The following is a 72089-nucleotide window of genomic DNA, read 5'->3' as shown; positions in this document are numbered from 1 at the left end:
ATCTTCAGCAGCAATTTCCATAAAAACTCCCAGTGCAGAATTACTCTGGGGATTCAGTAAACTTTTATTTATCAAACATATTTACTTAGACATTATGAAAGACAGTTGATATATAAGTAAATGTTATGTTACCTGTCTTTGAGGATTTCATAAGGAAAGTAAGGAGGATGATAAAGAAAAGTTACAACATTGTGCCAAAATTACCACCCTATGTAAGACAGAGAAAGAGGTGAACACTGTGTTAATTATTCTATTATATTTTTTGATCGCACATAATTTTCCTACTCTAAAATATGCTTATATCTCATTAAGCATTGTGTTTACTACTGTATTCCCAGTGCCTAGCAAAGTTAGTGCTTGGTCATTACTCAGTAATTGTCAATTATTTCAGTCAATCTATAAGGTGCTAGTATATATAACATGCTGAAGACTTGCTGTCTTTTACAATGAACATTTTGGATAAAAAAGGTATAGGTAATTTTTAAAGGAGTAGGCTCTAAGGGCAAAAAGGTATTGGCTTGCTTCACCAATTAGAATAATAAATAATGCACTGAATAAATCATTATAGTAAAGAATTTACTTCTGGTGGGAATGGATGTTAGTTGCCTATGAGGGTTATGAACAACAGAGTGTCGAAGTATATCACTGTTGTTTATTGCTGTGAGGTCCAGGATAAACCTATACCTCTAGTTCTAGGTTTTCTCACTAGTGAAATAGGAGTGTTACATGAGTTAGAGTAGGAATGAGGCCTTGACCATGTAATCTTCTGTTATGGGCTTTATGACTTGAAGGACCTTTTAACTTATAGGATATTGACTAATTCTAGGAAGAGGTATTAAGGATCTATTTGAATCTTGATGGGAGGTGTGCTATGAATTCTGCCAACATCAGTTGGAGATTTTTCCCATAAAGAAGGTGGTAGGTGATTTCATTCAGGACAAATGAACAGTGCTTCCAAAATCAGTTCTAATCCTGTCAAAGAATGACAAATAAAAGATGTCTAAGAAGCATTTAACTCACCTGGTTGATTACTTTGATGACAAGTGTCCATTTCTACAACTGTTTTCCCCTTTTGAGAGAAATTTTGGCATGATACTTCTCTTAGAAATCTCAGCCTAATAAATGGATAGAATGGAGGTAAGAGTCTATCTCTCTATGCTGCTGTTGCTAAGTCACTTCAGTCGTGTCCGACTCTGTGCGACCCCATAGATGGCAGCCCACCAGGCTCCCCCATCTCTGGGATTCTCCAGGCAAGAACACTGGAGTGGCTTGCTATTTCCTTCTCCAATGCATGAAAGTGAAACATGAAAGTGTATTCGCTGAGTCATGTCCGACTCTTAGCAACCCCATGGACTGCAGCCTACCAGGCTCCTCCATCCATGGGATTTTCCAGGCAAGAGTACTGGAGTGGGGTGCCATTGCCTTCTCCAGTATCTCTCTATAGGCCTAAGCTAAAGGAAATAAGTTCAGAGATAGGAATCTCTTGACGTTCATTGGAGATCCCTACTGTGTGAAATTACTCAGTTCTCTCAGTCAGGGGCTGTTTTATTGTAGTGAGGCTGAGCACCCAGAGTGTGGCTCCAGATCAATTAGGACTAGAAGAGATTCATCCTCAATCAGGAATAATGTTTCTCTAAGCTAATGTTGAAGGGGACTTCCCTGATGGCTCAGTCGGTAAAGATTCTGCCTGCAATGCAGGAGACAGGAGTTCGATACCTGAATTAGGAAGGTCCCATGGAGAAGGAAATTGCAACCCACTCCAGTGTTCTTGCTTGGGAAATCCCATGGACAGACGAGCCTGGTGGGCTACAATCCATGGGGTCACAAGAGTTGGACATGACTTTGTGACTAAAGGATTGGGAAGAGCATCTAAAGTTCCTCAGAACACTGTCTTTGAGAATTGGGAGGACTTTGGAAATGTGGGTAAAGATCTAAAGTTTGCAATAGTATTAAATAGCAGAAACTAGGAGGATTTAGTTTCACTTAGGAGGTGTCGTTTACTGTAATTAAAAATTTTGCTCGTCTTCCTTATAGTTGACTCATGTAGAGTGTGAAAAGGCCGTTTTGCCAGATTAACTAAATCTGCATTGGACACAGTTTCTTATTCTATCCTGGTCCCCTTTTGACAAGATGGGGAAGTCTCAATTCAGCCTATTAATAAACATAGAGTTAAGCTACCTGAGCAGAAAGAACATCTGAATGAATATCGGAATTTTCATTAAAAACAATATGAAGTCCATTGTAATATTCATAACCAGGTTCATCAGATTTGTGTGTGCGAGGCTGCTCCCATCAACAAAGTTGAAAAAGCCAATCATTTGATGAAGCTGCCTAGCATTTGCCCAAGCCTGAGTGTATAAATTACTGGACTGGTCTCCCAGTTGTAATTCTAGAAACCTTTTGGAATTTTCCCAATTAGTGAGTTTTCATTCAATGCTGGGCCTGGCCTTCACTGCATAAAAACTAGCTGATACTAAGTCAGAGAACTCAAATAGATGGATTTGAATGACTTTATTAAATTCCTCAGCAAATCTGTGAGAATATTTGGTTTCTTTGGGAAAATCCTTGACTTCAGCTCAAAGTTGAGCTTTAGTCTTGGAAATACAGGAAACTGTTTAGCTTCTGGATCCTCAGAAGGCTTATGTTTAAAGGGACAGGTTCTGATAATTCAGAGGAAAGGGGAGTGGGGAGAGTTTCAGAAAAGGGGGAAGTTTTGGTGAGAGAATTATTGTGGGGGACTTGAGGCTGTAATGAAGGCACAGGTATTGTAGAAGGGAAGGAAGATAATGGTGCCAGGAGTGGAGCCAGAGACAAAGAAGCCAAGCAAGGAGAGCCTGAGCCATTTTACTTTTCCTTAATTATTTCTTTGCCTTCGTTAATTTTAAAATCTTATTTTGCAAAGAGGCAATTTTAGACTACAGATTTGAGAGAAGCCTCAAAATATCAGTTAAAATAACTATTCCATTCAGTTCTGGAAATTTACTGTGGCATCGTAGGCCAATTCAGTTTTGAGGAAACTAAGCTTAGGGATTTCAAAAGTCCCCCATAATGACCATTGATATTTCAAATTGCCTTTGGTCATGTCTGTCCATTTAGTTACAAATGTACAGAAGGAAAGACCACAGTTAGCTCAGAGTGTCTGTTCCATTCAGTTCAGTCGCTCAGTCGTGTCTGACTCTGTGACCCCATGGACATAGGCACGCCAGGCTTTCCTGTCCATTACCAACTCCCAGAGCTTGGTCAAACTCAAATCCATCGAGTTGGTGATGCCATCCAACCATCTCATCCTCTGTCACTCCCTTCTCCTCCCGCCTTCAATCTTTCCCAGCATCAGTGTCTTTTCCAATGTGTCAGTTCTTCAGATAAGGTGGCCAAAGTACTGGAGTTTCAGCTTCAGCATCAGCCTTTCCCATGAATATGCACAACTGACTTCCTTTTGGATTGACTGGTTGGATCTCCTTGCAGTCCAAGAGACTCTCAAGAGTCTTCTCCAACACCACAATTCAAAAGCATCAATTCTTTGGCACTCAGCTTCCTTTATAATCCAACTCTCATATCCATGCATGACTACTGGAAAAATCATAGCCTTGACTAGACAGACCTTTGTCAGCAAAGCATTGTCTCTGCTTTTTAAATGCTGCCCAGATTTGTCGTAGCTTTTCTTCCAAGGAGCAACTGTCTTTTAATTTCATGGCTACAGTCACCAGCTGCAGTGATTTTGAAGCCCAAGAAAATAAAGTTTCTCACTGTTTCCTTTGTTTCCCCATCTATTTGCCATGAAGTGATGGGACCGGATGCCGTGATATTAGTTTTTTGAATGTTGAGTTTTAAGCCAGCTTTTAAGAATCCATCTTCAATGTGGGAGTCCTGGGTTCAATCCCTGGGTTGGGAGGATCCCCTGGAGAAGAGAAAAGCTACCCACTCCAGTATTCTGGCCTGGAGAATTTCATGGACTGTATAGTCCATGGGGTCACAAAGAGCAGACACGACTGAGTGATTTTCACTTCACTTCATTTTCATTGTCCTCTTTCACTTTCATCAAGAGGCTCTTCAGTTATTCTTTGCTTTCTGCCATAAGGGTAGTGTCACCTGCATATCTGAGGTTATTGATATATCTCCCAGCAATCTTGATTTCAGCTTGTGCTTCATCCAGCCCAGCATTTTGTGTAATGTACTCTGCATATAAGTTAAATAAGCAGGGTGACAATATACAGCCTTGATGTACTCTCTTCCCAATTTGGAATCAGTCGGTTGTTCCATGTCCAGTTCTAACTGTTGCTTCTGGACCTGCATACAGATTTCTCAGGAGGAAGGTAGGGTGGTCTGGTATTCCCATCTCTTGAAGAATTTTCCACAGTTTGTTGTGATCCACACAGTCAAAGGTTTTGGTGTAGTCAATAAAGCAGAAGTAGATGGATTTCTGGAACTCTCTTGCTTTTTTGATGATCCAACAGATGTTGGCAATTTGATATCTGGTTCTTCTGCCTTTTCTAAATCCAGCTTGAATATCTGGAAGTTCTCAGTTCACATACTGTTGAAGCCTGCCTTGGAAAATTTTGAGCATTACTTTGCTAGCATGTGAGACGAGTGCAATTGTGCGGTAGTTTGAACATTCTTTGGCTTTGCCTTTCTTTAGGATTGAAATGAAAACTAACCTTTTCCAGTCCTGTGGCCTCTGCTGAGTTTTCCAGATTTGCTGGCATATTGAATGCAGCACTTTCACACATCATCTTTTAGTATTTGACATAGCTCAACTGGAATTCCGTCACCTCCACTAGCTTTGTTCATAGTGATGCTTCCTCAGACCTGCTTGATTTTGCATTCCAGGATGTCTGGCTCTAGGTGAGTGATCACACCATCATGGTTATCTGGGTCATGAAGATCTTTTTTCTGTAGAGCTTCTGTGTAGTTTTGCCACCCCTTCTTAATATCTTCTGCTTGTGTTAGGTCCATACCGTTTCTGTCCTTTATTGTGCACATCTTTGCATGAAATATTCCCTTGGTATCTCTAATTTTCTAGAAGAGATCGCTAGTCTTTCCCATTCTATTTTTTTCCTCTATTTCTTTGCATTGATCACTGAGGAAGGTTTTCTTATCTCTCCTTGCTATTCTTTGGAACTCTACATTCAGATGGATATATCTTTCCTTTTCTTCTTTACTTTTAACATCTCTTCTCTTCTCAGCTATTTGTAAGGCCTTCTTAGACAACCACTTTGCCTTTTTGCATTTCTTTTTCTTGGGAATGGTCTTGATCCCTGTCTCCTGTACAATGTTGGGAACCTCTGTCCATAGTTATTCAGGCACTCTATCTGATCTAATCCCTTGAATCTATTTGCCACTTCCACTGTATAATCATAAGGGATTTGATTTAGGTCATACCTAAATGATCTAGTGGTTTTCCCTACTTTCTTCAATTTAAGTTTTAATTTGGCAATAAGGAGTTCATGATCTGAGCCACAGTCAGCTCCCAGTCTTGTTTTTGCTGACTGTAGAGAGCTTCTCCATCTTTGGCTGCAAAGAATATAATCAATCTGATTTCAGTGTTGACCATCTGGTGATGTCCATGTGTAGAGTTGTCTCTGTGTTGTTGAGTGCCTGTGTGCTTTCAAGAAACTTAAACGGGATCTCATTTCCTCTAGAGTGGAGAATAATTTTCAAACGACTTAAACAGCTTACAGCACAAATGGCTCAATTCAAACAGCTTGCAAGCCAATCACAGCCAGAATTAAGAATACAGCTGAGTTCCAGAGGAACCATGGATAAGGCTCCCCCCCACCCCCGCCAAAGGATAGGTGGGGGACTTCCCTGGAAGTCCAATGGTTAAGATTCTGATCTCACATGATGAGTGGTAAAAAAAAAAAAAAAAAAAGGTGGAAGGCTGAAAGACACAGCACCATTTCAGAGAAACAACCCCTATTCCTGAAGGAATGTGTTGAAAGCTAGCTGGCTTCAGGAGAAGCAGTCCCTGTCCTTGAATGACTAGGCTGAAGGCTAGCCAGTGTTAGTGAAGAGGTCTGATCCCCAAATCAGGCCAAAGTGCCAAAAGAGTACTTGCATGAGTAACAGGGCCTTAACCAAAAAGACAAAATCTTTAAATAGATCCCAATTATAGCCTGAAAGCTTCAAACAAGAAAGAAAGAGGAAAAAACAAAGAAAGAAAGGAATAAAAAGAAAAAGGAAAGGCCAGTTTCAAATCCAGAAGAAAAATATAACTTCAAACTCTGGGGTCTCTGAAAAAAGCAGGGAGTGACAATGATCTTAATTGTGCATACCTCATCTGTTTGTCCACCAGTCCTGGAACCTTCAGAATCTTTCCTGGTCCCTGTCTGGGTCAACAAGATATTTTCCTGAAGCAAATGGACTGCTAGATATTTCTCCAACAAAGTTGGATTTATTTGAAATCAGTGGAGAACTGCAGTTCAGGGTCTGCTATTCTACCAACCCACGTTCAAGTCCCCATACAGCATGGGAAAGCTAATACTCTAGAGAGGAAAAGGACATTAGGGTGGTAGATAAAAAGAGTTCATGGCTTTTATTAGCTGAGTCTTTGCCAGTAAAGAAGAGGAATCTTTCTTCTTCTACTGGGCTCTGCTAACAATGCAAACTGTGGGAAGGTGTGAGTGCTCCCTCTTCTGATGTCCAGATTCTATTTAACTGATGTTTTTGTTTACTAACTTTTTACTTAACAGAGCCAGTCCTTTCATTTGTTCTTTATACTCCATTCTACCTCACCTATTCAAGGGTGTAACTCCAGGAATTTACCCATATTTTTATTATGTCATCAAATTCTCTTATTTCATCCTTCCCAGGAGAAAACAAATATATCATTAATTCTAACATCTTAAATGAACAAACAAAACAAAACAAAAAACCTCAAACCTTTCTGGGCCTCACTACCCCATCAGGTGTATTTCTAGTAATCATTCCCCTTCACAGAAAAATTACTCAGAAATAAATTCTTTTGGACTTCTTTGGCAGTCGAGTGGTTAAGACTCCTTTCCACTGCAGGGGCCACAGATTCTATTCCTGGTCAGGGAATATCCCACATGTCATGCAGTGCAGCCAATAAATAAATAAAATTGTTAGTTCTTTATAAAGGAAATAAAGTAATTCTATTTCTTTTATTCTTTTTTAACCTATGCTAGTCTGGAATTTGACTCCACCACTATACAAAAACAGCTTTTGTTAGTGTCACAAATTGCCTCCAATTTGCCAAATACAATGGTGAATTTCAAGCTTGATCTTATCTCTCCTACCAAAAGCATTTGATCAAATTTGCCACTTTATCTTCCTTATTACACTTCTTCACTTGACTATTTCCATCAATAAATATTAAGTGTATGTTGAAGGGGGAGGGAGCAAGAAGAAGATGTCTTTCATTGTATGTCTCTAGACCAAGAGGATCCATGTAGAGAGATTGCTGCCCAGTTACATGGGGTTCCTAGACTTTTAGCTAAATGCCAGGAATGATATAAATTTTGGAGATGTCTCTGTTTTAAAGGCATTGAGCTTATCTTTGCATGTGTGCAGAAAGAAAAATAAATTAGTATTTGATAACTCTAAGAGCAGGATACAGTTCTTTGATAAAAATCAAAGAACAAATATACAAATCAAGTCTAACTCGTCCATGTGATATTTTCCCATACGATTAAATGTATCTGCCATTTCTGTTGGGCTTCCCTTGTGGCTCAGCTGGTAAAGAATCTGCCTGCAATGTGGGAGACCTAGCTTCGATCCCTGGGTTGGGAAGATCCTCTGGAGAAGGGAAAGACTACCCACTCCAGTATTCTAGCCTGGAGAATTCCATGTGGTTGCACATTTCTATTCCTCATTTTGTTCCTCTGATCCTCAGTGGAAATGGTTATCATTCGTATAATTTTGTTACAAAAACTCCTTAGACAGAATTATAAGGATGTTATTGTTTAGTCACTAAGTCACATCCAACTCTGCCACCCCATGGACTGCAGGCCACCTGGCTCCTCTGTCCACGGGATTTCCTACTCAAGAATACTGGAGTGGGCTGCCATTTCCTTCTCTAGGGGATCTTCCCAACCCAGGTTTGATCCCTGGCAGCTTTGCAGGCAGGTTCTTTGCCCCTGAGCCACCAGGGAAGCCTTATAATAAGGATAGATATACTTATGATACTTCCCCAGTGGCTCACGGATAAAGAGTCGGCCTATAATGCAGAAGACACAGGAGATACCGGTTCCATTGAGGGGTGGGGAAGATCCCCTGAAGAAGGAAATGGCAACCCACTCCAGCATTTTTGCCAGAAAAATCTCATGGACAGAGAAGCCTGACGGGCTCCAGTCCATGGGGTCACAAAGAGTCGGACATGACTGAGCGCGTACACATATTTATTATAAGGATTGAACTGAATTCATTTATTTATGTTTGATACAATGAATATATGTCCTCAATTGTATTCTTAGGGAAATCACATCTGGAACTATAATTTCTACTATCCTGTTGAATGTTTTAATAACATGCAGTAAAGGCTTTTGTATCAATGTTCAATCTCATCCTGTAGATTTAACATTTTGATTACTCTTATAATTAGATTTATATTTAAATTTAAATATATGTCTCCTATATCATTTGCAATTTCTTTCCCATTGTGTCATCCATGAACCTAATAAGGCTGCCTTCTTTGTCTTCTTCTCGGGCTCATTATAACTGTATATTAACAGAATTAATATTTATATCCTATTATGATAAACTTCTCTTCTTGAGGAATGTTGTTCTATTAACCAACTTAAATTAGACATGAACAAATAGAACTCTATTATAATTTTCCTAATGTTATAAAAGTATATAATGAAAAACCTTCTCAAATTTTAGACTGCAGGAAAGATTATATTTATATTCAAAACATTACTATATCAATCTGACATCTTTATAAAAATGAGATACGTAGGTGAGCATGTAGAGAAATTAGAACCTTTGTACACTGCTGATGGGATGTAAAATGGTGCAGTCACTATGGAAATCAGTAAGGCAATTCTTCAAAAAATTAAAGATAGAATTGCCACATGATCCAGCAGGCAGTTCTTCAAAATTTAAAAGTAGAATTTCCATATGATCCGTTAATTCTACTTCCAGAAGTATACCCAAACTGAACTGAAAGTGGGGTCTCAAACAGATATTTGTACACCCATGTTCAAGGCAGTATTATTCACAATAGCCAAAAGGTGAAAGCAAACAAGTGTCTTTTGAAAGATGAATGACCAAACAAAATGTGGTATATTCATACAATTAAATGATATTCAGTTTTTTAAAAAGGAAGGGGTTCCTTACATGCTACAAGATAGATGGATCTTGAAGACATTATGCTAAATGAAATGTCAGTCGCAAAAATACACAAATACTTTATAATTCCACTTCTATTAGGCACCTAGAGTAATCAAAATCATAGAGACAAAAAGTAGAATGGAGGTTTCCACGGTGAAGGGAAAATCGGTATTTATTGTTTAATAGGCACAGAGTTTTAGTTTAGAAAAATGAAAATTATTCTGGAGATGGGTGGTGATGAAAGTTGCACAAAATATGATGTATTTAATGCCCCTGAACTGTACACTCAAATATGGTTAAAATCACAAATATAATGTTATATATTCATCACTACAATTTAAAGAAAGCAACATTCAGAATGTGCTGCTATGCTTAGTTGCTAAGTCCTGTCTGACTCTTTGCGACTTCATGGACTGCAGCCCACCAGGCTCCTCTATCCATTGAAATTCTCTAGGCAGGAATACTGGAATGGGTTGCCATGCCTTCCTCCAGGGAACTTCCAAACCCAAGGATTGAACTCAGTTTTCCTGCATTGTAGGCAAAAAAAATTACTTGGATTAGGAAAATAAAGTTCTCAGAATTGCAAATAAATAAACAAAATTAGCTTACATTTACAATTAGTAAAATTAGACCTTATTCTAAACGAATATATTTGTTATATTTTTAATAATCACAAAGTAACTAAAAATAACTTAGTTATAGAATTTGCCTGTAAATCATTTTCTACCAGTATAAAATCAAACCTAACATATGAAATTGCTGAATCAATTAACCCTTCATTAAGAAAAATTAAAAGCTATTTCAATTTTATTTTTCTTCTATATTCTCAGAATTCATCAAATTTCACTGACTTTGATGCTGAAATGCACATTTGCATCTGGATATTTGATAAATTAGTTATTTGGACCTTTAGCAGTGAATTTATCTTCAATGAGGAAAGTACTCTTATGTTTACAATATAATCAATTAGCATTTTGCTTCCATTTACTCATTTAATGATACTTATTTCTCATAAGAAAGAGAATGGAAATTAGAACTTGACATATCCAATTTATTTCTCATATTCGCATTATTCTGTGGCAAAAGTACATGATATTACTGTGATGTTTTAAGGAGAAACATAATAAATGTATGTTTTAATTGTATTTTCTAAATGTGTAATGTATTATAGGAGAAAACATGGGAGAAAAAGAGATAGAAGCACAATTAAATACCTATAATGTGAATGAATCACTCAATAATCCAAAGAACCAACTGATACGTAAGCACATGTAACCCTCAATACTTTGATGACTCCTAGAGGTGATATCTGACTCTTTGCGACCCCATGAATCACAGCACGCCAGGCCTCCCTGTCTATCACCAACTCCCGAAGTTCACTCAAACTCATGTCCATCAAGTCCCATCAGCCATCTCATCCTCTGTCGTCCCCTTCTCCTCCTGCCCCCAATCCCTCTGAGCATCAGGGTCTTTTCCAATGAGTCAACTCTTCCCATGAGGTGGCCCAAGTTTTGGAGTTTCAGCTTCAGCATCAGCCCTTCCAAAGAACACCCAGGACTGATCTTAGGATGGACTGGTTGGATCTCCTTGCAGTCCAAGGGACTCTCAAGAGTCTTCTCCAACACCACAGTTCAAAAGCATCAATTCTTTGGCGCTCAGCTTTCTTCACAGTCCAACTCTCAGATCCATACATGACCACTGGAAAAACCATAGCCTTGACTAGATGGACCTTTGTTGGCAAAGTAATATCTCTGTTTTTCAATATACTGTCTAGGTTGGTCATAACTTTCCTTCCAAGGAGTAAGTGTCTTTTAATTTCATGGCTACAATCACCATCTGCAGTGATTTTGGAGCCCCCAGAAATAAAGTCTGACACTGTTTCCACTGTTTCCCCATCTATTTCCCATGAAATGATGGGACCAGATGCCATGATCTTCGTTTTCTGAATGTTGAGCTTTAGGCCAACTTTTTCACTCTCCTCTTTCACTTTCAAGAGGCTTTTTAGTTCCTCTTCACTTTCTGCCATAAGGGTGGTGTCATCTGCATATCTGAGGTTATTAATATTTCTCCCGGCAATCTTAATTCCAGCTTGTGCTTCTTCCAGCCCAGGTGTTTCTCATGATGTACTCTACATAGAAGTTAAATAAGCAAGGTGACAATATACAGCCTTGATGTCCTCCTTTTCCTATTTGGAACCAGTCTGTTGTTCCATGTCCAGTTCTAACTGTTGCTTCCTGACATGCATACAAATTTCTCAAGAGGCAGGTCAGGTGGTCTGGTATACCCATCTCTTTCAGAATTTTCCGCAGTTTATTGTGATCCACACAGTCAAAGGCTTTGGCATAGTCAATAAAGCAGAAATGTTTTTCTGGAACTCTCTTGCTTTTTCCATGATCTAGCAGATGTTGGCAATTTGATCTCTGGTTCCTCTGCCTTTTCTAAAACCAGCTGGAACACCTGGACTGAGCAACTGAACTGAACTGAACTGAACTGAAAGGTGATATGGTAAGATGTACAGTGTGGTAATCCAATACTTATGGTATAGACTATGTTCCCTCAAGAAGACTAAAATGTAAAGAAGCTATTGTGAAAGAAACGTGTATGAAACAAAAAATCATTGGAAATCATTAAAGATGTGCTATTTTAATCTCTAGGCTGTCTTTTGGAGTTTATGAGAATACTGAAAATATTAATAAATAGGGAGAATATGAAAAATATTTCAAGGAAGGAAAATTAATGAATGCCTAGGATTTGATCTATGAAGGAAATAAAAAAGAATGTTTCTAATGAGGAGGAAAACATGAGAGAAGAGAATGGAAGGACTTCCCTGGTGGCTCAGATGGTAAAGAATCCTCCTGTGATGTGGGAGACCTGGGTTCGATCCCTGGGTTGGGAAGGGATGTCCTGCAGGAGGGCATGGCAACCCACTCCAGTATTCTTGCCTGGAGAATCCCCATGGGCAGAGGAGCCTGGCAGACTGCAGTCCATAGGGTCACAGAGTCAGACATGACTCTGCCTAAGCACAGAGAATAGAAAATCTGAGTTTAATTCTAGAATATAAATCATTGTGGTTTTTAATATTATGTTGACATGAGTGTGGTATTGAAAATTTTAAACTAGGGTTTCGAACTTCATATCCAAATTTAAAGTTGTTATATTTCAGGGTTTTGGTAAATTTCTTCTAATTATATAAAAAAAAGGTGTGTGTGTGCATATGGTATTATCAGAGAAATGATTGCTGGCTTTTGTCATATTCTTAGAAAGGTCTGCTGCTGCTGCTGCTGCTAAGTCACATCAGTCATGTCTAAGTTACACCAACTTATACAAACATAAAATAAAGTTGAAAATATTGAGATTATACAGTTTCTGGTGAACTGGAAGACTAATTCTGGATACTTGTTCAATAAATAGGTTTAGGCAACAAAAGACTAATGTAACTTCCTATCAATAAACTTTTATTTGCGGGAGGTAATCAAAATAGTTGTGGCTCAGCTGGTAAAGAATCTGCCTGCAATGCGAGAGACCTGGGCTCAGTTTCTGGGTTGGGAAGATCCGCTGGAGAAGGGAAAGGCTACCTACTCCAGTATTCTGGCCTACAGAATTCCATGGACTCTAATAGTGTATGGGGTTGCAAAGAGTTGGACATGACTGAAAGACTTTCACTTCACAATCAAAATAGTTCTCTGAGGAATGATGAAAACAGGACAAGTTGAAGAGAAGTTAGTAAGCTGCATAAACACTAAACATTTACAAAGCTTATCAGTATATTCCTCATGTTAAATAACAAAATTCAATCAAATGAATTTTAAAGATCTAGTTGGCTTTAGTGAATGATTCATGAATCAGGTAGCATCCCACCAAGCAAATAAAAAATGCCTCTGCTTAGCTGTAGAAAGAAAAAAAATTTTAAGGTACGAAAGGGGCAAAACGACAAGAAACACCCAAAACCCAAAGGGAATTATTAGCAAAAAATGCATTGTTTTGGACAAGGTTGCCCTTAGTGCTAACCAGATAATTCCAAGTTGTTTGAGTAAAAGTTACATTCTTGGGGGATTGAGATGGCAATTAGGTTAGGTATTCAAGTCTTTGTACTGTTACATGGACTTAGTATAACTGACTCCATTTGGGGCCTATTTTTTCTTTTTAATATTTATTTCCTGATTAAGAAGACTCTTGCCATTAACCTTTTGAAGGCCTCCTTAACCTCTTTGTTTCTAAGTGTATATATCAGGGGATTCAGCATGGGTGCAACAATTCCATAAAAGAGGGAAACCATCTTTCCCCGGTCCTTGGAGCTGGGTGAAGGTGGTTGCAGGTACATGGAGATGGCTGTACCATAAAAAAGTGACACCACAAGTAGATGGGAGCCACAAGTTCCAAATGCTTTTTGTCTGCCTTCAGCAGATTGGATCCTCAACACTGCTCGGGCAATAAAAACATATGATATAACAATAAGTGTAAAGGGTACTAGATGGAATAGCATACTTACAAAGAAGAGTTCAGCTTCATTTGCTGTGGTGTCAACACATGACAATTTGAGCAGAGCAGGGACTTCACAGAGAAAGTGATCTAGTACAAAGGGGCCACAGAGTGGCAGTTGGAGAGTCAAGATAGACAACCACATTGCGTTGCTGAAACCAGTAATCCAGGATGCAGCTGCGAACTGGAGGCAGAGCCTTTGGCACATGATGACTGAGTAATGGAGAGGCCGACAAATAGCTACAAACCTATCAAAGGACATGACGGGCAGCAGAACACATTCAGTGGCCCCCAAAGCCAGAAATATGAACAGCTGGGCCACACAGCCACCATAACTAATTACCTTCCTGGTGCTGTGCAGATTTACCAGCAACTGTGGAACTGTACTTGTGGTGTAGCAAAGATCTAGGAGTGACAGATTGGTAAGAAAGAAATACATGGGAGTCTGGAGTCTGGAGTCCAGGCGTGACACTAGAATAATGGTCAGATTCCCAAAGATAGTCACCATGTAAGAAATGAAGAAGACCACAAAGAGTAGAAACTCTAGCCATGGTTGATCTGAGAAGCCTAAGAGGATGAACTCCAGGGGGATACTCTCATTTACTGGAGTCATGATCAGTGTTTCAATTCTTCATTTCCTGAAACATAAAAATTCAGGAGGTCAATGAACATGTATTGACTATTTCAATTATTTGTAATCACTTTCATACCTGTTTGAAGACAGTAACAGAACTGATGTTGCTTGTAACATGAAAAATATGTAATTATCTAAATATTTCTAAAATTCAGTCTTTCTATCTCTGTTATCAGCACTTCAAAGAGAAAAGCCAAAATTTTAAAAGAAAACACCTGATTTAAACAGTTCCAATAAAATTTGTTCTTTGATTTTTATTTTCCTGTCATTTGGTTAATTTTTGTTTGTAATACTTGCCACCTAGAGAGCAATTAAGAAATTTCAGTTACAATTCCTGCTGTATTACTTTTTCCTTTTAATTTCTCCTCAGTGCCAAGGAGATCACTGTATCTATCATCTGAAACAAAATTATTTAGGCCACCCCCAAAACTATGTTGTAGATTGATTCTAGCAAGCTATCAGACACGTTTCGAAGGAGCATGCTTCTTTTTGCCTTCTAGGACATCGTAGAATCAAAATAAAATGATACAGAATTTGGAGCCAGACAAGCCTGAATTCAAGGCTTTTCTGTGTTAAGTCATGAATTACATTGTCCAGGCAATATTTCTTATGTTCTGTGAACTTCAGGTTCCCCATCAATATAACGAATCTAGCAATGTCTTTCTGGTATGGTGGTGTTAACATGAGAGAAAGAAACTATAGTGATCCAAGACCTCTGAAATGTTCTGAGAGGAAAACTGCTTATTAGTTTTAGAACTCTTTTTTTTTCTTTTATTTATTTTAATTGGAGGCTAATTACTTTACAATATTGTGGTGGGTTTTGCCATACATCACATGAATCAGCCATGGGTGTGCATGTGTTCCCCATCCTGACCCTCCCTCCCACCTCCCTCCCCATCCCATCCCTCAGTGTTATCCAGCCCTGAGCATCCTGTCTCATGCATCGAACCTGGACTGGAGATCTATTTCACATATGATAATATACATGTTTCACTGCTATTCTCACAAATCATCCCACCCTTGCCTTCTCCCACAGAGTCCAAAAGTCTGTTCTTTACATCTGTGTCTCTTTTGCTGTCTTGCATATAGGGTCATCATTACCATCTTTCTAAATTCTATATATATGTGTCAATATATTGTATTGGTGTTTTTCTTTCTCTTAAGTGTCTTAGGGTTACCAACGGAAGATGACTCTTTGAGTTAAAAAGTTGCCTTCTCAATCCCTCCACTTCTCCAAAACCATCAACCTCAACAATAGAGGTAATAGTGATTATCTGATGTAAATTTAAAATCTGATCTTGTGTGTAAATTGCCTGGCATAGTGCCACACAGCAATGTGAACTGAGCTATCATAGTGATACAGGAACTCTGGGCTTTTTAGCACAGAGGCTGTTCAGAGATGGTGCTGTTAAAGTGCTGCATTCAATATGCCAGCAAATTTGGAAAACTCAACAGTGGCCACAGGACTGGAAATGGTCAGTTTTCATTCCAATCTCAAGTAAGGGCATGCCAAACAATGTTCAAACTACCACACAATTGCACTAATCTCACACACTAAGAAAGTAATGCTCAAAATTCCCCAAACCAGGCTTCAAAAGTACATGAACCGTGAGTCTCCGATGTTCAAGCTGGATTTAGAAAAGGCAGAAGAACCAGAGATCAAATTGCCAGCATCTGTTGGATCATAGAAAAAGCAAGCAAATTTCAGAAAAACATCTACTTATGCTTCATCGATTATACCACAACCAACTGTGGGAAATTCTTCAAAGATGGGAATACCAGATCACCTTACCTGCCTCCTGAGAAATTTGTATGTAGGTCAAGAAGCAACAGTTAGAACCGAACACAGAACAACAGACTGGTTCCAAATAGGAAAAGGAGTACCTCAAGGCTGTATATTGTCACCCTGCTTATTTAACTTACATGCAGAGTACATCATGCAAAATGCCTGGCTGGATGAAGCACAAGCAGGAATTAAGATTTCCGGGAGAAATATCAGTAACCTCAGATATGCAGATGATACCACCCTTAAGGCAGAAAATGAAGAGAAACTAAAGAGCCTCTTGATGAAAGTGAAAGAGCAGAGTGAAAAAGCTGACTTAAAACTCAGCATTCAGAAAACTAAGATCATGGCATTGGTTCTATCACTTGATGGCAAATAGATGGGGAAACAATAGAAACAGTGAGATACTTTATTTTCTTGGGCTCCAAAATCACTGCAGATGGTGACTGCAGCCATAAAATTAAAAGATGCTTGCTATTTGGAAGAAAAGCAATGACCAACCTAGACAGCACATTAATAGCACAGACATTACTTTGATGACAAAGGTTCATTTAGTCAGTTCAGTTCAGTTCAGTCGTTCAGTCGTGTCCAACTCTTTGCAATCCCATGAACCACAGCACACCAAGCCTCCCTGTCCAACACCAACTCCTGGAGTCTACCCAAACTCATGTCCATCTCTCCTCTGTTATCCGCTTCTCTTCCTGCCCTCAATCTTTCCCAGCATCAGTGTCTTTTCAAATGAGTCAGCACTTCACATCAGGTGGCCAAAGTGTTGGAGTTTCAGCCTCAACATCAGTCCTTCCAATGAACACCCAGGACTGATCTCCTTTAGGATGGACTGGTTGGATCTCTTTGCAGTCCAAGGGACTCTCAAGAGTCTTCTCCAACACAATTCAAAAGCACCAATTTTTCTGTGCTCAGCTTTATATTCCAAATCTCACATCCATATATGACTACTGGAAAAACCATAGCCTTGACTAGATGGACCTTTGTTGACAAAATAATGTCTCTGCTTTTCAATATTCTGTCTAGGTTGGTCATAACTTTCCTTCCAAGTAGTAAGCATCTTTTAATTTCATGGCTGCAATCACCATCTGCAGTGATTCTGGAGCCCAAAAAAATAGTCAGCCACTGTTTCCACTGTTTCCCCATCTATTTCCCATGAAGTAATGGGACCAGATGCCATGATCTTAGTTTTCTAAATGTTGAGCTTTAAGCCAAACTTTTTACTCTCCTCTTTCACTTTCTTTTTTTTTTTAATTTTTACTTTATTTTGCTTTACAATACTGAATTGGTTTTGCCATACATTGACATGAATCCATCCATGGGTGTACATGAGTTCCCAATCCTGAACCCCTCTCCCACCTCCCATCCCATATCATCTCTTTGTATCATCCCCGTGCACCAGCCCCAAGCATCCTGTATCCTGTATCCAACATAGACTGGAAATTCATTTCTTACCTGATAGTATACATGTTTCAATGCCATTCTCTCAAATCATCCCACCCTCTCCCTCTCCCACAGAGTCTAAAAGTCTGTTCTATACATCTGTGTCTCTTTTGCTGTCTCGCATAGAGGGTTATCATTACCATCTTTCTAAATTCCATATATATGTGTTAGTATACTGTATTGGTGTTTTTCTTTCTGGCTTACTTCACTCTGTATAATAGGCTCCAGTTTCATCCACCTCATTAGAACTGATTCAAATGTATTCTTTTCAATGGCTGAGTAATACTCCATTGTGTATATGTACCACAGCTTTCTTATCCATTCATCTGCTGATGGACATCTGGGTTGTTTCCATGTCCTGGCTCTTATAAACAGTGCTGAGATGAACATTGGGGTACACATGTCACTTTCAATTCTGGTTTCCTGGGTGTGTATGCCCAGCAGTGGGATTGCTGGGTCATAAGGCAGTTCTATTTGCAATTTTTAAAGGAATCTCCACACTGTTCTCCATAGTGGCTGTACTAGTTTGCATTCCCACAAGCAGTGTAAAAGGGACTCTCCTCTTTCACTTTCATCAAGAGGCTTTCTAGTCCTTCTTCACGTTCTGCCATAAGGGTGATGTCATCTGCATCCTGAGATTATTGATATTTCTCCCAACAATTTTGATTCCAGCCTGTGCTTTTTCCAGCCCAGCATTTTTCATGATGTATTCTGCAGAGAAGTTAAATAGGCAGGGTGACAATATACAGCCTTGATGTAATCCTTCTTCTAATTGGAACCAGTCTGTTGTTCCATATCCAGTTCTAACTGTTGCTTCCTGACCTGCATATAAGTTTCTCATGAGACAGGTCAGGTGGTCTGGTAGTCCCATCTCTTTCATTTAGTCAAAGCTATGGTTTTTCCAGTAGTCATGTATGGATGTGAGAATTCGACTATAAAGAAAGCTGAGCACCAAAGAACTGATACTTTTGAACTGTGGTGCTGGAGAAGACTCTTGAGAGTCCCTTGGACTCCAAGGAGATCAAACCAGTCCATCCTAAAGGAAATCAGTCCTGAATATTCATTGAAAGGACTGATGCTGAAGCTGAAACTCCAGTACTTTGGCCACCTGATTCGAAGAACTGACACACTGGAAAAAACCCTGATGCTGGGAAATACTGAAGGCAGGAGGAGAAGAGGATGACAGAGGATGAGATGGTTGGTTGTCATCCCCGACTTGATGGACATGAGTTTGAGCAAGCTCTGGGATTTGGTGATGGAAAGGGAAGCCCGTCATTCTGCAGTCCACAGGGTCACAAAGAATTGGACACGACCGAGCAACTGAACTGAATTGTTCAGAATCCTTAGTTTGCTGGAAGTACTAATACAGTTGTTCCTCCAAATCCACAAGGGATTGATTCCAAGTCCCCTGTAGATGCCAAATTCCAAGGATGCTGAAATCCCTTATATAAAATGGCATAGTGTTTGCATATAACATATACATACCCTCTCATATACTTTAAACCATCTCTAGGTTACCTCTATCTTCCCAGGTGGTACTAGTGGTAAAGAACATGCCAGCCAATGCAGGAGATGTAAGAGACATAATTTCGATCCCTAGGTTGGGAAAATCCCATGGAGAAGGGCATGGCAATCCACTCCAGTATTCTTGCCTGAAGAATACCATGGACCATGGAAGTCTGGTGGGCTGCAGCCCACAGGGTCACACAGAATCGGACACAACTGAAGTGACTTAGCTCGCACACATCAGGTTACTTATAACACCTAATATAATGCACATACTATATAAATAGTTGGGCAGTAAATTTAAGTTTTGCTTTTTGGAATTTTCTAGATTTTTTTTTCCATCCTCAGATGCAGAACCAACAGATAAGAAGGGGGAAATTGTATAAGCCAAAGCCATCAGTACAAAGTTTATTCATCCCAAAATTGTCTACCTTGTTAACACTACTTTAAAGTATTTTTACTATTATTTTCTTGATATAATGATGTGAATTTCATTATAGGAATATAAGTTTTGAATTATTATTCAATATGTATTTTAACTTAGCTCCCTTATTCTACAGCTCTTAGTACAGTATTAATGAAAGTTTTGCTATGCCTGTTGCTATACAGCTGTCAATAAAATGAGGTCTGAGATATAGATACAAATATAAATGTGAAAAAATGCTCAAATCTTCAAGAGAAAAGACAAGTTTCTTAACATTTATTTAGCATGCTTCCAATACAATAGTACATTGTCAGTATTCACATGTACAAAAGTTACCTATAAGTACACAGAGGCATTAAAGTTGTAACTCTGCAGAGTAGCAAAGGGGAGAGTGTAAATCAGACTTTAGTATTTAACCTTACTCCTGCTCATTCTACTTTTAATAAACAAGTATTATAATACCTATCTTAATAAAAATTATTGGATATTATATAGTAACTTTAAATGTCTTACTTGTACTCTGCATTTTACCATAAGGATCAGTATTGCTTTAGACTTTAATACCATAAGAAAATAAATCTGATATAAATATAGTCTTTATCTCTTAGTAGATCCTTGATTAAAGATCTGAATTACAACTCTATATGGAGATTTTCTAAAGGCTGGAGTATGGGAGCATTGGGGACCTGTTGGCAAAAAAAAAAAAAGTTGCCACTGATTGTAAGAATTTTGAAAAGCAGGACAAATGTGTACCTAAGGATATTTCAATTTATAACTCCCAGTTAAATATATCACCTGCATTCCTGTACGTCAGTGACATTGCAACTACTTCATGACAGAGATTGAAGAATTCATAATGAGCAGGTCCAACAAAGTCTTAAAAACCTTTTTAAAGCTTTTGCTATGGAAAGAGTTTCCAGATAAGAAAGAAAGACAAAAGTTGTAGTTCCCATCTTGCCACTAAGCCACAACTGGGCAAGATAACAGCTTTGGAAAGCAATTTAATCTTCTGAAATATTCGAATTTTCTGTTTTTCATTTATATTTATGTTTTCTCAAGAAATTACCATGCCTCTGTGAATGTATAAAGTTCTACATACTTCTTGCTGGAGCATAAGAATTTTTCACATAACATTATAAGTTAGCTTAGAATAGAGAGGGAAATTTTGTTTGCATTTCACAAGAAATTAATTTGGGCAGAAATTTGAATTAGGAAGTTCAAAGAGTTCATTTTCCCAAGGTAGTACATACATAGCAGACTGAAGGTTAGAATGCAAGACTCCTCTACTCTAAAATTTTAACTTTCAGTAGTGATAATAAATATATGCAAAGTAGTGTTTGAAATTAAGAGGCTGAGTTAAATTTTTCTAAAATATAATGCTAAAACAGTCCATAAGCGGAGCGCTCAGTATACCCAAATTTCAATATGTTTTACAGAATCATTTTTAGAAAAGTGTTCTACATACCTTCATTTTAAGCACTGGCAATAGGATGATTTGTGTGTCTGTATCTGTCCAAGAACCTCTGAATTCTAATAGCACTAATTAGAAGCATGTGGAGTTAACAGCCTCTTCATAAGCTATTCAGTTATAAAATGGATATGATTAAGTTTGTTCAATCCTTTGTTCCAGTCTTTAAGTGGCAAATTATGAGCTCTCCATTCTGGATTAACTCAGAAAATAGAAGAATAGGAATAAAATCTTGCAGACAATCAGAATAGATTTTTCCAGCATCTCATTGCAAAGTCTTATGGTAGTAACTGCTATTTTCAGAATTGTCCTCACCAGATTTGCAAAATAAATGAGGATAGGAAACTTTCTGTGTTAATATTGGTGTGTGCTCTGGCTTAAGGGAAAGCAGCAATTCTCCTGTGTTTAATGGTAATTGACCATGATATCCAATGGGAAGAGACAGGGAGGAGCTAGCTCTCCGTGAAGTGGTATTTTGTTTTTAGCTTTAGATTTACTCCACAATACCCTTTCTCTAGAGACTGTCTCAGCTTTTTCCAAGACAAAAAAGAGTGATGATAGAGATTAAAATACTTTATCAAATAATGTTTGGATTTTTAGCTATCAAACTGGAAGTTAGGGGGTTTTTTGTAAGCTAAGCTAGTGAAGCCACATGGAAAAGAAAACTGAAATTCTACCTGAGGTCAGTTTCTATATAGTAAAATAGACCTGTTTAATTTACCATAGAAATATTTTTATTACCTTGATTTACATAAAGCAGATTTATTGATTATATCCAAACATTTCTATCGTTTTTTTCATAGATTCTTGCTTAGTGTCCAGCATTTCTAGGCTTAGTTAAGAAGCTCTCCTTTGGTTTAATCTAGTTTCCTATTTGGGGTTGGGTCAAGATTTTAAAAATGATTCATATTTTTCTAAAGTCTCTTCTATCCAGGATTTATGGCTTATGAGATTCCAAAACAATTTTTCATATGAGTAGACACAAGAAAAACATGTCTATAATTATGAAAAAAGCTAGTATCTACAAAATAAAGTTTTTACAAAGTCTAAGAAAAAATACGGAGAAAGCAATGGCAACCCACTCCAGTACTCTTGCCTGGCAAATCCCATGGACGGAGGAGCCTGGTAGGCTGCAGTCCACGGGGTCTCTGGGAGTCGGACACGACTGAGCGACTTCACTTTCACTTTTCACTTTCATGCATTGGAAAAGGAAATGGCAACCCACTCCAGTGTTCTTGCCTGGAGAATCCCAGGGACAGCAGAGCCTGGTGGGCTGCCGTCTATGGGGTCGCACAGAGTCGGACATGACTGAAGCAACTTAGCAGCAGCAGCAGCAAGAAAAAATACAAATAACACAGTAGAAAAATGTCAAATAATATGAACATACAACTCAGAATAGCAAATCTGTATGAGATTTTATATTTCCAAATGATCAGAGAAATATACTAATTATGATAATCACTTGAATTGAAATAAAAATGTAACCAGCAGTAACTCACAGTCCTAACTTTGCTGAAGGAAAACAGCTACTCTCAGAAATTCTGGGTAGAAATTCAAAGTGTCACTAGATTTTTAGAGATAAATACAACCGTTAATATCCATCAGCCTAGCAATATCATTCATGGAAATTTATCCTATGGATTAAATTATCACTATATAAAAACACAGGAACAAGCAGTTTTATTGTAGCAATGTTTGAAACAGCCAAAGATGGAGAAAAACTTACTCCCTGGAAGAAGTATTGACTGAATAATAAATAATCTACACCAGTGATTTGCCAGCAGTATTACTGAGTGAGAAAATAAAGATGCAAGAAAGATTGGATGACATAATCTTTAAAAACTAAAAATTATTTTGGCTGTGCTGGGTCTTTGTTGCTGCCGCAAGCTTTTCTCTAGCTGGGGAGAACAGGGGCTACTATTTTTTGCGGTGCACGGGCTTCTCACTACGGTGACTTCTCTTGTTGTAGAGCACGGGTACTAGAGCACAGACTTCACTAGCTATGGTAGGGTGGACTCAGGAGTTGCGGCTCCAAGGCTCCAGAGGCTCAATAGTTGTGGCGCATGGGCTTAGTGGCTCTGCAGCATGTGAGATCCTCCCGGATCAGGGATCCAACCCATGTCTCCTGCATTGGCAGGTGATTTCTTTACCCCTGAGCCTCCAGGGAAGTCCTCAGCATAATCTTAAGTGTATAAAAAATGACTGAAATGCTCTAAATATGATTTTAGGTATTGCATGTCTTTATAGGATTACATGAGAATGAAGAAACTAAGGAAGGACACTTATTAGATGCTTTACATGGACAATCCATAGGGAATAGAGGCTGATATCTGTGGAAGAAGGAAAGCTCATCAAGTAAAAGAAGAAAAGGAAAAAAATTAAGATTAACCCACAAAAAATAATGTATAATAACTCAGGACTCCACAAACCAGTAACAGAGCTCACCTCTGAGTGGGCATGAAGGTGTAATTAGTCAGGGGAAAAATGCTCCTTTTAATGTGGAAATTCCTTTTTGTTTTCACAAGTTCTTATGAGTAATTTAAAGGAAATAGTAGTTTAAAAAGAAAATAGAAGATCAAACAAATTAGAAAATATGAATATAGACGTCTTTAGTTTGCTGAATAGATGAAGATAAATAACTCCCCAAATTTCAGTAGTCTTAAAGTAAAAAATTAAAAATAATGCCAGTTAACAAGGACCTGGAAATAGGAAAGAATCTGCAGAGTTTAATAATAATAGCAATAATATCTCATTGGTGCTCACTAACCTCAACAACACCCTATAAAATAGCAACACTTTTATCTTCTTTTTGTTGATATGGAAACCAAAACATAGAGAAGTTAAACTTTTTAAAATTCACGTATTTTAGAAAACTGGAGATATACTATGAAGTGGTATAAAATTCAAATTTTATCAAATGCTTTGGCTGAATTTATAGGTTTTCTTTCCAATTTAAAAAAAATTTACATACAGCACTGGTTTTCAAATGTTATACCACTCTATTCCTGTGATAAACCCCAAATGTTGACAATATGTTATACTTTCTATGTAACACTAGATTAAATTTGCTAATAACTATTTAGGATTTTTGTATGTATTTTCATGAGCTATCTATCTACAGATATATTCCTTTCTTGTAATGTCCTTGTCACATACATTGTTATTCAAATTATGGTGACCTTATAAAATGAGTCATAAAATTGTACCAGTTATCTATTTTCAGAATAACTGTGTAAGAAATAACCACAAAATCCCAGGGCATACAAAAATAGCAAGACGAAAAATGGTCTGATAATCTGATTAATAAGCATTTATTGAGCTGTCTTCTCATGGCTTTTAATTTAAAATCACAGTGAAAATAAACATACACATATATACACACACATACACAAGCATATGTAAATATTTATTTCTCTTGGAGGAATTTTAAGCACCGTAGCTAAGAGATAAACAATTGTGCACAATAAGTGAAATCTGATGTTTATTTCTACTTGCTCTATGTAAGAGATCAGTCTATGAAGATGAAGCACAGTTTAGTGAAAGGAAGAATCTATAGAGAATGAAAATGAAACATTTCTATTTTTATTACAGAGAATAGTCTGTTATTTGTAGGAGATGGCAGAACAGTTAGAATACAGCTGATTATTCCTATTTCATACGTAAATAAGTAAACTAAGTAAACTTTTAAAATTACATTATAAATTAAGTAAAAGGTGATTCTGGACCATTGTGATATAATTAAGGACACAGTGACCTTTTCCCTTTGAGATATGACACAATAGTTACAATCTATAACAGTGACTCTAAATTTTCCTGAGAAGAGTGCTATGAAAATTGTTCCTTGTAGGGGAAAAAAGGGAAAATTTGAAAAGTATTAGGTGAAAATTCCATAGGGAGCTTCCAAAATTGATATATTCATAGAGATTTATACTCTGTGTCTTGATTTCTTGCCTCCACTTCAAGATATTATTGACTCTGGAGTAATGCATATCTAGATAGTGTAGAGATGATGTAAAAGTTAATTTTTATCATTGTTCAATAGGGAATGATTCTAAAAGGGCATTTCATCTATATCCCTGAGTCATGAAGATCTCCTGGAGAAGGGAATGGCAACCCACTCTTGTAATCTTGCCTGGAGAATCCCATGGACAGAGGAGCCTGGTAGGCTGCAGTACATTGGGTTGCACAGAGTTGGACATGACTGAAGCGACATAGCATGCACGCAACATATAGTATATTTTTATGGCAGTAGGACACATACTATAAGTTGTTTTTAGTGAAAGACATGAGAAGTGCTAAACCAGGAATATTTATATTCAGTACATGGGCAGCATTAATAATGTCCTTGGTAAACATCACGGCTTAGTATCCCCTTTCACTTAGTTTATAAATTAGGAAGAATCAATTATATTCCATATTTTCTACCTTCTTGTGGGAATAATAAAAACTAAACCTAAAACTCATTCTTATAAGCCCTAATTAATCTAAAATAAAAACTAATCTATTTGGACAAAGTACAAGACTTAGTGCTCAAAATAGGAAACTTTTCGCCTTATGCCTAAAAACAATATGTTTTGAAAAAAATTTATTAGATATTTGGTATTTTTTCTAGGGCCTCTAGATCAGTCTAAGGTTTCTTAAATATTTTTAAGTAGGTTTAAATGAGAACTTGCTAAACCCATGCTTTATTCAGTTCCTAATGATAATACTGGCCAGGGTCCCAAATTTTGGAACCCTTTTCACTTGTCATGAAACTTTAACGTCATATATGGTTTCCTAAGTTATGAAATGGGATTTATCTGATTGACAACACCTCAAGTCTGAAGAAACATGCTTGCCTTTAAGGGTCAAATATATTTTCATTACAACTGGTGAGATACTGCAATTATTAATGTAACTGTGAAACATTCAACATACAGAAAACACTCAACCATAAATATCCCAACAGTTCCCCACAGTTCGTCTTAATGTGGCATTTGGCACTATAAAAGCACATTTGAACTTTCTAGGAATTTTTCTTCACTAATTCTAAGTTCATTCTTTTCACATATATTGAGGACCTGAAAGTGAAAATAAAGTCACTCAGTCTTGTTTGACTCTTTAAGACCCTATGGACTGTAGCCTACCAGGCTCCTCTTGGAAGAGGCAAGAATACTGGAGTGGGTTGCCATTTTCTTCTACAGGGGATCTTTCCAACCCAGGGATCAAACTCAGGTCTCCCGCACTGCAGGCAGACTCTTTACCATCTGAGCCACAAAGGAATCCCATACTGAGGACCTAAACAGTACAGATCACTGTGTCGGAAGCTGGTATAGGTACAAAAATGACTTGTGTCTAAATTCATGGATAGTATTTTGCAAACATAGGTCACTGTCTGATCCTGTATTGGAGACCTCCTAGTGATGAATCCTTGACTTAGAAGGACTTGAGAGGAATACAAGTGATGGTCAACTCAGGAATTTGCACTTTCTCAACCTAGCTAAACCATTGAATTCCCGCGTCTCATTAAGTCCCTTCTCAGTCTGTAATGTCAGAACACTCCTTTATCTGATAGGTCTAACAGTATATATTGGAGAAGGAAATGGCAACCCACTCCAGTGTTCTTGCCTGGAGAATCCCAGGGACGGGGTAGCCTGGTGGGCTCTTGTCTCTGGGGTCACACAGAGTCAGGCACAACTGAAGTGACTTAGCAGCAACAGTATATATAGAAGGTGGATCAAAACACAGTCCCCAGATTTGATGACTTTTTACTCTATTTCTGCCTCCCCTTTCCCTAGTACCTTCTTCATGGCCTCTTTAACATCTTTGTTTCTCAGTGTGTAGATTAGGGGGTTAACACTGGGAGTGACTATTGTGTAGAAAAGAGTAAGGAACTTGCCCTGGTCCTGGGAATAAGTATTTGCTGGCTGGAGGTACATGTATATGATCGTACCATAGAAGAGAGAAACGACAATGAGGTGGGAGCTACAGGTGTTAAAGGCTTTCTTTCGCCCAGCAGCTGACTTGATTCTTAGCACGGCTCGTGCAATATAACCATAAGAGACGAGGATGAGGATGAGTGGTGCCAGGATGATAAAGATTGCCAAGGCAAATGCCAGTGCCTCAAGTGTCATGGTATCTACACAGGCCATGCCAATTAGTGCTGGCATCTCACAGAGAAAGTGGTCCACTCGCCGGTTCCCACAGCGAGGTAGCATCAACGTCTGGGGTGCCATTATGAGAGAATTGCCAAAGCCACTCAACCATGCTGCTGAAGCCAGCTGCCCACAGAGACGCGGGTGCATAATAACCATGTAGTGCAGGGGTCTGCAGACTGCAGCGTAGCGGTCATATGCCATGACAGCCAGGAGCACACACTCCACCCCGCCCAGAGCCAGGACGAAGTAGAGCTGGATGGCACAGCCCAGATAACTGATGGTCTTATCTGCACCCTGAAGGTTGTAGAGCATCTGAGGGATGGAACCTGTGGTTAAGCACATATCTAGCAATGAGAGGTTGGCCAGAAAGAAATACATGGGTGTGTGCAGCCGGGAATCCACAACTGCAAGTAAGATGATGGTCATGTTGCCAAGAAGAGTCAGCAGATAAAAAGTGAGGACAACCACAAAAAGGATCAGCTCTAGGTGGGGACGATCAGAGAAGCCCACCAGGATGAAGCCTTCAAAAGCACTTGTGCTGTCATTTTCCATCACCTGTGACCACATGTTACCTGGTAGGAGAAAGAAGAGTATCTATGAAGGGCATAGATACGCTCCCTCAAAATGGACTGACTGGTAAAATGGTAGAACAGAAACTTCTTTGGAAATGCTGAATGCTTGACCCAGAATTTCAATAGGTGTTAGTTAAGTAATTACTGGATCTGAAAGCATATTATTTGCAAATTTTCAGGCTCTGGGCTGTGAATTTTTTACCAATATTTTGCATCACTCTTTTTAGTTCTGCAGGATGTAAAAAGCTACTTTCAAATGCTGATTATTTTACAAGGGAATGAACACAAAATTATCCACCTTTAAAAAAATTTTAAAGGGAAGCGTTGAATTCTTCTAGTCACATGAAACGTATAGATGGGAATAGTGGATTATGTCTTTGAATCAGAGAACCAGTTTTGCTATTAAGTGAAATTTCATTCTGTATGTTTAATGAATAGAACTCCATGGATAAGTTCAAAATCTCTCTGCAGCTTCCTCATAGAATGAGGATTTGATCAAGCTTATGTAAATAAAGTGCATAAGCATTTAGGCTGTGAAGTATTGGCATAATAAACCAAATTGCCCATAATATAGTTATGGTCTAAAGTTCAAAAAAATATCAGCCCATACAAAATAAAAACCAAAACAAAACAAAAAACCAACCCAAAGCAAAAAACCATACATGATAAGAAAGAAGCCTAGGTTATATTTCTTCCTACACAGAATCACTAACTTAGTAAATTTGATTGCAACCTCAGAAATCCCATGTCTACAGTTGCTTCTGTTTCTTGGGACTTCACTGGAAGTCCAAGTGATATGACCAGAGTGAAAACAAAGAGAAAAGAAAGATGACATTTAGGAAATCTATGAGAGGGAAAGACGGTAAGAAGGCAACAGTACCCAGCAGAGGTGAATCAGAATGAAGAGAGAATATTGATAAGTACACAATAGTTATACCACCTGAAGCCCCCAAATATCCACATGCCCCCTCCCACTCAGATAAGGAGTCAGAGAAGGAGCAGGCTGGGGGTAACTCTGATGTACGCTCTGTACAGGAAACACTTGAAGATTGGAGGATTCACATTTGAAAAGGAAGAATTTATATTGGTTTCAGTGTTGATATCAGATTTGATTCTTCCTTTTCTGCCTCACCCTATGGAGTAAAACTTTCCTTTCAAAATTCCCTGAACTAATTATCTCTAACAAGCGATGGGAGAGTATATAGTCTCAGAGGAAATATCACTTTTACTAAGACACACACACACACACACACACACACACTACAGATTCATCCTAGAGAGAGATGGAGAGAGAGCACCAAATCTTCCCTCCTGGTTTCGTCAAGACCAGCGGTTACTGATAAGCATTAAGGCATGGAACTTGGTCATCTCATAATTCAAAATAGAACCTAGAATCAATGAAAAGATGCATAAGGATCTATATTGCATTTTTAGAGCATGTAGTGCAGAATAGTACTATTCATAGCCCTTTAAAATTTTGTTGATTAATTTTCTATGCAAATTTAAGGTCCATAATAATAAAGCTTAACTTGAAAAAGAGAGATTAATTTTGATATTCAAAATTAAGGTACAAACTATCTGTTAAAATCATAAGGTGAATAATATGGAAACTATTGCATCTTAAAAGTATTTGCTATATTTAGCTTTCAAAGACTTCTAAGGGAGATGAATATCATGTTTCACCTCGACAGCCAGAGATTTCAGCTGGTATACATGAGATACTATGTATAAATGTGCTTTATACCTTGAAAATATTGTTAGATTTTGTTAGCCAATATTATTAATATCCTATGGCAGACTAACTTCAGTAGCCATTTCCATAGATTTTTCTCAAGTAAAAACAGAACACATCTGATCATTATCAGGTCAAATACTATGTTTTAAACATACAAATATTAATGACATAGAGTATAATCTTAATACCACTAGTTATATTGGTAGAGATGGAATATACTAGCTAGAAACAGTGATAGTATTATCACCTCCTTTAATTTATAAACAAATGGCATGCAATGATTGTTTTCTGTCAGAAAACATTGAAATACATAGATGAGCAATCAAAGCGAATCAATATTATTCTGTATTCCAGCAAATTTCTTGACACAGCGGGGTGACCTATTTCCCTGAGAATTGCTTCTTTTACTTACACTAAGTTGTTAGGTTGTATACCATCTCAACCTAATGTTTTCTCGTGAAAAGTAGGGAGAAATACCTAGAGAATTTGATGCTGTCAAGAATTTCCTTTCCGAGATAATAAGTCCTTCTGAGAAATGAAGATGAGATTCTCATGGAGCACTTAATGAAGGATGTAGAATTGTTAGCCATAGAAGGAAATTTTGAAGCAATCTTTAAATTTTTTTGCCACCTCATTCTTCTCCATTTTAGTCACACCTGGCCCATCCCTAACCCTAACCGATTACAAATACATTTAAACTTGTAACCGATGGAAATAATATGGTTACAGAAAGTTGTTTTCTGTGAAATAAAATAATACAATCCAAGCATTACAGTGATTACAAGAGATGTTTCCCAGTTGTGATATGACATCATAGAATGTTATCAGAAAAAAAGGGTGAAAAGATAGAATAGGAGGCCCACAGAAAGCATGAAGAGAATGAGGAAGAAGTACTGTAACTGAAGAACCAAAGAGATTCACGATGCAGGAAATGGCAAAGGGATTTTCTTTACTCAAGAGGCACTGTTAGTTTTTGAAGCACATGACCACAGGAATCAGAGCCGGTGCTATCAGTGTCAGGCTTGAGTGAAATTCCAGCTTGCCCTCCATCTCCTATCGCTCATGATCCTTCAGCTCTACTATCTCCCACCGCTTCTCCTTCCTCCAGTCAGTAACTCTTCTTGCCTGTTCACTGATGCCAGCCCCTGTATGCCAGCTGTTGTACTGCACTGTACATTTCAAGGTCCTATACTGTAAGAATAAAAATGTTTTATTTTTTGAGTTGGTTTATTTTTATGTATTTTGTGAAAGGTATTATAAACAGTACAGTACTACATAGCTGATTGTGTTAGCTGGGTACCTAGGATTACTTTGTTGGGCTCACAAACATGCTCTTGGAATGGAACTTGTTTATGTAGGGGACTTATTGTATTTCTCTTTGCTAAAAAAGGAATCTTTCTAAAATATAAATGTTATACTGCCAGTACTTCAAGTCCTAAAGTGACTCATTGTCTAGAGAAATATACACTTATTTCTTAATATTGATGTTACTTCTGGACAAATTTACATTTCCAGCTCTTTTTAAAAGGGATTCTGTTTATTTTATATTCCAAATATTTTGAACTAGTCAACATCTCCCCTAAACAATAAAAAATTGAATGATATCTGGAAAATAATTTTGAATAAATGGGAAGGACAATAACCTTTGGAGATAGAATGGCTCAAACTCCAGATCAGAAAACAGTGCAGGCTTAAAAACTAGAAAGCTTCATTTACTATCACTGGGGAGAAAAATTACTTTGAAGAATGTTTGTGAAAGTTAAAGAAATATTAAATATTGAACATTGTCCCTGACAATATATAGTAGATCTTTAATAGTTGTGATTTTTTCCGACTATATGTCTTATCACATTCTCTTTGATGAGGATGTTTGTTCTATAAAAAAATAATACTCATAGAAAAAGAAAGGGAATTCCAAAAAACATCTATTTTTGCTTCATGGACTATGCTAAAGCCTTTGGCTGTGTAGACCACAACAAACTGGAAAATTCTTAAAGAGATGGCAATATCAGACCACCTTACCTGCCTCCTGAGAAACCTGTATGCAGGACAAGAACCAACAGTTAGACACTGGACATGGAACGACAGACTGGTTCCAAATGATTCATTAATTTATGCTTTAGAACTGTGGTGTTGGAGAAGACTCTTGAGAGTCTCTTGGACAGCAAGGAGATCAAACTAGTCAATCCTAAAGGAAATCAACCCCGAATATTCACTGGAAGGACCGATACTTAGGCTGAAGCTCCAATGCTTTGGCCATCTGATGCAAAGAGCTGACTCAGAAAAGATCCTGATGCTGGGAAAGTTTGAGGGCAAGAGGAGAAGGGGACGACAGAGGATGACTGGTTGGATGGCATCTCTGGCACAATGGACATGAGTTTGAGCAAACTCTGGGAGATAGTGAAAGACAGGGAAGCCTGGTATGCTGCAGCTCATGAGGTTGCAAAGAATTGGACAGAACTTAGCTGTGGGGCCCTAAATGGCAAACCTTGAAAAAAGAACGGCTACCTTTGTGGTTTAGAGCTAAGATGGCACCTGGCGGAAGAGATGAGGGCGTGGTGTAAGTTGTTTGTTAAAACTTTTGATTGGCTCTCTTGATTTCCGTGCAGGTGGATAGCGCATGATCACCATAGACTCTTGTTACAATGAAGCACTTGACGACTTGACCTTTAACGTGATTGGTGCAACTATGGTATATTAAGATTTGACCTTTAACATGATTGGTGCAACTATGGCATATTACAATTTGACCTTTAACGTGATTGGTCCAACCCCCTTGCTTGCCTATATAAACCAAGAGTTTGTGGCAATAAAGCGGAACTGCTTAGACGGAGCCCATGTTGCGTCGGATTGTCTCTCACTTGCCGGGTGGTTGGGTTGGCGGACGGCAGGCTCACCTCTCCTCGGGACATCTCGGCTTTGCTGAGGGAAGTTCCACTGCCTCTCTCTTTCTGCGGAGCACCCCCTGCACTCAATGACTGAACAACAAATGTAAATTTTTACACTCTTAATTTTCTTAAACACAGATTAAGTATACATGTAAATAGATAGACACATGTGTTTTCTGTGAATTAAAGTGTTAGTTGCTCAGTCACACCCAACACTTTGTGACCCCATGGACTGGGGACCTGCTGGGCTCCTTTGTTCATGGGATTATCTAGGCAAGAACACTGGAGTGGGTTGCCGTGCCCTCCTCCAGGGTATCTTCCTGACCCTGAGATCAAACCTGGGTTTCCTGCGTTGCAGGCAGATTCTTTGTCCGAGCCACCGGGGAAGCCCCCTTTGCATTAAAACACACACACACACACACACACAAACACAACGGATAATATATGTTCTTGATTTTTTTAGCTTTTTATTTTGAAATAATAGACTTACAACAAAACTGCAAAAATAGTTCAGACAGTTTCTGTACACCCTTCAACTATCTTCCCTTAATGTTCCCCCACCCCCACCCCCGGTGCACTGGGTCTTCTTTGTGGTGTAAAGTCTTCTCTAGTTGTGGCATGTGGGCTCTGTTGCCCTGTAGCATGTGGGAATCTTTGCTTCCTAATGAGGGATCAAACCTGCCTCCCCTGGATTAGAAAGCAGATTCTTAACCATGGGACCACCAGAGAAGTCTCTCTATCTTCCCCTAATGTTGAATCTTGCATAATCATTTCCCCAAAAATGGGAAATTAACATTGATAAAAGAGTATTTGAATTTTTCAAATTGTCCCACTAATATTCTTTTATTGCTCTAGGATCCAATCCAGGAAACCACATTGCATTAAGGAGTTGTCATATCTCCTTAAGTCTCCTCTAACTTGGGGCAGTTGCTTATCCTTTCTTTGTCTTTCATGACCTGGACACTTATGAAGAGTAATAAAGTGACCATGATGTTAACTTTGATCATTTGGTTAAAGTAATTTCTACCAGGTTTCTCCATCATGAAGTTACCATTTTCCTTTTGTAACTAAGGATTATCTTGTGGGAAAATGTGTTGAAATTATGCAAACATTTATATCTGATCATGTTTTTATATTTATCTTGGCATTCATCAATGATTCTTCTCTGCAACAAATATTTCTATTGTATCTTTTCTATTTCTATCACTTTCTCCACTTTATAATTAAAATTCTATTGTAAAGAAGAGCTATTACTTCTTCTGTTTGTTTAATCTTTCATTAAGTCATTATTTAATCAATATAGTGAAAGTGAAGTCACTCAGTCATGTCCGACGATTCTTTGCGACCCGTGGACTGTAGCCCACCAAGCTCCTCCATCCATGGGATTCTCTAGGCAGGAATACTGGAGTGGGTTGCCATTTCCTTCAGTATAGACCTGTGAATATTTACTTTATTGTACTGGTCATAGTCCAATACTACCATTATTATGCAGTGGAAATTGTCTAATATTTGGCTTTAAAGCTCCTTCAAGGTGACTCATCCTTTCAACATGCTATGTTACTTCATGAGCATTTCCTTGGGACTATAAGATATACCCCGTTTACTCTGTCTTATCCTATTGTTATAATTAATTAATATGACTATTCATACTTCTGCTCAAATTGTCCCAACTTTGGCCTTTGGGAGCTCCTTCAAGTTGATATCCATGTTCTTTTAATGTACACTTAACATTACTGGCCTCTTGTTCCATCACTTCATGGCAACAAGAAGGGGGAAAAGTAGAAATGGTGATAGATTTTACCTTCCTGGGCTCCAAAATGACTGCAGACAGTGACTGCGGCCATGCTTGCTCCTTGTAGGAAAGCTATGACAAAACTAGACAGCATATTAAAAAGCAGATGTGTCACTTTGCCAAAAAAGCAATGCTTTTTCCAGTAGTCATGAACTGATATAAGAATTGGACCATAAAGAAGGCTGAGCACCGAAGAACTGATGCTTTTGAAATGCGGTGCTAGAGAAGACTCTTGAGAGTCCCTGGACAGCAAGAAGATCTAACCAGTCAATCCTAAAGGAAATTAACCCTGAGTATTCATTGGACGGACTGGTACTGAAGCTGAAGTTCCAATACTTTGGCCACCTGATGCAAAGAGCTGACTCATTGTGAAAGACCCAGATTCTGGCAAAGATTGAAGGCAGGAGAAGGGGACAACAGAGGATAAGATAGTTGGATAGCATTACTGACTCAATGGGCATGAATTTTAGCAAACTCTGGGAGATAGTGGACAGAGGAACTGGGCATGCTGCAGTCCATAGGATCGAAAAGAGTAGGATCTGACTTAGGGACTGAACAACAATGTTGCTGAACACTTCTCTTTTCTGTGGCATCATCAGATATTCCAAGATCACCTTGTGCTTTTGCAGTCCACGCCCTAAAGCCAACTGTTTTACCAAGGACCCCAGGTTCCTTTTACAGTATTAGAGAATGTATTCAGAAATCAAAATCTGGGTGCTAAGTATGCTCATTGCTATTTTATTATTCCTTCTAGGCTCTCTCAGCTAACAGAGCTTGGAAATATCTATGTATACTCACATATACATTCACACATATATTCTTATTTCTTTATATTTATTCATGTTTGTATGTTTGTGTGTGTGTATAAGCACAAGTTCATACTGATGCCTCCAATTCCAGTAAAATATCACAGAGCTTGTTTTAGCCTCCATCATTTCCTTATTTGTAACTTTTTCTCTGACTGTGGAAAGTTGGCTCTCATGATCTGTAATTTATTTACTTATTTTGTCAGTTTTAATATACAAGCAATTTCAGAAGTTCTAACCCCTACTCCTGCCAATAACAACTTCACTAACTAGAGAACACGACTTGTGCACAGTTCTTTTTTTCTTTTTTTTTCACCTTAGAGTCCTCTACACTGGGCGTGGGAATCAAATGCTCTTTCAGAAAGTTAATTTAGGCTAATTCTTTTCTTCTTTACTTTCTTTAGCATGGTTATGCTGTTCATCTGTAACACTCGTGGGTTCATTTATTCCCATTTGTATCTCTTTTGGGTACCTCACATTCTGGTTGACTTTTAATTGTTTATTTAAATTTTGAATATGTGAAACATTATCATGGTTATAAGGTTAAGAATTATATAAAACATTGTATTCAGAAAAGGGTCACTCCTTTCTTATCCCCTTCTTTCTTATATGGAAAGTAACATATAATACATAGTCTTTGTATTTTGCTTTTTTAGTTAACAATATAACCTGTAATAGTCAATAGTTCATACAGATCTTTATCTTACTTTAAATTATCTTTATTTTGAAAAAAAATTATTTATTTGCAGGAATTTGCAGCAATATTAATACAGAGAGGTCCTGTGTACCAAATGGGCCACTGGAACATTTAACGTAAATATAGTACCATGTCAAAAAAGAAAATTGACATTGCTACAATTCACAGATTTTTTTTTTTTTCAGATTTCACCAGTGTCACATGTACTCATTTGTCTGTGTGTGTAGTTCCATGCATACCTCCACAATCAAGATACACAGGAACCCAAATGGAAGTGAGAGAGCCAATTCCTAGGCAGATTGATAAAAATCCAGGGTCCGGGAGGAGGAGAGAGGCGTCTGGAGTTCTCAAGGAGGAGAAAAGGACAAATTTTTTTTCTTTAAGCCAGGAGCTGATGATTGCACAACAAAACAACTCATCTTGCTCAAGGATATGCTTTCCCTTAAACTCTGTACCGATGATTATGTTATAACAATATATCCTGCTTGAAGACATGTTTCTCCTTCTTGAGAACCTTCTGACTAATCCTATCATCTTAAAATGTATGTTGTGGAAGTGGGTCTGGTGAGACCTTTCTGTTGTTAGTTCTAATCTTGTTAATTTAAGATTTATATTGTGGGAATGGGTCTGGTAAAAGTATATAAGGCCTTGACAAGACTAATGAGTGGGGCACTCTCCAACCCCCTTATGATGTCTATGTCAGAACCTTTCTCTGTCCCTTTTTCACTTTAATAAAACTCTGCTACACAAAAGCTCTTGAGTGATCAAGCCTGGTCCTTGGTCCCAAAGCTGAATCTTCTTCATAGATCACGAATCTGATATCGTTCACTGTAAGCTTTCAGAAGGTTAGCGAAATATAACAATGAGGAATAAGAGAATTTTCCAGGAAGAATATTTTAACTCAGTCTTTATTATTTTAGTATTATTTTTGTTGCTTTTCAGTCGGTAAGTTGTGTCCAACTCTTTGTGACCACATGAACTGCAGCACACCAGGCTTCCCTGTCCTTCACTATCTCAAGGAGCTTGCTCAAACACATGTCCATTAAGTCAGTGATGCCATCCAGCTATCTCATCCTCTGTCGCCTCCTTCTCCTCCTGCCTTCAGTCTTTCCCAGCATCAGGGTTTTTTTCCAATGAATCAGCTCTTTGCATCAGGTGGCCAAAGTATTGGAGCTTCGGCTTCAGCACCAGTCTTTCCAATGAATATTCAGAGGTGGTTTCCTTTAGGATTGACTGGTTAGATATTCTTGCTGTCCAAGGTACTCTCAAGAGTCTTCTCCAGCACCACAGTTCAAAAGCATCAATTCTTCAGCACTCAGCCTTCTTTATGGTAGCTGTCACATGCATATGTGATTACTGGAGAAACCATAGCTTTGACTATATGGATCTTTGTTAGCGAATGATGTCTCTACTATTTAATACACTATCTAACTTTGTCATAGCTACTCTTCCAAGCAGCTAAAGAATCTTTTAATTTTGTGGCTGCGGTCACTGTTGCAGTGATTTTGGAGCCCAACAAGATGAAATCTGACACTGTTGCCACATTTTCCCCATCTATTTTTCATGAAGTGATAGGACCAGATGCCAACATAGTTTTCTGAATGTAGAGTTTTAAGCCAGCTTTTTAATTCTCCTCTTTCACCTTCATCAAGAGGCGCTTTAGTTTGTGTTCATTTTCTGCCGTTAAAGTGGTACCGTCTGCATATCTGAGGTTGTTGATGTTTCTCCTGGCAATCCTGATTCCAGCTGTGATTCATCGAGGCTGGCATTTTGCCTGATGTACCCTGCATTTAAGTTAAATAAGCAAGCTCACAATATACAGCCTTGATGTACTCATTTCCCAACTTATATTAGTTACCCTTTAAAGCACTAACTTAAGGTGTTCTATTTTCTATTTTCATCAGTTGGTCATTCCTTTCCAAAGATGGTACGGGGGGGCTGTGCATGGCTTGAGGGGTGGGGGTGAGGGTGGTGAGGGTGAGGGGTTGAATAAGGATGGCAGGTAGGCCTGAGTTCTAGGCTGCTACTCTCTCCAGAGATTGCACTGTACTTGTGCACCAAGTCACTCATTTTATTTGAACATTGCAAAGATCTTTCAAATTTCACATAAGCATTGTCAACTTTTTGAAAAAGTTGCTTGTATTCATTTGTGTTCTGGATTCTCTTGTAATTCCCTGAAAATATATTCCTTCATAAGCTGGAATCCTTCCAATAATTATGTATGCATTTTAAGACTTGAACAGCTGTATAATAACTATCCACAGTTCACATACTTCGGAGAAGGCAATGGCACCCCACTCCAGTACTCTCGCCTGGAAAATCCCATGGACAGAGGAGCCTGGTAGGCTGCAGTCCATGGGGTCGCTAAGAGTCGGACACGACTGAGTGACTTCACTTTCACTTTTCACTTTCATGCATTGGAGAAGGAAATGGCAATCCACTCCAGTGTTCTTGCCTGGAGAATCTCAGGGACTGGGGAGCCTGGTGGGCTGCCATCTGTGGGGTTGCACAGAGTCGGACACGACTGAAGCGACTTAGCAGCAGCAGTAGCATCAGTCCACGTACTTCGGGTAACTGGCACCATCAGACATCTCCACATCCTGGCCCTGTACCTTACATCATGGTGCTGGTAAGTCAGCAGAGTCAGAAATCAGAGCATTCCTAAAAGCCATTAGAATCAGAGCATTCCTATACCAGAAGGGCTAACAGCTACTAACCTACATGTAGAAAATGACTGTAAACTTTATAACAATATCTCTAAAACAACTTTCTCTTAGTTGACAAAAATTCTTACAGCTACTTCATTACCAGTTTACATGGGAATATGACAGGAGGAAGTTGGAGTTAGTGGTTTTAACTAACTATGGATTAGTTTTTTGCCTTGGTTTGTTTTTTGTTTTTACAAATTTTGCGAATACATGGGATTATGTGAACACATTGCTAGAATCCTGCCTTCCCTGATTCTTGGAAAGGGCCCATGGAAATGATAGTCTGAAGATTAAGCTCAGTCAGTTTCATGGTAAATCCATCTCTGACATTGCCCATGAAGCCACCCACATCAGCAAAATCTGTGCTGTTAACTACAGACTTAGCTCAAATCTGCTACAAGACTTCTGTTTCCAGGAAAGATATAATGCTTTCAGAAGTCCTCAAGAACTAGAAAAGGCATAAAAATAAAATCATTCCTATTAAAATATCAGGGAGCCATGGGAACAACAAAGATAAAAATATTAAGATTCATTAATGCTCCATAGTGAAGAACTTGTGAAAAAGTGAGCTGATGTTGCTTTTCCCCTAAACTTACTGATTCTGTATGTAAATAAGAAGCTGATTCCTTTAGCTGGTAAAGGACTATTTGAAAAGAATAGAGGGGGAAAAACTCAGATATTTGTCGTTCGTGTAAAGCAAAGTGACAAAAATGAATTGAAAGCCTGAACTACAAGGCAATTTTCCCCTAAAGGTATTTGACAAGCATTTAAATAAGGAGGGAAAATTTAAAACTATGTCAAAATCTTTCAAAAGATTGAGAGGTCAACTGATACTGAGAAGTTAAAGTTTAGAGTTTGATTAATCCAGAAGCATAATACTGTCTAAGTCTGTTGACATTGTTGTGAATAGCAGAATTTCATTCTTTTTTATGTTGAATTTTATTCTTTTATATATATGTGTGTATATGTATATTAATATCTGAAAAAAATCAAAACACTAACTGGAAAAGATACCTGAACTCCAGTGTTTATAGCAGCATTATTTACAACAGCCAAGATATGGAAGCAATCTAAGTGTTCATCAATAAATGAATGGATAAAGAAAATGTGTACTAAATATGTGATTCTTTCGGCAGAGTGCAGTTAGGCAAGGAAATCATTGTGATGTCTGTCCTTGGGGCAAGCTTTAGCATTCCCTTTTATTTCTTGGAATATGACCACTCTCTTGGGACGCTAATGCTAAAATTTCACTTTATTCATTTATCTTTTAGCCGTGCCATGTGGCATGTGGGATCTTAGTTCCCTGACCAGGGATCACAGTTTTGCCCTTTGCATTGGAAGCACAGAGTTTTAACCACTGAACCACCAGAGAAGTCCCTAAACGTATATTTTAAACTTTAGTAGAGTTTGAATATATCTCTACCCCCATTTCCTCCTAGACAAGCCATTATCTCCAGCCTTTTGTAACATTTCTCTTACAGAAAACACAGCTGGTTTGCTTACCCTGCTACTGCAGAATTTTATTCCCTGCCTACCTCACCATTGCAGGCTTTTGTTCCAATATGCAATATTAAAAAGTCACATAGTCAAAGAGTAACATAGCAAATAAGCTGCTTCTAGATGTTCTTTCCAAGCAAAAGAAGAAGCTACACTAATTAAATCGATTTCTTAAAAACGAGTCTTGGTGGTAATGAAACGGAGCAGGACTCTATGCTCTTGGTCTGTCATGTCCTCTGTCTACCTTTTGTCTGTGGAAAAACTTTAGCCGAAGAATAAATTAAATCAGAGAAGTGAGAACACACAGGAAATAAGGAAAACAAAGGAAACCAAATAATGGTTTAGTCATTTATTTCAGTTCAGTTCAGTCACTCAGTCATGTCCGACTCTTTGTGACCCCATGAATCACAGCACACCAGGCCTCCCTGTCCATCATCAACTCCCGGAATTCACTCAAACCCATGTCCATTGAGTCGGTGATGTCATCCAGCCATCTCATTCTCTGTCATTCCCTTCTCCTCGTGGCCCCAATCCCTCTGAGCATCAGGGTCTTTTCCAATGAGTCAACTCATTGGAGGCGGCCAAAGTATTGGAGTTTCAGCTTCAGCATCAGTCCTTCCAAGGAATACCCAGAACTGATCTCCTTTAGGATGGACTAGTTGGATCTCCTTGCAGTCCAAGGCACTCTCAAGAGTCTTCTCCAACACCGCAGTTCAAAAGCATGAATTCTTCAGCCCTCAGCTTTCTTCACAGTTCAATTCTCACATCCATACATCACCACTGGAAAAACCATAGCCTTGACTAGATGGACCTTTGTTGACAAAGTAATATCTCTGCTTTTTAATACGCTATCTAGGTTGGTCATAACTTTCCTTCCAAGGAGTAAGCATCTTTTAATTTCATGGCTGCAATCACCATCTGCTATGATTTTGGTTTAGTCATTAAGCATAGTCAAAGACTTTTAGTTCCTTCTCAAGGGAGATAGCATTCTGAACCATATCCTGGGAACTATTTTATAGATACTGAATTCCCCCCAGGTGGAGAGTTCACTACATGGTGACCAGACTGTAGCCATGACATAAGCTGCCATAACTGCTCAACAAATGGAAACAAACATACCCTGGAAGTGAAGACTGACTGTACTTAAAAAAAATCAAGATGATGCTGGTCAGACCACCAATGATCCATTCCAAGATGGCTGTGCTCTTTCTGCATGTAGGCCCTTCCTCAGCCTATAGACATTCTTGCCCACTGATTGTCAGTGAAGTTGGCCTTTGGACAGAAGTCTGCCCCCTCCTTGGCCCACACTGGTTGCTAATATCCAAAATAAAACAAACTTTCCTTTCCACCACCTGGCCTCCTTATTGGCTTTTTGAGTGTTGGAGCAGCTGGATCCCACTTTCAGTTACAGTAAGAAGGGAGGCACATAACTCTTTGGTAGCAGAGCCAGAAGGTTAAAAAAAAAAAAAAAAAAAACAGAAGTGGGACTTCCACTTATGTAACCAATTTCCTAACACATTTTATTTTAACCACTCTAAGCCTCTATTTCTATATCTATGTATCTTTGGAAATAATGGATGATTGTCTCACAGGGCACTTATGAGGACCTAGTGAAACAGTCCTTTCAAAGCACTTAGCACTGGTGTCTAGATAATAATAATAACCTCAATAGAGCCTTCCCTATTTCCAAGATCTTCAATAAGTGTGCATTACTTGGTACTTTCTAAATTTAAAGAATTCTGAAACAATTTCAGTTCGGGTATACTTGGTCCATTCTGCACAATGAATATTTACTTTTATTCACATTTTCTTTAGGCCTTTCTTTACTTTCTTCTTAAATTGTGATTTTTGTTCACTAAAATGCAATCTATTAAAAAGAAAACTATAAAGATAATTCATACTCTAGTTCAATTTGTCCCCTAACCATCTTCAACCTTACTCTTATTCTTGTATAGAGAAGTAACCAGTGTCATTAATTTTTAAAACTTTTAAATATACACAAAGTCTCAATTTGTTTCTTTTCTAGCTTTACTTCATGTCCCATCTTCCTCTAGATATTACCCTCTGCCCCTTTCCAGATTACTCATGTTCATGTTATTTAGATAATAATGTTAATTAAGAATTAGTCATTCTTAAAAAAACTACATATTTTCTCATGTAATCTCATACAGACACACAATACATAATAAAATCATATTTCAGTGTCTTAAATTATTGTTTTATAAAAGTAGGGCCATGCTTTAATATATTTGTTTCAACATTTTTGATTTCCTCATTCAGCAAAACCTCAGGAAAACATCTCCAAGACATGTGTTAGTGCTATAATTCCTTGTTTCAGATGAATGAATTTTTTCCATTTTTTTCATTATATATTATGCCGTAAATTTGCTATCAAAAAATCCTATATTTTTTATTCATCATTGGTCATTAAAGTATTGATATACCAAGCATTACTGTTCATTTGTCCTTTCTAGGGGAATGATTCCTGCGAATAACAGCACTAGATTGAGAGTTTATGTAGTTTTTAGAAGCCATTGCCATACTTTCCCCAAGAAAAGTTGTAACTCTTTGAATTTTCACCAGTAATCTGTGAGTAGCACTTTTCCTTCATTCTCATTGGCAATAAATTTCAATTCTTTTGCCTCCAGTCTGGTGAGTATGAAGAGGTTTATCATCATTATTTTAATATATCTTTCTCTATTTGAGAATTTGGTCACACTCTCTTACATATCTTGTTTATTTGGATTTGGTATTCTAAATCACAAAGAGTCAGACATGATTTGGTGGCTAAACAACAACAACAAATTGTCTATTCATATAACTGGTTTCCTTTTGGTATATTTGTGGGGTTTCCCCATGTTTGTTAAAATCATAATCTTTTTTTCAGAATTATAAATATATGTCTTCTAAATCTACTCACCTGGAAAAGAAATTGAAAAGAACTTGAATATGATAGCACATAAAAATAGAAATATAACATTTTGGCCAGAATAAATTCTACAATATAAAACATTTAAATTACAAGACAATCTATATAATTGTGAGTTGAAGAAGAACTTGGTTACTACACCTGGAAATTTTTAAAATCCATGGAAAAAATATAGAATATATTGGTTCTACATAAACTGTTTAAAACTGCTTTATGTAAAATGTGTCATAAACCAAGTTAAGCAATTTTCTTCAGATAAATTAAATTGAAGTCTATTTTCTGATACACAAATCAAAGGGTTAGTAGCATAACCTCAGATGGGTTCTCAGCAAATTTACACTTGCAATAAAAATTCCTTCCTGAGAGAAATAAGTAAGTTTAGACTAGAAAACAAATTCCAATTCAATTGCAGAAAATCCGAACTGTCTTTGAAAGATATTTTAGTCCCCACTGTCATTTTGTCTTAGACAAAGTTAAGGATTCAGCCTCTGGAGAAAGGGTTTGCTGAGCAAATCAATGACGAAAGAGGAATATCACTTCATAAAGCTCTCCTCTTTCTCTCTTCCCACTGGGTATTTGCTATAAACTATGGGGAAAGACTCTTGCAATTCAGTGTTTGAGATTTCTGCCAGAGACCAAAAAAATTCCAATATTGATAGAGAAAGCACATTCATTTTGAAAAACTAGCTGGGGGAAAAAAAAAAAAACAAACAAACTTGAAACAGCAGTTGGTGCGCTAATTACAAGTGATGCCAGAACACCATTCAGATCATCTGTAATACTTCATTCTTATCTTCCAGTTAACTCTGAATGGAGACATCATGGCTTGCTACATTGTGAGTGTAACTAAAAGAAGCTGAATGAATTTCATCAAATCAGTTATACAGCTAAATAGCATATGAAGGTGTCATTTTACCTGTGCACTTTAAATTAGTCCTATTTTGAACTCAAGTCTTCTTGGACATAAAATTGATCTATCACCAATGTTTAAGATGGAGGTAAGTAGCATATATTTCAAAAAAATGACACTAAAATTTGAGTATTCTAAGCATGCATTTCATGGACTGTTTATATTTCAGATCTCAGCAAAGACCAACAACTTATCTGTTAGAAAAAAATCTGATTTATCTAGCTTTAGCTTCTAAAAATCTTTTTTATATATTTTGTATAAATATATGTTTTATATGTGATATAGTTTATATTTTATATCATGTGTTAAGACTATGTTACACATGTACATACAAATTATATTATATATTATGTGCAAATATGTTCAAGCGGTTTTTATACAAATATATTTTGAACATATCTGTAAAATCTAAAGGAAATAAGAACTTTAGAGCAGGTCGGTCTTAGGTTCTAATCTTTAGTCTGTTATTTACTAGCTCCAGGACCTGAGGAAAGTAATTTCTCTAAGCATATAAATTCAGTTCCTGCCTGCAAATTTAATCTTAATGAAATGGAAGAAATTTTTGACAAACTTCCTTGTGTTGATAAGCCAATCTACAATGTATTAGCCATGTGAAAAAATTACTTCTATTATTCATATTTTTGGGCTTCTCTGGTGGCTCAGGCAGTAAAGAATCCTCCTACAATATGGGAGACCTGGATTCAAGCCCTGGGTTGGGAAGATCCCCTGGAGGAGGGCATGGCAAGCCATTTCAGTATACTTGCCTGGAGAATCCTCATGGACAAAGGAGCCTGGTGGGCTACAGTTCATAGAGTCACAGAGTCGGACAGGACTGAAGTGACTGGGCAAAGCGTCTCTGAGTTCCCACATCACTATCATACTTTGACTAACATAAGTATATTCATCCTTTTAATCCTGCAAGAATATGGTATCTTTGTGGTATTTGGAAGCCTACCTCATAGGGATATGAAATACTTTGAGAAAATGCAACAGTAAACAGTTTTCATGCTAAAAGGAAAACACTATGCCCATAGTCTTACTGAAGGTAACTGATATCCAAAGCTATTAATTAACTTGCTCAATTATACAATGATTTACTGGCTATTTGGAGACTAAAATTCTTGTTACTTCTATTGTCTCAAGGCTCTTTCCATAGTGTTGCTTAAAATGATGCTTCCAAGACTCTGTTAAACTTTACCTTTTTGAATGTTCAAGGTCAGATATGGGATAAGAGAATTCAGTACAGAGATGATAGATATAAGATTAATGCATCACAGATAAAATTTATTAATATCTCATCAGCAGCTTTCTAACCTCCTTCTATCAACTTCCAGTAACATCTCTATTAACCCAGTTATATTCCCTTTCTGATCCCCTTGATATCTCACATAATTCAAATGTTTTCTTCTGCTACCCTCTTGAATGCTACTCAAAATGAGATGAACATTATCTTGAGATTCTGGCAATGTACGTTTACTCAAAAGCAGAGGAATCTTCTCAGTGGTCTTTCAGGAAATAGCCACAATTGCAAGCAATTAGAGCAGATGTCCACAGGTAATACTCAGGAGTCTGTCTGATATAATTTCAGAGAAGTAGATAAGGACTTCCTAGGTTTTTATTCTTTTGTTTTGTTAATAAACACTTCAGTCCTAACACTGGGAATATGAATCAGAATTCAAATTACTTAAAACTTCTAAAATGCAAAAATGATACCACAACTACTTAGTCTAAAGATATACTTTCAAGAATGGATAAATATTTGAGATTACTGTGTGTTTGAAAGGTGGGTGAATGGACCAAAAAAATAAAGAGTAATGCAAAATACAAGAATTCATTGCTCTGAAATCTCCCATTTCCTCTCCTCATTACTTTCTGGCGCCATCATCTGTATATCTTATTCTGCTCCAGTGCTTTGTGCCAGAGTGATAAATATTTTCCCCCTTACTGTGCCCTCACTAATTACAGAATATGAGAAGATATTACATATGACAAGATATGTGGACTAATATATCATATTGATGCAGAAACAGTTTATCATGTTTGTAAGTAGCGAATCTCAGAGGGAGAGGGGTCAGTTGATTAAAATAAAATTAACTGATTTCCTCTTCTGTAATCTTCCGTAGAGAGGACTTCCTTGACTGAGTTTCAGGAAGTAACATCCTATCTAGGATCAGTCAGGAAAGGACATTGCCCATGTGAGAGGAGAAAATACATGCAATGTCCCCCATGATGAGATACCTTCTGAGCAATAATATAAGAATTGTGTCACTCTTCAGTATTACATTTAAAGAGATACTGCACCTTATCCAAACAGGAATACTGAGAATGAAAGTGACTCTATTACCAAACTGCAAGCACAATAGGAGACAACTCAGTCGTCCTGGGTAAACTGGGGAGTATCATTCACCCCAATTACATGGACTAGAGGGAATCTGTTCAACACTTGTGCAACTCAAGGAAATTATGGATTGTGTGAAATCTCTCTACCGATGCCATTTATCCTGTTTTACCTGATTCCTCCATTCCTTGGCAACATTTTTTTTGCTTTTTTGGCCAATGAAATTCAAAATGCCCATCCCCCCTGCCACACACACAATCCATCCCTTAGAAAAACTCCTTGCAGATTCAGACATAATTTTAAGAGTTTAAAAAATTAATTTTCTTGCAAAAATCTTCACCCTAACGGGGATCAAAGTATTAAACTAAAGCAATGCTGGTCTGAGAGTTAAATACAGCAAATAAATTGATATGTGTGTGTGTGAGAGACAGTGTGTGTGTGCACGCTCAGTCCCTCAGTCATATCCAACCTCTGTGGCCCCAAGCACTGTAGCCCACCAGACTCTCCTGCCCATGGAATTTTAAGTAAAGATTTTTTTTAATGTTAAAAATTAGAACAAAAAACAGGTAAATTTATAAATAATTCTGCTTACTCTCCACCATCTTCTGTATACTTCAAGGTAATTTTAAATTTATGTATTAGTATCTTTATGCATGTATGTGTAAAATACTGTTTTATAAATTGATAGAATCATGCTATACAAATGTTCAGTAACTACTTTTTTCATTTAAAGATACATTTAAACATGATTTTACATCTATATCTATGACTATGTTTCTCAAAGTTTTTGTCAAATGAGAGCAAGGCAATTTTTAGGGGACTAGTGGTCCCAGAAAAAGTAGAACAAAATTAAAATACACATTGCTAACTTTCAAATGAACCTGAATAATCATGAAATTTTGTATTCTGATATTGATAAATTAATATAATAATTTAGAGTGTCCTGTTAAGATTTCTTCAGGATGAATACACGTTTAGTAGGTAGAACTGACATATCAGCAGTTTTAGGAATTTCAGGGCCCTGAATAGCTTTGGCTTAAAGCATCTCAGGAGGGCTTCCTGTGTGGCTCAGAGGTAAAGAATCCGCCTGCAATGCAGGGGACACAGGAGATGTGGGTTTGATCTCTGGGTTCGGAAGATCCCCTGGAGGAGAGGGTATGGCAACCCACTCTGGTATTGTTGCCTGAAGAATTCTAAGGACAGAGGAGCCTGGCAGGCTACAGCCCCATGGCATCGCAAAGAGTCGGACATGACTGAAGCGATTGGGCAAAGCATCTCAGAATTCCCACATCAGTATCATACTTTGACTAACATAACCATGTTTCTATGTGCCAGGCACTATGCCAGCCAATTTTCACTGAAAAATCACATTTATACTTCACAGCAGTTGGTTACTAGGATCCTTACTTTGAGGGTTGATAGTTTGGGGGCTAAGGAGGAAAAAGGAAGGTGAGTTTTCAACTGGCAGAGCCATCTTTCACTGGTAACCTTAGAAAATTTATAGTTTTATAAACTGTAAGTAATTCCTCTCTGAGTAACCTCAGAGACCTTGAAACACTAACCTTTTTCCTCCACACTGCTCTATTTCTAAGGGCCAGGGTCTAGACTAAGCAATGTGTGTATATGTTTCATATCAAAACAACATAAAAAAGCATCATTATCTTCACAAGTGAAAAACATGAAGATCAGAGGATAAGAAACATTCCCAGTATAATGTAACTAATTAGGCAAGATAACATATGAGCCCAAGTCCAGTTCCAGATTATTAAATAATCCCTTATGAATTCTGAGCTTCTAAAATAAAAATATATATATATGTCCTCAGTTGTGTCCATTATTGATACTTTCTACATGTTCTTTTTTTTGGGGGGAGGGGGTGAAATTTACACAATTTTAATTAATTTTAATTTACACAATTTTTAAACAGGGACTCTCATTGGCATTAGGAGAAAATAGATGTTGATTGGGGTAAAGAGCTCATCTGCCAAAGAAGGAGATGCAGGAGATGTGGGTTCAATCCCTGGGTTGAGAAGATCCCCTGGAGGAGGATATGGGAACCCATTCCAGTATTCTTGCCTGGACAATCCCAAGGACAGAGGAGCCTGGCGGGTTACAGTCCATAGGGTCGAAAACAGTTGGTCACGACTGAAGTGACTTAGCAGGCATGCACAGAATGAATTCAAATGGCAGGAGCTGTTTCTATATCTATCTAATAGTAGGTACCCAGGGTAGAAAAAAGTGAGAACAATGAATTTACAGAATAACAAGAGATCAAATTTTGATATTTTATAAAGAATAAGTTCTATGAATATGGAAATTGATGATACTTTAACATTTTTGAAATTTATTTTCCTAATACACTTAAACAAAAATAGAAATATTTGAAATACTTGGAAAGATAAATATGTATATTTTTGTCAATATATTTTCACATTAATAGCATCTTCTATAAGTTTATAGAAACTATTAGCAAAATGCTTATTACTGACAGTAAATAAATGTGCTTGTTAACTTACTTTTTATATTCCAGAGAACCAAGAGCTGACCATTTAACATGAATAGGATCAATGAGAGTGTCCCCCAAGAGTTCATCCTCTTAGGTTTCTCAGATCGACCATGGCTGGAGCTTCCACTCTTTGTGGTGTTCCTGATTTCCTATATCTTGACCATCCTGGGCAATCTAGCAATAATTGTTGTGTCCCGTCTGGATTCCAAGCTCCATACCCCCATGTATTTTTTTCTTACCAATCTCTCACTCTTGGACCTTTGCTACACCACAAGTACAGTTCCACAAATGCTGGTAAACATATGCAGCATCAGGAAGGTGATTAGTTATGGTGGCTGTGTGGCACAACTTTTCATTTTCCTGGCTTTGGGTTCCACTGAATGTCTCCTCCTGGCTGTCATGTCCTTTGATAGGTTTGTAGCTATTTGTCGGCCTCTCCGATACTCCGTCATCATGCACCAAAAACTCTGCCTCCAGCTGGCAGCTATATCCTGGGTTAGTGGCTTCAGCAACTCAGTATTGCAGTCCACCTTGACCCTGCAGATGCCACTCTGTGGCCACAAAGAAGTGGATCACTTCTTCTGTGAAGTCCCTGCTCTGCTCAAGTTGTCGTGTGTAGACACAACAGCAAATGAAGCTGAGCTATTCTTTATCAGTGTGCTATTCCTTCTAATACCTGTGACACTCATTCTGATATCATATGCTTGTATTGTCCAAGCAGTGTTGAGAATAAAATCAGTGGAAGGTCGGCGAAAGGCATTTGGAATATGTGGCTCCCATTTGATAGTGGTGTCACTTTTTTATGGCACTGCTATCTACGTGTACCTGCAACCACCATCCCCTGCCTCCAAGGACCGGGGAAAGATGGTATCCCTTTTCTATGGAATCATCACACCCATGTTGAACCCCCTTATATACACACTTAGGAACAAAGATGTAAAGGGAGCATTTAAGAGGCTGATTGCAAGGATTTTCTTAATCAAGAAATATCCAAATGATAGGCCTTGTTAAAGCCTTTACTATTTTAATAATTTAATAAATTTAATATAATTTAATAAAATTAATTTAATTTAATTAAAGTTAAATGAAATATGCTGAAGTTGCTTTAGTCTGATTACTGTTAGAACTATTATTGTGAACTTATTCAAATAAAATGTCACTGACAAAAGATTGCACTTATTTCCTACTGTCTACCTATAGTCATTGCACAAGTCCTGAGAACTGGTGCATTATGATCCTCTAAAATAGTGTAAGCTTGAAATATTTAAAGTCTCAGGCTTTATAACACTGGTTTGTGTACTTGGTAAAGAGTCTCAAACTTCTGTGAGTCTAGAATTAAAGCTTAGGAAACATAACATTTTTATACACATTCAAATATGCTTCCACACACCACAAATATTTTCTTAATTACAGGAGATACAACAGAAGTCCATAAAGCCATACAAAGCCCCCTCTTCTTATATATAAAGTTAATGATAATAGTTTAAATTTTAACACTATTCCCACATCAACACAATATTTGGGTTCCACAGTGATTTTACTTCCACAGTTTTATCTGGATCTTCTCTCATGTCTATACTTTCCATTTATCCTAAATTGAAGTATCTTATGTTATTCCATCTACCAAATAAATTTGTAGCTACATTTTAGACCTGAATCACACACTCTTTATTGAAATTTTTTTCATGGTTCCCTTACCATCTATGTTATCTGTCTCCTTTTAAGCTCTAAAGCAATTAGAATCTAAATCATAAAACTAGCACAGCACATAATGATATTCATTGTTTATTCAATGCACTTTTCTTGTGCAAGAAGAAAACCTTATGTTAGCTCCCTTAGGTACCATAGATTATAATTTATACTTCTTCCATATGGCCTTCAGAGCTCATCGAAGTGCTGAGAAAAATATTTGCACACTGTGAGTTGGTTTTTGGCTGGTTTAATGAATAGCTGGCGTGCTGCAGTCCATGGGGTCACAAAGAGTCGGACATGACTGAGTCACTGAACTGAACTGATGAATAGTTGCACTGTAATAACTTTAACTACTTCTTTTTTTAATTACTTCTTCTACTAAATCCAAAAACAGAAAACACAGTAACTAAGAAACACAATTAGCTTGTTTTCTTTGAATACCTTACAGTAACAAGGTACATTTCTGCCTCAGTGTAATTTTCTGACACATCATGGTGGATCTTAAAACTTCAACCTGCATCAAGACCACCTGGAGGGCTTTTAAAATCCAAGATCCCTGGGAGTCAACCCACTTACACTCCTAGAGTTTCTAAAGTAGGGGGTCTGGAGGGAGGGGATGGGAATTGCATTTCTAATTAATTCTCAGGTTGTGCAGATCAGAGACTGCAATTTAAGGACTGCTGTGCTAATGGTTAAAATGAATAAAGATGTCTTGCTAGTCCTGGAGCTCAGGGTGAGCCACCTCTTAAAATATCACAATGGCATTATTTTGAGTTGAAGTTGCTTGAGAAGCAGCAGATACAAGGAGGAAATTCTGACCCTTCTCTTTCTCCTGGAAAACAGAACAAATCTCTCATGTGAAACGTACACTCCCCGCATGCGGAGCCTGATCACTGCAGATAGGGAATTCAGGCTGAGAAGCCAGGATAAAGGAACTGTTGTTAATTAAATATACAAATCACTGACTTCAGTTCTAGGATTCATATTTTGAAAGATACATATACTGTAAAACCAAAATGCTTCTGCAGAACAATGACTAGAGAACTGAGGAATCAGAACATTGTGTCTCTTGAAGAACTACTGAAGGCCTAGGTTTATTTAACACGGAGTGAAAATGCTTTGTCAGTGTTTGATGCAATAGTTCTCTTCACATATATTAAGGGCAGTCATTGTCTGTTCTGTGAAGGATAGGATTCATATTAATGGGTAAAAAATAGAGTTGGTATTATATAAAAAATGATTCACAATAAAATTTACACTATACCATGATGAAATAGCTACGTTTCTGGCAATATGGGAAAATAGAAAGCTATATAAAATAGAGACTCAATTAGTCTACCTAAGGCTTTTCCTTTTTAAAATATGCTTTAGAAGTTTTCTGTAGTTAGATCACATGTCATAACCATTTCTGTGACTCACCAAAGAATAAAAGTAGACATAGAGAAAATGATAGATATAACCAAGCCTTTAGAAAAATGTCATGTAGAAATTGATTCTTGTAGCTTCTAAGGGAAGAGTTAGGTGGAAGCTACTGTGATTCAATGTATACGGTTCAATACAGGGAGAAAAAAAAAACAGAGAAGTTTAAATGAATAAATATCTCTGTGGAGACAAGATTTTCAATTCTGGAGAGAAGTTGGGCTACATGGCTGGTAAGATCATTCCTGATCCAGGAAGTCTGCGGCTAAGTCAGTAAAATTAGGAGAATTTGATTAGATATAAAAAATAACCTCCTGAAGATAAAATTTGTGATATAATGGAATATATAAATAAAGGAGACAGTGAAATTTATTCTTTCACAGTTTTGGTGGTCAAAAGTCTAAAGTCAAGGTGTCAGTAAGGTCATGCTTCCTCTGGAAGCTGTGTGTGTCTATGGGAGGGGGGGTGGTAATTGGTGGGATCTGTTCCTTGTTTTTTTCGTTTTCTAATGGCTGCTGGCATGCTTCTTGTCACATCACTCTCAGTTCTGCCTCTGTTTTCATATCTCCTCCTCTGTGTGTGCCTCAGTCTAATCTCCTTCTGCCTTTCTCTTATGCGATGGCATGTAGAGCCCACCCAGGTAACCTGGCATAAATTTCTCAAGATCCTTGAGTAATCACATCTTTTGCTATTGAAGGTAACATCCAAAGTTCTGGAGATTATGAGGTGGATATATCTTTGGGGAAGTCATTCAAGCTACTATATCATCTATAATGTTCAGGGTAATGTAGCCCATTATGCCATGAAAAATGAAGAGTAACATTAGCTTCTGAAGATTTTCTTCATTAAGTGTGTTGAGTGCTACATGTGGGAGAGAGTTCCCCCTTTAGTGCTTTTTTAAATTTTTTTTAAATTTTTTGGCTGCGCTGTGTGGGGGTCTTACCTGATCAGACATAGAACCCATTTCCCCTGCATTGGGAGTACAGAGTCTTAACCACTAAACAGCCAGGGAAGTCCCATTCTTAACTCCATTTTAAATGAGGTTTCTTTCATTTTCACAGTATTTAAAGCAGAGTAATGTGCTAATGTTACAAAAGGGGCAACCTGGAGACAGAGACTGTTTTGATATTATTTCCATAATTCACTGTTAAGATAGTCAAAGCTGTGGTTTTTTCCAGTAGTCATGTACTGATGTGAGAGTTGGACCATAAAGAAGGCTGAGCACCAAAGAATTGATGTTTTAGAACTGTGGTGCTGGAGAAGACCCTTGAGAGTCCCTTGGAAAGCAAGGAGATCAAACTAGTCAATCATAAAGGACATCAACCCTGAATATTCATTGGAAGGACTGATGCTGAAGCTGAAACTCCAACTTTGGCCACCTAATGTAAAGAGCTGACTCATTGGAAATGACCCTGATGCTGGGAAATATTGAGGGTAGGAGAAGAAGGGGACAACAGAGGATGAGATGGTTGGATGGCATCACCAACTCAATGGACATGAATTTGAGCAAACTCCAGGAGATAGTGAAGGACAAGGAAGCCCGGGGCGCTGCAGTCCATGGCGTTGCAAAGAGTCAGACACAACTGAGTGTCTGAACAATAACAACAACTGTTAAGAATATAAAATTATATATTTTGTATGAAAAATCTATCCAATGATCTTTTTTGTTTGTATTTGATTTTATCCAGAAGAGAACCCTGAAATGGACAGCATGTGTGCTTAGCTGCTCAGTTGTGTCTGACTCTTTGCCACCCCATACAGCCTGCCAGGCTCCTTTGTCTATGGGATTATTCTGGCAGGAATACTGGAATTAACATCAATAGTGCTCTAATCTTATGGTTTATTATAAGATAAACCATATCTTGATAGTCCTTATTTTAATAAGATGAGCATACTGTGTCTCAGGTTATTTGAAGGGGTTCCTTGTAATTTAGATTTGAGAGAGCTAGCCTTTTAAACATTATAATCCAACAACTCTAAATCACCCTTTCACACACCAAATTCACTCTTTTATACACCACCCAATAAATGATTGGATCCCCACATGGTGCCATGCTCTACTAAGATAGGGAGAGGTTGAAGGAATGACTGATGAACAAAACACCTGCTGCTGCTGCTAAGCCACTTCAGTCGTGTCCGACTCTGTGTGACCCCATGGATGGCAGCCCACCAGGCTCCGCTGGCCCTGGGATTCTCCAGGCAAGAACACTGGAGTGGGTTGCCATTTCCTTCTCCAATGCATGAAAGTGAAAAGTGAAAGTGAAGTCGCCCAGTCGTGTCTGACTCTTCGTGACCCCATGGGCTGCAGCCTACCAGGCTCCTCCATCCATGGGATTTTCCAGACAAGAGTACTGGAGTGGGTTGCCATTGCCTTCTCCAGGAAAAAAACACCTAGTAAATATTAATGAGCAATATCACAACTTTTAGAAGCTGTATTATTGCGTACTATTAGTTTTAGGAAAATTCATTAGTGTTTTTACATATAACTCAATTGTTTAAGTCGTTTTTCATTGATCTCAAACTTTTTTGATAGTTAATTATCAAAAGATAGTATAAGTATTTCTCTGGTTAAAATTTTACATTTATTGCACTTTGTGGCATTTTTCTCTTCTTTATTTTGGTTTGAAGAGTCTATACAATTAGCTCAAGCTCTACAATATCCAACATTTAATGATATATTAAAAGGTAGAAAATTTTAGAAAAACATTTTTAATGTGAGAAAATAAATTTGTTCACTACATATTCCATTTAGCCAGTGAAAGGGCTTTATTTACACACCAAATTACTGAGAATCATTACTCGTCAGTTAACAGGGATACTCAATGAAGAGGATTAAGAACGTTTTTGCCCTCAAGCAGCTCATAAATCAGGGACTGAAGCAGAGATAGGATACAAAGATTAGTAAATGTTTCACTCATCTACTGCTGTACAAAAAAACTTAATGGCATGGAATTCCATCCATTTTATTATGCTCATGGATTTTATAGGTGAATTTGGACCGGGCACAAAGGAGATGGTTTGGCTTTGCTCTACAGTGTCTGGGAAAACTTATTCTATGGGGACTAGAATTATATGGAGGCATCTTCACTTTGTTAACCTAAAACAATACAACAATCAATTACTTTACCAGCAAAATGGGTTTACTCAGAAACAGCAAAGAATAACATTTCCGGGTATGTAATCTATAGGGAACCACTGGCAAGTCCAGAGAACAAATGAGAGGAACGCTGTTTTACATAGAAGGGCAATAGGGTGGAGCTGCTATAAACAAGGAGTCCATTGGAAGAAACTGGGAGTTTGAAGTATACTGGCTTTTCACTGGCTGAGCTGTGGCAGTCTCTTATTGGCTGGGCTGTTGCCTGGCAATGAGAAATTCTTTCTTCCTCCTGCTGGGTAGTCAAGTGGTAACCATCTTCCTTTTGGAGACACCAAGGTGCCATCTCTTTCTGTTGGATCAGCAACTGACCTGGAGTGGTAGAGCTTAGATCTCTCCCTACAGCCTCCTGCTACTGCTAAGTCACTTCAGTCGTGTCTGACTCTGGGTGTGACCCCATAGACGACAGCCCACCAGGCTCCCCCATCCCTGGGATTCTCCAGGCAAGAACACTGGAGTGGGTTGCCATTTCCTTCTCCAATGCATGAAAGTGAAAAGTGAAAGTGAAGTTGCTCAGTCACGTCTGACTCTTCGCGACCCCAGCATGGACTGCAGCCTACCAGGCTCCTCTGTCCATGGGATTTTCCAGGAAAGAGTACTGGACTGGGGTGCCATTGCCTTTTCCCTACAGCCTCCTAACTCCATTTAAAATGAGGTTTCTGTTTATTAACTTTCATAACTTGTAAGTCTGGCATCTGGATTGGGATAACTGAAAGGCTTGACTCTTACTGGAAATGTTAACCAGGGCACTGTTAGTAGCCTCTCCATGTGACTGGCATAGGCTTCTTCGCAGAATGGTCTCAAGCTAATCAGACTTCTTAACATGATTGCTCAAAACTCTAAGAGTAAGTTCTAAACAACAAGGTGAAAGCTGAATGTCTTGTTAGGACCTAGCTTTCCGTGTCACAATATCACTTTTGTCATGCTCTATTGGTTAAAGCAGTCACAAGCTCATAGACCTCTCATCTTCAACCAAGACAGAGTAACATAAGTCTGGTTAAGGAGGAAGTGGGAGGCTGAATGTGATGGATATTTCTCCTTGGCTACCTCACACTCTCATGCTCTTCCCCTCTCTATCTTAGGTCACTGTATAGTAACAAGTAGGAATATGAAAGCTCAAAAATAGCTGGAGAAAAAGAAAAGAGATTAACATAGGCCCATGAATTATTCTCCTTTTCACAGATCCTGACATGGCAAATTAAGGTACAGTGCCCAAGGTTTTTGCAGTAGGTGATGGAAAACATGCCTTATTTCCTAATATAGTACCTTGGGGAATTTATTTGAATTTCATTTAATCAAATGTCAAAACAGAATAATACAAAAAAAAGTGATTTTACTAAACTCAGCCAGTAAATAACAATGATTGATAGCTCAGAAAGTTCCTTTTGGACCAAAAATTCTATGTGATCTGTTGTTATGATTTTACATTTTTCTGAATTCCTGCCTAATTCCAATGATCACTCAGTGTGGCTTAGATCTTTCGATTAATAAATAGAGTTGTAGCTTGGGCAACTTTGCTAATGTGGGCAGTCAGCAGTGTTTAGATGGCTTTCCTGAACCTATTCTTCTAATAGGTCATTTACTTTGAGTTGTTTCTTGCTTCTATTTCTTCTCAGCTTTGTATTCCTACTTGTATTTTTAAATCTCCACTCCCAGTAATAAATATAGATGATTTGCATAACTGAATGAACTTTAAAAATTGATGGTCAAATTCTGTGCCTAGCTTTTAAACTATATCTTGCATTCTTTTCTACAGACAAGTAAAACGTTTTTATAAAAGTGTACACACTCAATCAGGATTTAAAAAAAAAAAAACATGATGAGAAGAAAATGGTCAAACACCAGTGATATTAAGAGAACCCAGCAGTTAAGGCAATTTTCACAATTGCATAGGAAAAAAAAGAAAAACAACTTTAAAAATGGCCTGGCAAAATTCACAGTTCATGTGGGATAGTAATTCTGGTGGAGCAAGTATATTTCATTCTTCCTTAGAAGAATGAGACAACATAACTGCTTAGAGAACAAACATAACTACTCTTATTTCCCACCAAGTCACTGCACAGGAGTTGTGGACAATTGTCCTGACCTCCTATCTTCCATCTGACTTTAGGAATGGATCAGGGTTGACTGAACCCCTTAGTGTGCATTTAGAATATCTGGAATGAGTGGTACAGACTAATTCCCCTGTGCCAGGGGAAGCAGTTTCGAGCCCAGGCTTTGAGTGTGGGTCTAGGCTCCACAAGTTACCATTTGGTGTTATGTGGCAACTCATCTAACCCTTGGTGCCTCAGCTTCCTCCTCAGGAAAGAACTAGCAATATGACTTACTTCACAGGATTGTTGTGGAGATCAAATACGATTAACACACAAAACTTGCTTACAGTCTCCACCAGATGATGAACTACTGAGGCTGTTTTCATCTTTTTGTTTTCGTCTTTATCACTGTGATAAATCAAGAGCAGGTATGCAATCAATGGCTGACAAATCACGGAAATAATTCATCTCTGGTAGAAACTGGTAACAGCTCAAATTTCTTTCTCACTATTAAATACTAACGTTATAAACAGAGTTTAAAATAATCTAGTCTTCAGGATCTTTAAATCCATCTGAATATGTTGAATTCTTACTAACATAGTTAAGTTTCAAGACCCAGCTCAACAAGTGTGGGCCATTTCAGAACCTTCACGAGTAAGGTTATAGGTATTTTTCTTGAGAGCTGTCAAGTGCCGCACACTATCCAAAATGCTTTGGGCAATTCAAAAGAATCACAGAGCACACAAGCTGGAGGAAATCATTATAGAAATTTGAGGCTTGGAGGAGTTGACTGATTTGCATATCTAACAGCATAAAAGTAAGATCTACAGCTAAAGTCAAACTCTGACTCCCAGTCCACTGTGTTCTGCCAACTGTGGAAATTCCATATTTAAGTATATGAGAATTGAAGAGAAACAAGCCCATAGTACCTGACTTGACAGACTTATTTGGTGTACAATACTGTCTTGTAGTTGTTCAGTCGCTCACTCGTGTCCAACTCTTTGTGACCCCATGAATGACAGTGTGCCAGGCTTCCCTGTCCTTCACTATCTCTTAGAATCTCACCATCTCTTATCCACTGAGTCAATGATGCCATCCAACCATCTCATTCTCTGCTTTCCCCTTCTCCTCTTGCCCTCAACCTTTCCCTGCCTCAGGGTCTTTTCCAGTGAGTTGGCTGCTCACATCAGGTGGCCAAACTATTGGACCTTCAGCTTTAGCACCAGTCCTTCCAATGAAAATTCAGGGTTGATTTCCTTTAGGATTGACTGGTTTAATCTCCTTGCAGTCCAAGGGACTCTCAAGAGTCTTCTCCAGCACCACAGTTCTTAGTAGTCTGGCTTGTTGAAAGATGAAAAGTAAACTCAACCTCACTGTTTGAGGTCCTTTTCTGGGAGACTGCAGTCTTGATCCATGTGAGTGGAAATTCAGGTTTTCTTTGTCCAGTGGGCTCAAAAAGTAGTCGAGAAGTTCTCTGCCGAATGTGCTGTGAGGAATTCTACTGACATGCACTGCTGTTGCTGGCTGTGGGCAGGCTCCTGCAGGATCACAGCTCTGCCCTGCTTCTGAGCAAGTCATCTTCTCTTCTCCTTTCTGAGTGATTCATCCAGAAGCCAGGGTCCAAAGACTCAAAGTTTGACAATGAATTGTCAGTTGGAGATTACATTTGAAATCTAAATTTAAATTTTAAGGAGAGAAAAAAAATTATCTTTTGAAAAGTTAAAGATATTGTCAAATGTCAGAAGAGAATACAAAAAAAGACTAGCTCAAACCAAATGGATACCCAGCAAGTAGTTATGGCACAGTATTGTTTACCAAACATTGAGCAGCTGACTTGATCACCTGGGTGGTGAATTTCCAGTCATTTGGAAGGAGGTAGTTTTATCTTTTTAAAAGATATTTTTTGTTACATAATAAAAAAAATTAATGCACCTCTGCCCCCCCCCCAAAAGAAAGAAGAGTTGCAAAGGAGCAAAGAAAGGATATGATCCATGTTCTCAAACTGTTTTCTAAGAAACAGGAAATACATTTAACTGCATGAGAAAGAAAATGCAAGTAATAAAATTCTACCTTTTAAAGTTTTAAATTTGCAAATATATGAAATATAAAACCCTGTGCAGAATAAGCTACTCTGATAAAATTACCGAAGAGGATGCTGTTGGGGGCTGTCTGGACACACTGAGATCCTACCGACACCAAACAAAATCCTACACTTTCATATAGGAAAGTTCTTTAATGTCCCTCAGATTGATTTCACCTCTTCTTCTGTGAAGATTCTACCCTTGCTCACGTGAGGGTATCCCATAGCCCTTTGAACTGTCATAACTCACTGCATTGCATTCTTTAGGCATCACTTCCCAGGTGTCTCTTTTCCCTAATACTTAGCTACTGGAAATTTGAGACTGTTTTTTCCCTTCATCATTCATTTTGTCACTTCTCGGTGCCTGGTATTGGGCTTCAGACACCCTGGATTTCCATAAAGTTGAATGGTAATCATATATTTTATATTTATAAAATATAGATATTCCTGTATTCAATTCCTGATTTCATTCGTTATCACCTGAGTGACTAGGGGCTAACCCTAATCTCTCCACTCCCTCAACTAAAACACTGGGACAAGAATCCTGGCCTCGGAGGTTCTTTCACGGGTACTCAGGGAAGTTAGTAGTGGCATGTCACAGAAATGATCTCAGCAGATGGTCTGATTTTGTGAATTATCACAATGTTTTCAAAACCCTTCAATATATATTACCTCCTAAAGAGAAATACCCATTGCCACTGGATCAATTCCCTTCTCTGGGTCTCAGTTTCTTCTCCTGTAAATGAAGGACATTAGGCTAGATTTTATCCATGAACTTAGTGAGCCTTCTTTCTGAGAAATTTGTTTTCAGGTGCCCCTGAGGAATGGTCCAAAGTGCATTACTCTTTTCCCTGACCAGCTTGTAGCTAGAGGACTAGCATAGCCCCCTAGCATAGGAACCCCAAACTGCAGGTGAGATACAAAGACCACCCTCATGCTCACCCCACAGAATTCCCACACCTGTTTCCTGATGTGGCTCTGTCCTCCTGCCTCTTCAAATCCACCTTCAGAAGAACGTTGCTTTGATGGTCCAACAGTCATTCTGAAGAACTTAAAGGCCTGCACAGTCGTTGCTACAGGGTCACGGCGTGAAGTTTTGCTTTAAGTGAAGGGTCAGGGCATGCTTGGAGCAGGGCTGGGGTGCCAAGGGTTCGTTCCACCCTCACTATGAGACAAGCCTCTGCCCACCACGCTGGCTCTGGTTCAGCCTCAGTTTTGTTCCCAGTTGTGCTCCGACCCATGTGACGCTGGTACATCTCTCCTGGCACTTCTGATTGGCTGCCCACCTCACTCAGTTCCCCGACCCTCTCACATCCGTCGTTGGACCAAGCATCCTTCCTTGCCTCGCTACCCATGCTCTACTTGGTAACACACTGCTGGTGGAGCCTGGTACTGACCTCCACTTCTTTCAACTGCATTCAGACATCCACTTCTTATTAATAGATATATGTTAACTTGTCCGTGCTCTTTATGCTTAATCCCTCTATTGATTTAATTACTACAGTTTTATAAGATATATTACTATCAAATCAGTCAAGACCAACTTTTTCTTTCTTGTCAAAATTATATTGTTCTTTTCTTGGCTTTTGACATTTCCCTAGGAAGGGGTTCAGAGAATGCCTCTCCAAAAATACACCATGCTGGCATAAGGATTATTTTGAGCTGAAGGCTGCTTTTGAGAAGAAGCAGACAGAAACATTCTCTCCTCTCCCACACACACAGGAAGGGCAGGAGGATTCTTACTAGGCAGAGACAAACCTAGACTCCTCGGCCCAGAGAAGGCTTAGAGTTGGATCTAACCACCATAGTGCCATATAAATGTTATGTCACCCTAAAAATTTCCCCATGTGAAACCTTGAAATAACCATTTTTAGTCATGGCCTCTTACAAGATTAAGAAAGAATGTTATCTTTTAAAGAGTCTATGGTGACCCAAGGATGAAAGAATAGATAAAACCAAAGAGGGTCTTGGAATGCAGGAATGAAAAAACGAGACCCTTATCATCCTTCCCTTCCCCATGTTGTAACTATTAACAGATTTCAGGTCCTCCTGAGCAGTATAACCTTGTCTCCTCACCTACCCTATAGGGAGAAAGTTTAAGTGCTGTGTTCAGAGGAAAGAAATTGGTGGTGAACATCTTGGAGACAATCTACCTCAAGCTTGGGAAAGATAATATAGAAACTTTTTTCATGGCCTTGGGCAAATAAAGACTTCTTAAACAGGACACAAAAGTATTGACAATATACAAAAAATGTTAAGTTAAAATTCATTAAAGGTTTAAACTTCTGATCCTCAAAACACACAGTTGAATATCCAAAGGCAAGTCACTGTGTAATGGAGAAAATACTTACAACCCATATAGCTGATAGGAAAAACTCATATCCTGAATTTGTAAAGAACTCAAGCATCAATACTAAAGAAAACAAAAGGGAATACTCTTGCACTGTTGGTGGGAATGTAAATTGACACAACCACTGTGGAAAACAGTATGGAAGTTCCTTAAAAACTAAAAATAAAACTACTATACAAGCAACCCCACTATTAGGCATATACCCTGCTGCTGCTGCTGCTGCTGCTGGCTAAGTCACTTCAGGCATGTCCGACTCTGTGCGACCCCATAGATGGCAGCCCACCAAGCTCCCTTGTCCCTGGGATTCTCCAGGCAAGAGTACTGAGTGGGGTGCCATCACCTTCTCCGGGCATATACCCTGAGAAAACCATAATTCAAAAAGACACATGTACCCCTATGGTCATTGCAGCACTGTTTACAATAACCAGGACATGGAAGCAGCCTAACATGGATGTCCATGTCCATCAACAGATGAATGAATAAAGAATATGTGGTGTATATAAACAATGGAATATTACTCAGCCATTAAAAATAACAAATCAGGTCATTTGTAGAGATGTGAATGAACCTAGAGCTTCTCATACAGAATGAAGTCAGAAAGAGAAAAATAAATATCATATATTAATGCAGTGGCCACAGGACTGGAAAAGATCAGTTTTCATTCCAATTCCAAAGAAAGGCAATGCAAAAGAATGCTCATACTACCACACAATTGCACTCATCACACATGCTAGTAAAGTAATGCTCAAAATTCTCCAAGCCAGACTTCAGCAATACGTGAACCGTGAACTCCCTGATGTTCAAGCTGGTTTTAGAAAAGGCAGAGGAACCAGAGATCAAATTGCCAACATCCACTGGATCATGGAAAAAGCAAGAGAGTTCCAGAAAAACATCTATTTCTGCTTTATTGACTATGCCAAAGCCTTTGACTGTGTGGATCACAATAAACTGTGGAAAATTCTGAAAGAGATGGAATACCAGACCACCTGACCTGCCTCTTGAGAAATCTGTATGCAGGTCAGGAAGCAACAGTTAGAACTGGACATGGAACAACAGACTGGTTCCAAATAGGAAAAGAAGTATGTCAAGGCTGTATACTGTCACCCTGCTTATTTAACTTCTATGCAGAGTACATCATGAAAAACGCTGGACTGGAAGAAACACAAGCTGGAATCAAGATTGCCGGGAGAAATATCAATAACTTCAGATATGCAGATGACACCATCCTTATGGCAGAAAGTGTAGAGGAGCTAAAAAGCCTCTTGATGAAAGTGAAAGAGGAGAGTGAAAAAGTTGGCTTAAAGCTCAACATTCAGAAAACGAAGATCATGGCATCTGGTCCCATCACTTCATGGGAAATAGATGGGGAAGCAGTGGAAACAGTGTCAGACTTTATTTTGGGGGCGGGGGGGCTCCAAAATCACTGCAGATGGTGACTACAGCCATGAAATTAAAAGACGCTTACTCCTTGGAAGAAAAGTTATGACCAACCTAGATAGTATATTCAAAAGCAGAGACATTACTTTGCTGACTAAGGTCCGTCTAGTCAAGGCTATGGTTTTTCCAGTGGTCATGTACGGATGTGAGAGTCGGACTGTGAAGAAGGCTGAGCGCCGAAGAATTGATGCGTTTGAACTGTGGTGCTGGAGAAGACTCTTGAGAGTCACTTGGACTGCAAGGAGATCCAACCAGTCCATTCTGAAGGAGATCAACCCTGGAATTTCTTTGGAAGGAAGGATGCTAAAGCTGAGACTCCAGTCCTTTGGCCACCTCATGCGAAGAGTTGACTCACTGGAAAAGACTCTGATGCTGGGAGGAATTGGGGGCAGAAAGAGAACGAGACGACCGAGGATGAGATGGCTGGATGGCATCACGGACTCGATGGACGTGAGTCTGAGTGAACTCCAGGATATGGTGATGGACAGGGAGGCCTGGCGTGCTGCAATTCACGGGGTCGCAAAGAGTCGGACACGACTGAGCAAGTGAACTGAACTGAACTGAGGTTGGTCATAACTTTCCTTCCAAGGAATAAGTGTCTTCTAATTTCATGGCTGCAATCACCATCTGCAGTGACTTTGGAGCCCAAAACAATAAGTCTGACACTGTTTCCACTGTTTCTGCATCTATTTCCCATGAAGTGATGGGACCAGATGCCATGATCTTCGTTTTCTGAATGTTGAGCTTTAAGCCAACTTTTTCACTCTCCTCTTTCACTTTCATCAAGAGGCTTTTTAGTTCCTCTTCTCTTTCTGCTACAAGGGTGGTGCCATTTGCATATCTGAGGTTATTGATATTTCTCCTGGCAATCTTGATTCCAGCTTGTGCTTCTTCAAAGCACAGCGTTTTTCATGATGTACTCTGCATAGAAGTTAAATAAGCAGGGTGACAATATACAGCCTTGATGTACTTCTTTTCCTATTTGGAACCAGTCTGTTGTTCCATGTCCAGTTCTAACTGTTGCTTCCTGACCTGCATACAGATTTCTCAAGAGGCAGGTCAGGTGGTCTGGTATTCCATCTCTTTCAGAATTTTCCACAGTTTATTGTGATCCACACAGTCAAAGGCTTTGGCATAGTCAATAAAGCAGAAATAGATGTTTTTCTGGAACTCTCTTGCTTTTTCCATGATCCAGTGGATGTTGGCAATTTGATCTCTGGTTCCTCTGCCTTTTCTAAAACCAGCTTGAACATCAGGGAGTTCACGGTTCACGTATTGCTGAAGCCTTGCTGGAAGAATTTTGAGTATTACTTTATTAGCGTGTGAAATGAGTGCAATTGTGTGGTTGTGTGAGCATTCTTTGGCATTGCTTTTCTTTGGAATTGGAATGAAAACTGACCTTTTCCAGTCCTGTGGCTACTGCTGAGTTTTCCAAATTTGCTGGCCTATTGAGTGCAGCACTTTCACAGCATCATCTTTCAGGATTTGAAATAGCTCTCCTGGAATTCCATCACCTCCACTCGCTTTGTTCGTAGTGATGCTTTCTAAAGCCCACTTGACTTCACATTCCAGGATGTCTGGCTCTAGATGAGTGATCACACCATTGTGATTATCTTGGTCATGAAGATCTTTTTTGTACAGTTCTTCTGTGTATTCTTGCCACCTCTTCCTAATATCTTCTGCTTCTGTTAGGTCCATACCATTTCTGTCCTTTATCAAGCCCATCTTTGCATGAAATGTTCCCTTGGTATCTCTAGTTTTCTTATAGAACACTGTATAAAATAAACAGAAAAGATACAGTGAGTTGGATGATGCTGAAGTAAAGAAAACTAGAAAGAATTCAGCATGACTCTAAAGCAAACTAAGGCAAGTCATGAAAAATGGGAACAGCTTTTTAGTTATATCTTAAATCCAGTTGCTTTAATTTTTTTCAATATTATATAAGCTTATTTTCCCTAGTCCATGTCATTTGGCAGAGACAGATCAAAAAGTAAATGGTCGAAAAATGTTCTATTTCTCATGCCATAGGCATATATATGGTTTCTCTCACATTTGAGATACACATCTCTACACATACACAAATCCAGGATATCTAGAATACTTTGGCATTTGGATTCTTGTGGAAATAGGAGCTTACTCACCTATGAGAGTCAAAGTGAAAGTGAAGTTGCTCAGTTGTGTCCGACTTTGACACCCCATGGACTGTAGCCTACCAGGCTCCTCTCTCCATGGGATTCTCCAGGCAAGAGTACTGGAGTGGGTTGCCATTTTCTTCTCCAGGGGATCTTCCCAACCCAGGGATCCAACCCGGGTCTCCTGCATTCCAGGCAGACACTTTAACCTCTGAGCTACTAGGGAAGTTTGTCCTTATTTCTCGGACTTCAGAAATATGCTATTATTTAAAGAATAAATACAACTAAATGTGCTTACTTAAGGAATATAGTATTAAAGTCCCGGATGGAGGATCCTGGTAGGCTGCAGTCCACGGGGTCGCTAGGTGTCGGACACAACCGAGCAACTTCACTTTCGCTTTTCACTTTCATTCATTGGAGAAGGAAATGGCAACCTACTCCAGTGTTCTTGCCTGGAGAATCCCAGGGACAGGGGAGCCTGGTGGGCTGAAGTCTATGGGGTCGCACAGAGTTGGACACGACTGAAGCGACTTAGCAGTATTAAAGTCCAAGCAATTTCCAATTCATTAGCCCTGGAAACTTACTGCTGGGGAAAGCAGAAAGGAAAACAGGATAGTTAAGGAAGCCTTAAGGCTTCCCTGGTGGTTTAGATGGTAAAGAATTTGCTTACATTGCAGAATACCGAGGTTCAGTGGGCTTTCCTGGTGGCTCAGAGGTTAAAGTGTCTGCCTGCAATGCAGGAGACCTGGGTTCGATCCCTGGGTCGGGAAGATTTCTTGCCTGGAGAATCCCATGGGCGGAGGAGCCTGGTGGGCTACAGTCCCCGGAGTCGCAAAGAGTCGGACATGACTGAGCAACTTCACTTTCACGTCACAGGTTCAATTCCTGGGTCAGGAAGATCTCCTGGAGAAGGGAATAGCTACCCACTCCAGTATTCTTGCCTGGAGAATTCCATAGACAGAGGATGGCTAGGCTACAGTCCATGGAGTTGCAAAGAGTCAGACAGGACTGAGCAACTAACACTTATCTCAGCAGTCATTTCTGGAGAAGGCTGTGATGCATAGCTGAAGCTGTCCAGATACCTTTTTGTGAAAAAGAAAAAAAAAAAAAGAAGTCCTTCCCTAATTTTTAGACTTCCTGTTTACAAACTAAAATGAATATCTTTGAAATGATTCATTTCAATCAGTTAAAGAAAGTTAGACTCTGATAAGTTAAAGGTATATATGTAGGAGTAAAATGTAAGACAAAAATAACATAATAGATGGATGAAGTGGTAAAATATTATTTGAAGCCAGATTGTCATAAGTTAAAGATATATTCATGCTCATGTCCAACTCTTGCAACCCATGTATGGTAACCTGCCAGGCTCCTCTGCCCATGGGATTTCCCAGGCAAGAATACTGGAGTGGGTTGTCATTTACTCATTAGTAAATGAAACAGAGATACAGCTAGTAAGGCAAGAAAGAAAATAAATAAATGCAATTATAAAACAATCAGTAATAAAAGGAAAGCAGGAACAGAGGGGAAAAGAAAAAACATAAAAAAAATAGGAAACAATAAGTATGACAGATGACAGATTTAAGTGCAAGCATATTGATAATCACATTAAATGTAATTGAAGAATACCAAAAAAAATCCTCAACTTTCACTTTAAAGAACTAAGAAATAAGAACAAATGGAAACTCAATAATAACAGAAGAAAAGGAAATAACAAAATATCAAATTCCAGTAGAAGTGAAATCAATAAAATAGAAAACAAAAAAAAATTTTTTTAACTATGAAACCAAAAGCATGTTGTTTGGGACTATCAATAACATTGATAAACCTCCTACCCAGAATGATTGCTGTGAGGGGGACACAATTACCAATATGAAGTATGAAACCAGTGATATCATTACAGACACTACAGATAATAAAAAAAAAATTACTAAAAATCATTCCAACAAATTCAACAATTTATGGCATGAAAAAGGTTTCTTGAATTACACATACAATCTAAAGCTTGTTCAAGAAGATTCTGAATAGTCTTTAATCTGTTTAAGAAATTGAATTTGAAGCTAAAAAGTCACAAAGAATTCCAGGAATTGATGGTTTCACTGGTGAAATCTACCATTTAGTTAAAAGTAATACCAGTTCTATACAAACTCTTCCAGAAAACTGAAGCAGACTGAATACTTCTGAATTCATCCTTTAAGGCCAGCACCACTCTGACAACAGAACCAGAAAGTCATAAGAAAACAAAAAAGACCAATATCCCTCATGAACATAGATGCAAAAAACCTTAAAATTTTAGCAAATTTAATCCCACAGTACACAAAAAGAACTACATATCTTGACCAATCAGAGTTTATTACAGGAATGAAAGATGGATTTACAGTTTAAAATCAACATAATTCACCATATTAACTGCCTAAAAAGAGAATAAACTATATGGTCATCTCAATAGAAGCATAAAAATTCAACATTCATTTATGATTAAAACTTTCAGTAAAATAAGAATAAAAGGCACTTTCACAAACTGAAAAACCGCTTCCAAAACATTAAACTCCAGCTCTACTTTTCTCTATCAGGAAAAAGGCAAAATGCTAACTCTGGCCACTACAATTCAGTACTCTCCTGGAGGTTCTGGCCAGTGCAATAAGGGAGAAAAATAAAAAGCACTTATCACGAAAAGGAAGAAGTAAAACTATCCTTATCCGTAGATAAGATGATCCATGATCATCTATAGGATATGTGTTGGAATCAACCCCCCAAAATTTATTAAAACTAATTGGTGGATTTAGTAAGGTTGGAAATTAAACAGTAGAGAAATTATATCTCTACATAACAGCATTAAATCCTCAAATTGAAATAAAAATACAATTTGCAATAGTATCAAAAATATGAGCTATATAGGGACTAAATTTTAAGATGAACTTAGGCCAGGACTCCATTCATCAGTTGGCTCATGTGTGGCTCCATTCCAACAGAGGGTACATGATGGTATTTTGTGTCTGCTTATATCAGTGTTATCTTGACCCCTTCTATACAATAATCCTTGAAAACTCTGAGAGTTTCCATTTTCCCAGTACACAGTTATTCTGGTAAACGAGTGCCATTTAGAAAGGAACTGCTGAAATTGTTACTGAAGATCAATACAAAGCCTCAGTTTATGAGTGTTGTGACATTGGCTGTCCTTCTTCAGTGGGCACTGTCTCTTTTTAGCTCCGTGATCTCTTCTGATTCTCAATACCAGCACATATCTGGAAACTGGACAAAGAATTCTGTATTTAAAAAGTGGAGGCAAATTGCTACTTATCCCTGTGTGTTAGGGCCCCTTGGAAAAATGGCTGAATCCAGAAATGCAACTGAAAAGTTTAAAAAGATTAACCTGGATAGTTTGTGCTAAAAAGTAAGGAAGTGTTCAAAGAATGGCAGGGACATATCAAAAGGACAGAGAAATGTGGTTGTATAAAATGCTCATGTGATGGGAAGCTGGGTAAAGTGTTCACAGTAACTCTCTTCACTCTGACTTTTCTGTAGGTATGGGCTTCCCAGATGGCTTAGTGGTAAAGAATCCACCTGCCAATGCAGGAGGCCTGGGTTAGATCCCTGGGTCAGGAAGATCCCCAGGAGGAGGGCATGGCAACCCACTCCACTATTCTTGCCTGGAGAATCCCATGAACAGAGGAAACTGGTGGGCTACAGTCCACGGGGTTGCAAAGGAGTCGGACAAAAACTCGAGACTAAACAATAACACAAATAGTATTACAAAATCAAAACGTTTTTGAAACAACTTCTGGGGATTTCCCTGGTTGCCCAGTGGTTAAGAATCCACCTTCCTGTGCAGGACACATGGGTTTGATCCCTGGTCAGGGAACTATGGTCCCAAATGCCATGGGGCAATAGCAAGCAGCTAAAATATACTTCAAAAAAAGAACAAAAATGTCTGGCACCTAAAAGAACACTAACTGTTTTTAGAATCGTCTCAGGCCTGACTAAGTCTTCTCAGCCTTAAAGATGACTTCAAGGAGATAGACTTCTTATCCAATATAAAAACAAGTGCCCCCTTTCCCTCCTCTCCAATACTCAAAGACTAAAGGAAGTGCAGATTTTAGTTACCTTACATATGTCCCACTGGTTTTCCTTTCTGGACAGAAGAGCAAAGTTGCCTAATTGCTTCACTGGAATATGTATTCCCAAAGGCTTCAGCTAAGATAGTAAAATATTTTTAGATCTCCAATCTGAGAAGTTCAGGAACATTTTAAAGTATAAAGGGTCTCTGTTACTTTAGAGTAGTCCTTTAGGAGTCTGAAGGTCTGATCTCAGACTCCTGGTGTGCAATATGCTGAAGCCTACCATGGGCTTCACAAATGGAAAGTGATCATGGAACCCAGCACAAGTTTGAGGGTCAAAGTGACTGAGGCCCAGGTTGTAGGTATAAACCATATACTTGTTTAGTGAATGTTTGCTCTCTCACACCAGCCTCCTTGTAAGAATTATCTGGGCAAGTTCAGAAGCAAGTTTCAAGGTAAAGTGACAGAAGGGCAAATATCCTCAAGAACAGAAACCACAAATCAGCTTCCAAGGTTAAAACCAATTTTCAGAAGAAAGGAAAAATAGTGAGAGAAGAAGAATTATGACAGAAGTAAATCCCGACAATATTTCCTCATGGATACTTTAAGAGAAGGCAAGTTCTATTTTAATAATTTAATTATTTTTGACAATAACTTTTTTCTTATGCTAGTCTACTTGTTTCCTAACCATAAAAGCATGATTGGCAGTCATATTTAATGGTATTAATGGTATATAATGACTGTATTTTTCTTTGACATATCTAGGAAAAAAGAGGGCAGTAGGGAGAATCGCATAAGGAAGCAACTACTAGACTGGAACATAACTTTTAATGTAATTGATAATATATAATCATAGAAGTAGAATTCATGTAAACGAAGTACTAAAAAAAAATCCAGGCTTATGCAATTCCAGATAACTTTCAGATTCCTGGATTCCAACACAGAACTTTTACCCAACTTCAAGAATTCTATACATTCATAAATAACAGTTACTAACTGTTGCTAATTATGATGTCAGAAATATATAGTTATACTAAAAATCATCAGGTTTTGTTTGTTTAGATAATGTTAATATTCTATTTGCCAAAGATCCATGTGTGCTGATATAGCATATAGGTAAAATATATTTCAAAATGTTTTTAGTTTAGAATACTTTAAGGAAACTTGATATAAACTGACAAAATCTTTCAGACTTTTGAAAAACTATCAGTGATAACTGATTCATCCCACTGGATAAAATTTCTATCAGTTTAAGATTTCACTAGTTCAAGCTAAAGTGGAATGAGGTTCTTATTTTGATACTGGTAGTCTATTAATTTTATTGTACATTGCTATTTTTAACTATCGGAGAAGGCAATGGCACCCTACTCCAGTACTTTTGCCTGGAAAATCCCATGGGTGGAGGAGCCTGGCAGGCTGCAGTCCACTGGGTCTCTAAGTCGGACATGACTGAGCGACTTCACTTTCACCTTTCACTTTCATGCATTGGAAAAGGAAACGGCAATCCACTCCAGTGTTCTTGCCTGGAGAATCCCAGTGACTGGGGGGCCTGGTGGGCTGCCATGTATGGGATCGCACAGAGTCGGACACTACTGAAGTGACTTAGCAATAGCAATTCTTAACTCTAAGCATGGACTGGTGACTCTTTTTTTCACATCAGATTCAGTTTTGAGAACAAAGCAACGATCTTAAACTTCTTAAACAGATTGATAATTCATGTACCTTGTGTGATCAGCAACTCTAATCATAAGCAAATGCAAAATAAAAATAAATCATGTAGTAAAATACTTTCCTAAATCTTTAAAATATTCTATGGATCGTGTTGCCTTAATACGTGCCGGAATGGATTTTTTTTAATTTTTTAAAAAAGATTGAAAAGTCTCTAAAAGTTCTTTTTGTTTTCCAGATAAACAAATATATCATGTATATATACATAATATATATGAACAAAAGTGATTTCATAAGTTGGAAAGGATGCAGATGTCCATATGCCTTTGGGCCTTTTCACTACAAGGTTCTGTAGAAACTTTACACTTACCTGGGCCCCAAATTAAATTGGTTATTTCCACTAATTCAAAGGTACTCCTTTCCTTCTGTATTCCTACTTTATGAAGCATCTGTGCAGCCTACCAGACAAACTTAAAGATACTGCTTCATCACTGTGTCATCTCTCATCTGATAAATCTCCCAGTGCTGCAGATTTTCTCTCCAGTAGTTGATTTACAATGTTGTATCAGTTTCAGGTATATACAGCAAAGTGAATCAGTTATACATATATCCTCTTGTTTTTAGATCTTTTCCCATATAGGTCATTACAGAGTATTGAGTAAAGTTCCCTGTGCTATACTTAGGTTCTTATTAGTTATCTATTTCGTATATAGTGGTATGTACACTTCTTTTTCTTGCAGCTTTCACAGAATAACAGATCACCAGCATTTTTCACCTAGATAACTGTAGCCATCCCAAGATTGTTTCCTACGTTCCAATATTGCTCTTTTCTAATTCATTGCAGCCAGAATAAGTTCTAAAATCCAAATTCAGTCATGTAACTATGAAGAGGAAAAGTTAAAACTTTACATAACATCCTGCTCCTTCTGCCTCTGTAACTCAGCTTGCTCTTTGCAAAGTCTGGATCATGTAGGTCACGTAGTCTCAGAAAGTGGGGACTTACAATTCTAGGAACCGGAGCTTATCTCACTCACACTTGTTGCACTCTTTGCAATTGCCCAGCCCCTGAAACCCTGATTAATCATGCCTGTCCATGTAAAGGTCAGGCATCCCCCTCCCCATCTTGACTGCTATTCCTGCACATGCAAAACCCCTTAGTTTAAACCAGCCTCTTAACAGCTGGTGTTGCCCACTATAGTCTGGCTATAAAAACTCTGCAACCCCTTTGTTCGGGGCTCTGAGCTTGGAGTGTTAACTCATCTGGGCCCACCAGCATAATAAACCTGAGTTCTCGAGCTCTCCGAGTGTGGTGATTGGTTTCTCGAGTACTGGTTTCTGCAACAACTACTTTAAATTACTTAGCACTCATCTCTTTTTTAACACAAAGACAGAATTTGTTAACATGAACTATAAGACCATGCATACACTAGCCTTTATTACTTCTCCAGTTTGAGTGAATTTCATTCCCTCATCACATTCCACAATACCAAGCCATTTCAGCTTCTCCCATGTGCAACTCT

At 38.3% G+C, this 72089-nt stretch overlaps 3 protein-coding genes across 3 annotated transcripts; 1 reads left to right on the top strand and 2 right to left on the bottom strand.

Annotated features, from left to right (window-relative positions):
• Positions 1–13441: 13441 nt before the first annotated feature.
• On the bottom strand, positions 13442–14383 carry LOC138425616 (olfactory receptor 2B6-like). Its single transcript, XM_069563738.1, has one exon. The coding sequence runs from the start codon at positions 14381–14383 to the stop codon at positions 13442–13444; it is 942 nt and encodes a 313-aa protein (XP_069419839.1).
• Positions 14384–26781: 12398 nt separating this feature from the next.
• LOC138425606 (putative olfactory receptor 2W6) lies at positions 26782–27738 on the bottom strand. The gene has a single exon (XM_069563732.1). The coding sequence runs from the start codon at positions 27736–27738 to the stop codon at positions 26782–26784; it is 957 nt and encodes a 318-aa protein (XP_069419833.1).
• A 20859-nt stretch (positions 27739–48597) lies between these two features.
• LOC138425887 (olfactory receptor 2B2-like) lies at positions 48598–51829 on the top strand. Its single transcript, XM_069564281.1, has 2 exons — positions 48598–49512; positions 51803–51829. The coding sequence occupies exons 1-2, from the start codon at positions 48598–48600 to the stop codon at positions 51827–51829; spliced, it is 942 nt and encodes a 313-aa protein (XP_069420382.1).
• Positions 51830–72089: the final 20260 nt, after the last annotated feature.

The sequence above is a fragment of the Ovis canadensis genome, chromosome 20, assembly GCF_042477335.2.
Source record: "Ovis canadensis isolate MfBH-ARS-UI-01 breed Bighorn chromosome 20, ARS-UI_OviCan_v2, whole genome shotgun sequence".
Taxonomy (NCBI): Eukaryota; Metazoa; Chordata; class Mammalia; order Artiodactyla; family Bovidae; genus Ovis; species Ovis canadensis.
This window is presented reverse-complemented; position numbering and strand designations above follow the sequence as displayed.

What these genes read in the sequence shown, in the direction of transcription:
- LOC138425616 (XM_069563738.1), bottom strand. Translation starts at nt 14,383, where the DNA reads ATGACTCCAGTAAATGAGAGTATCCCCCTGGAGTTCATCCTCTTAGGC.
- LOC138425606 (XM_069563732.1), bottom strand. Translation starts at nt 27,738, where the DNA reads ATGTGGTCACAGGTGATGGAAAATGACAGCACAAGTGCTTTTGAAGGC.
- LOC138425887 (XM_069564281.1), top strand. Translation starts at nt 48,598, where the DNA reads ATGAATAGGATCAATGAGAGTGTCCCCCAAGAGTTCATCCTCTTAGGT. An exon ending in GAGCATTTAAGAGGCTGATT is followed by an intron (nt 49,513 to 51,802) that starts GCAAGGATTTTC and finishes GGTTCAATACAG; the next exon opens with GGAGAAAAAAAAAACAGAGA.